This window comes from Ixodes scapularis, unplaced genomic scaffold (genome assembly GCF_016920785.2).
Source record: "Ixodes scapularis isolate PalLabHiFi unplaced genomic scaffold, ASM1692078v2 ptg000549l_1___fragment_3__unscaffolded, whole genome shotgun sequence".
NCBI classification, from domain to species: domain Eukaryota; kingdom Metazoa; phylum Arthropoda; class Arachnida; order Ixodida; family Ixodidae; genus Ixodes; species Ixodes scapularis.
The window spans coordinates 166,097-238,185 of NW_024609998.1; the positions used below are offsets into that span (position 1 = coordinate 166,097).

Here is a 72,089-nt window from a genome sequence, read left to right on the forward strand (position 1 = left end):
TTGGTGACGTCTTGCGCTTAGCTCTGCCCCGGCACATGCCGATAAATGGTCAGGACTAAACACAGGCTCGTTTGATTTACCTGCAACGGTGCAGAAAACCAGCGCGGTGTATTTCTGGTGTAGTACAGCAAGTATGTCGCCCTACACTTTTCTGCACTGGTGCAGGAGGGGCAAGCAAATGAACAAGCCTAACATCTAGGCATAACTAATGGCAGTCATGCTAATGCGGCATCCGTGAGTTTTTTTATTGCTGTTTTTGTCGTGCTGGGTACTTGCCGAGTTCAGAAAAATGATACTTTTGTGACTAGTATCCTTCTCAATCGAAGGGCAATGAAAGCAGGCTGCGTTTTTGGATGCACTGCGTGCTTAAATGACGGCGTGTTGCTGTTCAAATTTCTGAAGGATGCCAAACTGCAAAAGATGTGGATCCGGCTAATAAACGGGGATAATTGAAAACCATTCCTCCATCGTCTGCTCGAGACATTTTGAAGATTGTTAGATCAAGACGACAAGAAGGCTTTTCTAAAAAGAGGGAGCACTTGTCCATTGTTGCAACTCAGGGGTTCTTCTGTGGCTACCAGCCACAGAAAAGCGCCTGCCAATCGTACCGGTAAATTCCATTTGTTCAGCTTGCTTTACCTTTAAAGACTTAACCAACTCTTCCCTCTATTGGGTTCTTGTGATCCTTGGGTGATGAAAAACAATGTGACATAGAGTTGATCACAATTAACCAAACCGCCTTAGCATTGCAAGACAAACTTTAGCCGAGAACTCTACACTTTTAAGGCGGAAGCGCATCTTGAAATTAGTACTTGCCCCCTGTGGTCCACGGTTAACAGGTGGTCACCGGTTGGCACCGATTTCGTTTCGAACATGACAGTTTGTGTGATCAAAACAACTTGTGTAAAGCAATGAGTTTGGCGGTACTCGTCAAACATGGGCTCTCAGGGTAAATTAATTTACTTAAAACGACAGAACATATGCTTTGCGCTGTTTCCGCTCATGTTTCTCGAACTCTACAGCCTTGTCTTTGAAGTAGCAGAGTTTATCCGAGGGCTGCAGGGAAGCAGCCATTCCTATGGCCAAGCAGAGAGCACAAAGTCGTCACGCCACTTTGTTTACTCGCGGTAGTCCCCAAGATCCCGCCTGAACCTCTCCTCCAATCGGAGCTCGGTGCCGTGGCGTCACGGCAGCCGCCTGCACGAAAGAGCAGACGACTTGCTTGCCGTACGGAAACTACAAGTTTGGGAAAAGTACTAGCAGGAAAACTACCTGGTCGTGAATGAAAAAGCACCAGTGTCCGGCGTTTTTCAAGTTTTTACAATTAATTGTGTACGTCGGACATGCATGGTTATTAGAGATGGCCCAGGATGTCAGAAAAAGAAAACATACAACACAAAACTCTGCACCCTTTGCCGATTTATGTGAGGAAACAATGTGTCGCAGCAAAGCACGCATTATATTCAAAGAGTAAGACTTCACCATTTTCACTTCCTTTAGCGTGGGCCCACAATCGGGCTCAAATCTTTTGCCGATATGCGTCCCTTCACTACTCTTCAATCAATATCATGAAAATAATCAAATCCCTAATGACGAGCCAAAGTTCTGAAGATTCAATAGGCATTTGTTCTTTGACAAACGCGGCCGTCAGATGCTTCGTTGGTTAATGTGGCCATTCGGCACTGCAAAGCAACAGCATGCTTACATGGGATTAAAAAATATGAAAGGACAAAGCAGAACACACAGCTAAATACTATACATGGTGTGGTATAAATGTGCTATGGCAAAACATATTAGCATGTCTTTGTCAGCGGGCATTGCTGGTTGTCGTTATTGTTTATCGATGACATGCGTCTCTAAGAAACTTGACTAAGCACACCCGGCATATCTCCAAGGAAATTCGCGACCTATAGGGACGCCACTATCGGGCAAATATGGCGGTCGAATCCAGGTCCTGCCGTGCCGTGTGCCAGCTCAACGCACAATGCTGCAGCACCAGCAAGCAAGCATTTGACTCAAAATGGCTTGCCTCGCGTCTTATCTTCCATTATTTCGAACCTGTGGTGATGTGGTTGGGTAAGCGAACTTCCAGAGGCCTGACTTTCTTCGAGGAAACTAGGAAAGGACTGCCACCTGTCCTACAACGGTGCTGATGAACGTTTATAAACACAGAATGTCTTTCTCACGCGGTTCCATAGGTCGCGTGCAGAGCAACCTGGGTCACTAGGCGATACTCTGGTTACGACAGAGTCATTGGTAGAACTGTTCTGTCGCGCAAACCATCGACAACATGTAATCACAGAAGCCACAAGAGACGAGCAGAAATCGCGAAAGGACCTGTTCCGGCCAGCTCAGTGTTTTCCTGCTAGGTGCCGTTCGTTTTGCTGGACTCGCGAATTTGTCGGATACAGTTCACCTGTCTTTATACACAGTTTCAAGCGTGTACACACACACAAAGAAACATTGCATGACTGGGTAGAGCATGCACATTCTGCATGATCCAGTATCGGAACCTAATATTCTGAGGGATCTTAAATAGGTATGTATATGAATCTGGCACTCCCTCTGTCTGTGTCCATTTGTCGCGTAAATGGGTGTAGATTGCCAAAAGTTGTTGCTCATCTTTATGTAGCTCATTTCATATGCGTTTAAAATGTTTCATGCGCTAGTGAAGGAGTGAGTACGGGATCAACCATACCATGTGCACCACTCATTTCGTCCTCTTGCTCGTCCAGGCTGCGGCTCGCCTCCAGCTTCCAACCCCATCGTTCCTGCTCAGTTGTGACAACCCTGTTTTGGTGCGCGACTTCAACGACTGTCATGGTGAAGCAGGCCAATAACAGGAGTGTGCGGCCTATCGGCCACCGATCTGTACCAACCAGACTGTACGGACCACCGATTTCTTCTCCTTGCATGTTCAGGTTGGTCCAATACTCTCGTAAAATTGTAAAGAAGCAACATGCGTTTACTGGTGTTCCCACACCCAGAAGTGCCTTGTAAAACTGTTTGGGACTGTTGATATGGTAATCTTCCTCCTATCCGGTAACATTAAGATTATACCGGTCCGATGAATGAACAACTCAGACAGTTCAATAAGATGCACAAGACGCTGGTAGAGGTTGATACACACGCGCTTAAAATAGATCGGGCTGAATCAGGAATACTGGCATCACTAAACAAGAAATAACGATCCCAAGGGCTTATTCAAACTGCCATGACAGATATTATTGCTATATTGGCCGAGCTTGAAAGTAGAACTACTGCTCTGGTTCGAGAAGTTTGCATGACTAGAAGATTGGTAGAAGTAGTCCAACAAGAAGATTGGGCCCTGCGAGCACATCTAAATGAGGATGACGATCACTGTCGCTGTGGCGACCTAATCTTTTATGGGATATCTGACCACTTATCTGAAAGTTTGGCACAAACAGAGGAGGTAATTTTGGACATATTAAGGTAGTTATTGAATCTTCAAGTAACTCATGGAGCTATTATTCGGGCCCATGAGATGGGTAGTGAGTGATGTTCAGTTATCACCAAATGGGCAACATACACACTAAAAGTCCAAATTCTTCTGCCCAGGTCATCATTTAGATGTAGCCCCAGCACCGTGTGTGAGGACCTCTCAATTGAAACATGTCATGCATGAAAAAAACTGATAGGATTTGCCAAAGAATAAAATGTCACTTTCAAGCTTCGATACAGTAGCATGTGCATTAACAATAAATACTGTGTGTACAATCCCGTTAATGACAATGTGCTTGAAACAGGTCCCTCAGCCTTGATTTCCGAAACCCAGAGTTTGTTTTGTGCTGGGGATCCACCTGGAATATCGAATTTGGAATAGCAGGCAGAGAGGGGAAGAGTATGCCATCCTCTTGTCTCAGATGTATCGGGGCTTCTTACTAATAATAGAAGCATTATTAAAAGGTGAATGGACTTGCCTTTCATTATTGACTATATATGCAAGTGGGTGTTATTGTCTTAACTTAAACTTGGCTATCTGTACAGAAGTGTGTAACTGTGAACTTTTTGGTGGGCCTAAGGAATCTCTCTATGACCACCGTTCCTTGTAAACTCCTTGAGCATGTTATCTTGTTCTCACAATGGGGGCAGGGGGATCTAGTCCCCCTGAGAAATTTGAGGTATTTATAGCAAATAACTTCAAAGGCCAGGCATGTGTTTGTCACCTGGAGCGTAATTTTGAAATGGGTCGAGTACTGCAGAAAAAAATTAAGTAATACGGAGGTTGTTTCTAATCACCAGGAAGATTAACTCTAAACTTTGGAGAGCAGACATATGATCTTGGCTGGTGCCCATAGCTTGGTATTCGTTCAAAAGCAATGAAAAAGTTTTTGCGGCACCTCAACCTATGTATACACAAACTCAACTCTGTTACGTCACGGCGCTTCGGGCGCACTTGTCTGGGGCTGTAGGCAGAAGACCGCATGTGTGATGTATATTCCTGCATTGTTTTGAAAGGGACCGGGCAAAAACCTGCCTTCTCATAAAAATGCCGTGACTGGGGCTGTAGCAAAAGAGTCGAGAAAGTTTGGAAGGTCAGTGTTCATGTGCTCGGTTCGTCCGAGAATCTGGGTATGTGCCTTGAAAGGGCAAAACCAGACGCCGTCGGACCACGATTGCTTGGGCAGGGAGCACTTTGGGTTGAATTCTCGGATACTTGGGTCATCCGATTCATTTGCTTTGTTCCAACATGAACGCCGGAAAACCGTGAGGTTGTACAAGACCACCTTCCGACAACAATCAGTGCGTCTTCACGTTGAAACGGCCGCCTGATCGTTCAGACTGTCGTCTACTCTTACAAACGTTTCTGCTTGTCGTCTGCTGTTTTAGACGACACCGGCTCATTGACCAAACGTTGGGCCGATACTTGCGATAAGAAGTAGGTGCAGGCCTCAAAAAAAGACTTAGGTTTGAAGATTGGTAAGCAGGCTCTATGTAAACAGTAGATGCAAGGAGATGTTGATCATTGTTACCAGTGGCCACCACCGACTTGTTATGCCTGATTCACTTGGTCCAATTCTGCTTGCTATTTTCAGTATCGACGTCGACCATCTCAGCTACGGTTCACGCTTTTGCAGACCGAGCGGCGTCGCGACTGAAAATTGCAAGCGAAATCTCATCATGCGAATCAGGCTTTAGCGTACATTCTGCGGCGTCCACGCGTAATGAATCGCCGCATGTCATATTATTCACGCAAAGTTTTGTGGTGTAACTAGCCTCGATAATTTCGCTGAGGCTGCTCAAGATAGTCAGACATTGCCAGGAAGACGTAGAATCAACAATTTGAACGCGAGAAAGGGCAGGGGGACTCACACCGACGCCTACAACATCGCATTTCAATGGTTTGTTTATGGGCGACGGAGAGCTTCTTGCCCACACTCCATTGCGCATGCACGGCGCCGGTGGCTTCCGCTAGGGCCACTCCGGTTTGTTTCTAAACATGAGTTGGTGTTTGAGCAGCCGGAGGCATGCAAATAATGCTACCATGTTTTGTAAATAAGTAAACCTGGCACAAGGCTTAAAACCATAATCAATCATTATGTTCAAGGCATCAATGACCTGGCAATGAAAACAAATACTGCTGCACCTTTTCACTCTATATGGGCAACAATAAGGAAGAAAAGTGCCGTAGCATATAGAAGAAATGGGCCGCCAACACGGATATTCATGTCAATGTCTTCTGAGAATTGGGATTTGAAGGTGGTGCTAAAAGGAAAAGGCTTTTAGGGCTGGGCTTTTGAGGTCGGGTGCTTTCGTGCACCACTCCGACAGAATGTCTGGTGTAACCCTCTGCGGGAAAGTTTGAGGACTAATGCGGAGGTGTGCAAGTAAGTGCTTGGCATTTTACTCTTTACCATTGGACAGTATTTTTTATTTAAGCCTCACATGCCCCATTGTAGCTTCATTCTGTATTAAAAACTCCAACAGAAATACTGAAAAAAAAAATACTGTAAACGACTTAATTTTCGCGAATCATCTGCGACTAATGAAAAATAGGTCCCATGAACAATTCCAGTAAAATGTAAACATATTGGAAACTATATTGAGATCCTACCGCATTGCGAAAATTAGAGCCCGCAAACTATTCCAAAACTTCAGCTTTAACCTAAATCGCGAAATATTGAGCCCGCGAAAAATATGTCGTCTGCAGTATATCTGAGGTTGCCAATAAATGCACAAAACATCAAAGTAGCGATTAATATACTTCTATAGCTGTTTTGTATTTGCCAGCTTCATGTGCACTCATAATTTGTTATGTCACAATAGTTTCTTGTTGTTAAGATATTTATTTACCACTTCCTTACTTTTTCAGTGGGCGAATCTCGAAAACCAGGTGCCACCGGGTGTGGATACTTGGGACAACATTGGAACAGTGAACTTGAAACACCTCTGCAGGAATCGGTGCATGAAGCAGTTTGTGATATTTGGGAACTTCAAAAGCCACATTGTTGATACTTGGCAGACGGTTAGCAAGGTGGGTGTGCATGGCATGAAACAAAGTGTGTTTTCTGTATATATCGGATGTCAAGGGGATCAATAGAGGTGTTGAGTTCAAAACTTTCTGCGAAAAATTTGATTTTATAAATCCTGATATATATAGGGTCTTGGGTGGCCAAAGGCATGGTAGCACTTTTTAGATGAGGACAAAAGAAGGAAAGACAAGACAGGCACGAGCTCTTTTGTCCACGTCTAAAAAGCGCTACCATGCCTGTGGCAACCCAAGACCAATACCAACTAGCCATTCAACATTGATATATAGGGTGGCATGAATAGAGTTGTTGACTGTAAATTGTGTCAGAAAAATTGATAGCTGCACGTGCGCAGCTGAAAGTTTTGTTAATGGTGTATTTTCACAGTGCACGCTAACTTGTCAGATTTCAAAGCGGAGCTTCGTTTCTGTGAGAAATTAGAACAACATTTGTCTAAATTAAGATGACGAATGCTGATGCGGAGAAACAAGCCACAGCGAGAGCCACATTTGCTTTATTGACGAGAGATGGCGCGGCGCAATTCATCTTGGAGAGTGCTCTTGTTCCCACCGATTTCGTCTGCGTGGCGTCTGCTTTATTTCAGCAATCGCCTATACTTCTCTTTATTTGTGTTAAATCTCACTGTGCACACTTCATATACAACACAGGCAGAAAGACGAATCAAATGAATTTTACTGAATGTGGCCATCACGGCTAATGGCCCCAGTGGCTCAGATTCGAAGCGCTGGCCTATGGATCCCCAGTTGACGGTTTAGAATGCCGGCCAAGGTTCCCACCATATTACTGATGCGTATTGTGAAAAGGGCACCGTGTAATTCAGACTTGTGCTGCAGGTGTCTTTTGTTGGTGTGGCACGTAAACCCCCCAATTTTGTTTTTTTGCATCACAGCTTGTCGCCAAATCTTCAACAGTTGTGCCATCTCATGTTAGCAGTAGCAAGCACGGCTCTCGCTGTTCGTCTGCATCAGCGTCCGTCGTAGAAATTGTGGGCACCCTGGCGGCTTCCCAGTCCAGTCCAGTTGCCCGACTACGGGTCACAGGTGGCAGACTTTCCCGCAGGGCGGTGGAGTCAAGCCGGCCACGCGCACATCGCGCGCACCGCCTTGATAAGGCGGATCAGAGGTAGTGCACAGGCAGTCGCTGACCAGACTTAAGCGCCCCGGTAACGATGTTAGTGTATTGACCATCTCATTCATGCCCAATTAAATGTATTTTTTTGTTGGAGCCATTCGCTCTGTGTTATTCGTCCGGGTCGAGTATGCAGCAAGCAAACCGACCATAAAATTTACAGAAATATTCTAATTTCTTACAGAAATGGAGCTTCACTTTGAAATTTGACAAGGTAGCATGCACCACCAAGAGTATTGACCGAAGTTTGAGGTATGTACTTGCAGGTTCCAATTTTTCTGGCTCAGTTTACTGCCTGCACTCTATGTATGCCACCTTATACCTTTGCGTATAGCGGCAGCTTAACAGGATAATTTTGCAGTTCACCCTCATTGGAGTGCAACTCGTATTCTCAAGGCACTGATGCACATCTGGAAGAATCCTCCTGCTTCAGGGTTTAAACCCATGACCTCTCCACTACTAGCATGGTATTTCCATTAGCAAAGTTATGAAAAGGTCCTGGGTTTAAACCTTGCAGCAGGCAGATTTTTATGTGTATGGCACTTTTTCTTCAAAATGGTATTTTTGGGCATCAAAATTTACCCCTTAACGTTGTGACCAAATGAGCACTTCCCACGACATTGGTAGTTTTAATGACAGCCTTTTGAGTCTAAAAGAAAAACAGCAAAAACCAGAGACCCCCTGTTTGCGGTAACAGTGTCACGCTCTGCAAACCAGTGCCTAGAGGGTGCTAGTTGTACTTTACTCAGGGGAAGTGTAAAATTATCCCATCATGCTTCTACTCCACTTCTGACATTTTTAGACAATCTTTAAGTTTTTTTTATCAGCCTTAAGGCCTGTTCACACATGCAGCGGAGCGCTACAAGCATAGCGCTGACCTCGCGCTAAGCACGTGCCGACGGGAGCGTTCACCAGCTTTGTATCGCACCGTCAAAACTGTTGCTCAGGCCAGACGATAAGTACCTGACGGCACGTGAGCAGCGCTACATCAGCGCTTCGCTGCATGTGAGAACCGGCCTTTATAGGAAAGCCTAAAAACTGTACAGAGGCATGTTAACTTTTAGAGGTTTTTTTTTATATGCTAGGAGGGCTTTGTACGGCACTGGGGTGAATTTGGAAGGTATCGGTGGCAATTTTGGAAGGCTCTCAGATCTATCGATTGTAAATGATTTGTTTGCCTGCAGATCAAACCATGGCACTGCCCTATGGTTGGAAATGTGAACAGTTGCTTGCTGAGGGAGAACTTCGAGCTTTTCTATAGCTGGCTTGCCAAGCAGCTGCCGGTATGTTGGGGTCTCGGATGATGTAAACTTTCTCTAACTCGCTGCAGTTTTTGATTGAAAAATTCAGTTTTGTGCCTCCCAGAACCTGAAGTGACCTTCTGTTGGGTTCCTAACACCGGCTTCTAGAGTCTTAAAATGGTCTTCGGGAATCCCTGTCTCAACTGCGCCAATGTCTATCTTGAATGGTACCGGAGTCAGTTCTGAACAAGTATTATTGGCTGCAACTTTGAAGCTTGGGAGTTCGAGGCCATGCCAAGGAATCCTGGCTCTTGCTTACCATTGGTTCTTGTGGCTAGATTTGAGGCAGTCATTTTATGTCCTTTTGAGCACAGTCCTTCCTCTTCTTTAGTCGCATTCCTGAGAGAAGACTTCAACCAATGAACTGCTATAAATTGTTTTCTTTTTTAACAACCTTGGCACACCACATCTTTTGCTAGACAACTCGACCGAGGGTGTACTTCATAATGTAGTGATTGCGCAGGCGAGCTGGTGGATGTTAACCATTTTGTTCTTAGCCCGAGACTGAGGCAGGAAAAGAGGAAAGTTTCAAAGTAGAAGAAAAATGAACAGTCGAGGACACGTCTCTATAGAGACGTGTTTTTCATTTTTCTTTTACTTTGAAACTTTCCTCTTTTCCTGCCTCAGTCTCGGGCTAAGAACAAAATGGTGTACTTCATGTTAGCACGAGGTATTGAATCATTATGAATCTTTGGCGTCATGTTGGTGATGTTTGACAAGGTCATATCTCAAGCGACCGCAGCCTTTTATAGTGCAGTACTTTTTCTTCTGATATGGACCTCATCTACAGATTCTGTACTTTGCCGCAGCTCTAGCTCTTTCTGCTGTTGTCGGACTGTCTCCTGCTGACAGGCATTCGTAAGTGCTTCCATTGACCAGTGACAAGTGCAGTTGTAGTAGGTTTTTTTTAAACCATTCAGTTTTCCAGGCCGATACACAAGCAGTCTTTGATGAGTTCTTCTCTCATTTCACCGAAGTTGCCTGTATCGGCTAAAATGTGCCTTGGAAAGAAGTAGGCTTTGTAGTGCACTAGTGTGACTTCAATCTTCTTGGAGCTTTCGGGGTTTAGACTGTGTCTCAGCTGAGCCTAAAGGCCCGTTCACACTCTTGCGACCGAGAGAGACCAAACCGGTTTTTAAGCCTCTTGCGATCTCTTAGGACCAGCTCCGCTCAGTGCATCCGGTCCCAAGAAGTCTTTCTCGGTCGTACTCGGTTGCAAGAGTGTGAACGCGCCTTAAGTGAAAGAAAGCACAGCGAAGGCTACCACACGAGCAAAGTAGAACGCAAAGTTGACACTCAGGCGCTTCTGCACCCCAGGCTTGTTGGGCTTTCTTTCACCCAGTCTCAGCTGTGAGGTTCATTCAAGAAAGCCGGCCCTGGACATAAGCTTACCGGCCATAAACTTGTCTGATGGTTGCTGAGGTTTTATGGGACTGTGAACTAGAAGGACTGACCAGCAGATTCCAATGATGTGATTGGCCTAAGCTGTTTTGGAGCACCTTTCAGAGCAGCCAAAACAGTGTTTTGGAGCAGCTAAAGTGGACTTTGGAGCAGCCAAAACAGTGTTTTGGAGCAGCTAAAACAGTGGTTCAGAGCAGCAAAACTGGCTTTTAGTGCATACATTCTTAGAAAAAAATATTTGTTTTAAGTGCTGGACAAACAAAGAACACTTTGCTCGCCGCAATAAACAATTTATAGTCAAGGTAAACCACCTGGGAGTCTTTCAACATATAACTGAAAGGCCAATGACATGACACATTTTGCAATGCTTCAGTTAAATTATACATATATATATATACCCGCTATAGGTAAATAAAAACCAAACTGCACATATTAAAATTTATTTGAAAATGACCAACTTAGTAGTAAATATCACACCATTAGGTTGTCTAGTTATGTAATAAATGGAAGCAGTCTCTAACTGTTGATACACGTGACCACTGCAGTGCAGTGCAAAATTGTCGGGCGAGAGGAGATTGCTGTTCGATCGAAACCATGCCAGTCCACTCCGTCGCCAACTGGTTCCCAAAATTGTAAACAAAATGTAACTGTCCAGCATACAAAAAAAAAAAAAAAAAGTCCATTCGCACATGCTTGTTAGATTGGCTAGCGAGGTACAAGCTAAACACAGCAAAAAAAGAATACGAGTGCATCGATGCAAGACATCACGAGCGAGGGTCAAGAAGTTCTTGAAGCGCTTGGTGTAACGACTGATCTTAAGAGAAACAAGCGTGTTGTCCGGGTTCAGAGTGCAGACATTGCCTTCTTTGCTTTAGCTCACTTCTCTTCACCAAGTCCCTTTCGCGGCAGATTTTTTACGTACCCGAGTCCCCCTTGAAAGAAAGCCTACCAAGAGAAACCTTGGTAATCAGTGCTTCGACACAGCAGTCTTTGAGCTTGAGGGATTTTTCGAGCAGCATATTGAACAAGAACAGGAATGTTGATGAATATTAGGGCGGTCCTTACGTTTCAGTTTAGAAAGCGCCATATGTGTAGCGACGTCGGGACGGCAACACCCAACGTCGCGCGACCATGGCGACTGGCAAGCAGGGACCAAATATAGTTTTCCCACAGCCGTTGCTTTCAGGAGCAAGTGCTTCAGCTCACAATGTAACTCCCGCCACGCAAAAACGTGATTTCGTTTCACAGCATGATGGCATGGATGGTACCCAGCACCCGAGCGTCGGGGCGTCCGCAGATGCCCGCCTCTATCGTCGAAAAAGTTTTAAAAAAAAGATGCGAGACGATGAGAGCGCACAACGCAAGACTGTGGTAAAAACCATGCAAGATCGGATGAACGATTGATGAAGGGTACTTTGTGTCAGGCGGCCGCTTGCGCCACCTAGCTATGTGTGCCCATTATGGTACTCAATATAGTTTCGGTTTTGAAAGTCCTTCGGTGCAGGCTTGTTACAGATTACCCATATTTTTGCAAAATGTAGCAAGATGTAGCAGGGTTAGCCCCATGGTGCAGTTTGCCGCAATTGGCGCAGCAATCACATCACGGAGATTCCGTAATCTTCAGCTTTGTATTTATAGCTGTCATCAGGGTTTTCCCCAAAAATATTTGAGAGGTGGACATCGAAAGGGAGGGGGACTGAGAGGAAGGGGCTCTAAAGCGCACTTAAAAACAATGCGCAGTATTTTCGCGCTTTCTTGGTCACACTGTGCCCTCGTAGCAATGATGCCAAATGCAGGCATCAGCTTGATAAGCATGGTGCTGCGAGATTCGCTCGATGTGGATGCTCCAAAGCACTATACGCTTCAAAGACTGCATCTTTTTGTTTATCCACGGCAGAATATAGAGTTTGCTGCTACATCACATTTGGGCTAGTGGGCGGCAGACCCACCACCGCCCACTGTGGCGAAAACGAAACCCTGACTGTTATTAAACACGAAGCTAGCTCAGAAATATTGGCTGGTGTCACAGCAATGCTTTGCTGTGCTCCGTTTATCCTAAAGCTGACAGTGCAGTGTATGCTGCGCTCACGCCGGACCAATTCATGGCCTGGCTTTTATCACTTGACCTCGTTCTCCGCTCGTGAGTACGTGAAGGGAGAGGGGAGGTGTGTCCATGAGCTGCAAGGTCGACAGTTGACTGGTCCAATGGGTATGCAGCTTCCACCGCACCATCAACCGGGAAGTAAACGGCGTATAGCGGTTGCAAGTGGTTGTAATGCAATGTAACACAAATGTATAACCAGCCGTATGTTCCACAGAGAAGTCAGCTCTCTTTCTCGTATACCACTGTAGCGATGATTGAATACAATGTCTATTTAGCAGCTTATTAGATCTTCGCTCACTCCTCTACAATTTTTACTTGATATTGGTACACCTTTTTCAGAACATGCAAGTAGAAAGAACAAAAAGTGTTTTTTACTCTATAGTTTGCATTATTCATCTTTTAGAAAATGGTTCACCAACCTTTGTCAGAAACTATGTATCACTGCACCTTTACTGCTCTGAAGAGATTGTTCTTCCCTGCTTGATATTTCATGGTTTTGTTATTTGGAAATCACAATATAACAATATGTAGTAGCTGGTCAAACCAAGAAGGAAGTAATAAACTTATATAATGCATGTTAATAGGTCAAGTACTGTCCATTTTCACAAATATTTCGAGAAGTAAATAGACAAATACATAATGCCAGTCATTGGAGATTTCTTGACAGTTTGTGTTTGTGCCACTACTTGCTCTGGCTTAGGACTTGCAACTTCCGCACATTTTTTTTAGAGGCTGCAGCGTCTTGGATAGCCTCATTTTGGTTCCGGCAGTAGTTAGCAAGGAAAGTGTTAGCTGACACACTCAAGATGTGCGTCATCACAACCTTGGGGTCATGTCCAAAGTCACACACATCCAGGTCATCATACTTGGTCAGCATCTCCCTAGTGACAGACATAAGCAGTCCCTTCTGGTTTCGAACTGCAAAGAACTGTGCTGCATTCTCCTTGTCTGTGAGCTTTTCCAGCACTAGCTGTGTATGGAGCACGGCATTCACGACTACGGCTTGGGGAAATTTCAGCCCTCCCCGGGAGATTCCTTTGATGAGGCTTGCATCGTCGAGCTCAATGCTTCTTTCTTCCAGGGTGAGGTTTTCTTCGCAAGCATCGCAACCAAGTTTTTTTAGGACTGCATGGGCACAGTAGCCTGCAATATAGGTAATCGCAGGCATCTGATCATGTTTGGCAGCGATGTCAGTAGCATCTACTGTGATGCTGAACTGGTTGCGTTCCTCCTGTGTCACCTCTTCGTGTGTTGCTTGTTCTTGTGCCCTGCCAAGTAACTCTGTGGCGGGCACCAGTGGTAGCATCTTTTGCAGCCTGATCTTGGTCTCCGACTCGTACAACTGGCGGATGGAAATGTGGTATTGTGTCCCAGCAAGCCTCCTGTACTTTCCAAATCTGGCTTCCAGAGAGTCTGTTTGAAATTTGCCGAGCAGAACATAGCTGAAACCAAGCTCCCTGAGGCAGTAGATGGACACCTTTACCAGGGTGGAGCAAGTCAGTCTGAGCGCTTTATGTGTCTCATTGGTCAGTCTCCCACTGTCTGTGTCCATTGCTTCCCAGGTGTCGAGCCACTGGACCATGTCACTGAGGAACTTGAGCTTCGGATCTGCCACAGAGCTGACAGGCTCCTGCATTGGATCTCGCAGCCTCTGCCCTTTCAAGGGGGTCTTCACATTCGCCACTTTCCACCACCTCACAATCAGCTCGATGAAGTCAGCCGTTTCCAGGACGTGCTGGATGCCGAGGTCGTGGCCAAGTGTCCTTAAAGCTTGCACGACGTGGTCATTGAAGATTTACAAGACCAACCTCACATTTTGGCGCTCCAGACTTGATGGCCTTGGCACTGAGTCCGTAGCCAAACTTAGCCAGTTGGTCAGTCTCGTGAAGCTGTAACTCCCTCAAGGCATCAAATGAAGCTTGTTGTTGTGATGTGGCAGGAGTCGCCGTTTCGATGCTTTCGAAGCTTGGGAATGCGAAGCACTTTCCAGGAGTTCCTTGGCTCAGGCAGTTGTTGCGAATGCATTTCAACAAGTGTACAGGGTCCACAATGAAAAAGAGGGGCCTGTCTGTGTCTGCTGGGTGGCTGTAGACCATATCGAATTTGGCGTGGGTGGCGAATTGTGACATCACCTTGCGGTTGATGGCATTATTGTCGGTTACGACGGCGATGATCTTGAATCCTAGTGCCTCTAGCCTTAGAATAATTTTCTTCACGAAGCAGTGCAGCTGTTGGGCATCTATCTGGCACACAGGGAGGACATGTACGACATCTTTGTTGGATGACAACAGGCTCTGTATCATGAACACATGTGCTGTTCGTGCTGCTTTGCATGAGTTGGCAGAGCTGCCTTGGACATTTCCTCCCTTATAATCGATGTAAGGTTTTAAATGTACTTCATCCAACATGAGGGTGGCAACTTTTTCGTGATCCTCAAGGTGTTCACTTTGCTTTTTTATGTAAGACAGAAGCTGTTCATCGTCTTGCTCTGTTGAGGGGTTCAGCTGTTGGTTGGAACACAGTCTCCTGATCGTAGAGGGATGTGGCAGCATGATACGGGAGGTGCCCCTCATAAACTTGTACGCATGTGGCGAAATGGTGTATATGAGGCTTGCAAAAATGAGAAAGTCTGGTGCATACTTGGGCTTTTTTCTCAGGAGCAGATCTACCTGTTGGCACAAAAATGCCAGCGCGTCTGCGATGTCCTGAACTTCATTGTCATTCCTGAGGTCATCAAGTAACGACAGGATGAGTCCAAGAATGGCGTCCTTCTTCTTGCTGGTGCCAGATGATGTGGCCGACTTGTCGAATGCTCTGATGTTGTCGAGCAGGTCAACCAGCGTTTTCAGACTGGTGATGGTGGTTGGTATCCAAAAGTCGCCTGAAAGCTTGGTTGTCTTTGTGCTGTAACAGTATACTGATACCGTTAAGTCAGGCTTCACAGTAACGGAGTACTTCAGCTGTGGGGCGTTGTTGGGGTCTTGGTTGATGTTCAGGAATGTAACACCTTGGTCGTTTTGAATGCAGTTCCAGAAGGGAGTAGCATTGATGTCTTGGATTTGGTCTATGAGTTGGTCAAATGAGATATCATTTTCCTCATTGGGTTCTCTTGGTCTCTTTTCAGGTGGCTCTGCCAGTGGTGGTTCTTGGGGCAGTGAAGAGGTGCTGCAGGCAAATATTGTCGGCACAGCATTGTTGGAAAGTCTCGGTCTATCGAGACGGGCTTGGAGGACTGCTCCGGTTCTGGGGTCTGTGTACTGTGTTGACGTGATCACGAATCTGTCTTCAAAGTGTGCTGCACACACCTACAATAAAGAAAGTATGACCGTTTCATGTGACTGCTGTTATGTGGTAGCCAAAGCAGCTGTAGAATTTGGTGAAGAATGTGAAATAATTTTGTAGTGATTGTAGTGAGGCATTTGACTGTTTCATTGCCTGTTACGAAAAAAAATGTCTCGCGGACATTTTTTTATATACTTTTATAGTATATAAAAAGAAAAACCACTTTCCTCAAACAAAGTTCACAAATAAAGGTGCTAAATTTTTTTTATGGACCTAGAGCGGAGGCATTTAGGCCGTCTTTATGCCATTGAGGGAAAAACGTTCATGTGAGGCACTGGGCCATTTGATTGAACTAAAGGTATAAAAGGGAGGCAAGAAGAATTTCTCACATTTGTTTTAAGCTGAAATGCAAATTGCCAATGTACCAGTTCCCACTTGAAAAAAAAAAACACACACTCCAGTTCGACCACATGGAGACTGGCAGACCTTTACAGCACCAGCAAAAACCAAACCTCTTGACATCATGTTCGTCTCGAACCAGCATCATAGCCTTTGACCATAAAACCTTAATAACAAACATATACCATAACCTAACTTATTTGCAAGCACCAGCAGATCCCACAACCAAGACAGGCATTTAGAAAAGCAAGCAAGCCATCTGGCTCGAGACAGTGATGATCAAGGTGACCCCTAACGCTTTCCAGCAACGGGCCAAACCAAGAAGCACAGTGAAAACAGGTGAAGCCTCGGAAGAAAGCAGCAATTAGCGAAAAGGTAGCCATGATGGCAAGTCATGTAGATCAGGCAGTTTAATGAGTTTGATAGCAATTACAGATAAATGTGCAAATAGAAAAAATGCATATAGGGTGAGGAAGACCATGTCCCACCCTCCAAAAGAGCACACAACCATCGATCCTCATGTCCTATAGACCGACACGCTGTTTACAAACAATCCCGCATTTGCCCACACCAGGTGTGGGCACTGAGCGTGCGCAGAAACAGGATTCACGTAAAGTGAAGGTTCTACGTATGCGCAGTGCCGTCAACAGCGCCACCGCAGCTGCGTGACATCAGGGCCACGTGTTGAGCTATACTTCGTGCGACCACAATTCGGAGCATGGCCGACTACATGAGCAGGTGCAGCCAATCTGGCGCCGAGACCATATCACATGATCTGCCGTTTTCGTGCGGCGGCGCGCGTAGCACACATTCACATGACGGGATTGCAGCGCGTCATTGCCTGTGATGGTGCACAGCATCTGCCATGCTCGGACTTACGGTGGAACGGAATGTAGCGGCACCCACTATGCTCAGTCATTAGTGATGTCATAAGTCTCTGGTTCTACCGTAAAGTCTACTTGATGAGCTGAATCCCACTGCTCTCTTAGCCTGACCTCCATCTCCTTTCCCTGCACCTCCTGCTTTTCCCTTTCCTGTCTCTCCATTTCAGCCTCATGCAGCTTCTCCCTCTCTTGCCTCTACATGTCCTCCCTTTCCCTGTTCTCCTACTGCTGTCGTTCCTCTACTACCTTATTGTGTGCTAGGCCCGTTATCTGACGGATGAAATGCAAGTGCCTGTGATTGCCCATTCGCTGCATGAACAAATGAATGTGTGCCAGGGACTGTGTTATCTCCTTCGTGTGCTCTAAAGGGCAGTCTGATAACCTCGGGTTAGCAGCGGCTGCCCTCAGGACCTGCTCCACTGGTGTGTTTCCACCATCCATGGACCTCTTTCACTTTACTGGCCGAACACCAGCAGGCCGAGGCACATGTCGCGGCACAACAGGGGGCTCAGTCACTTCCTTCACATCTGCAGGGGTTGGGCTTGCTGGATGTGTACTTTCTGGTCCACACTGTGCAGCCAACTACTACCTCATCATGTGCTAGGTCCCTTATTTGACGGATCAAAGGCCGGCGCCTGTGAACAACCATTCGCTGCATGAACGAACGGTTCTGTGCCAGGGACTCTGCTATCTTGTCCGTGTGCTCTGGATGGCAGTCTGAAAACCTTGGGTTAGCAGTGGCTGCTCTCAGGATCTCAGACCTCCTCTGCTTGTGTGTTTCCACTGTCCATGGACCTCTTTCGCTTAACTGACTAAACACCAGCAGGCCGAGGCACATGTCGGGGCGTAGCAGGGGGCTGGGTCACTTCCTTCACATCTGCAGGGGTTGGGCTTGGTGGATGTGTACTCTTTGGTCCATGCTGTGCAGCCAACTACTAGCTCATCATGTGCTAGGTCCCTTATCTGACGGATGAAAGGCCGGCGCCTGTGAACAACCATTTGCTGCATGAACTAACAAATTTGTGCCACGGACTCTGCTATCTTGTCCGTGTGCTCTGGATGGCAGTCTGAAAACCTCGGGTTAGCAGTGGCTGCTCTCAGGACCTGCTCCACTGGTGTGTTTCCACCATCCATGAACCTCTTTCACTTTACTGGCCGGACACCAGCAGGCCGAGGCACATGTCGGGGAGCAGCAGGGGGCTCGGTCACTTCTTTCTCATCTGCAGGGGTTGGGCTTGGTGGATGTGTACTCTCTGGTCCATGCTGTGCAGCCAACTACTGGCTCATCATGTGCTAGGTCCCTTATCTGACGGATGAAAGGCCGGCGCCTGTGAACAACCATTTGCTGCATGAACAAACAAATTTGTGCCACGGACTCTGCTATCTTGTCCGTGTGCTCTGGATGGCAGTCTGAAAACCTCGGGTTAGCAGTGGCTGCTCTCAGGACCTGCTCCACTGGTGTGTTTCCACCATCCATGGACCTCTTTCACTTTACTGGCCGAACACCAGCAGGCCGAGGCACATGTCGGGGAGCAGCAGGGGGCTCGGTCACTTCCTTCACATCTGCAGGGGTTGGGCTTGGTGGATGTGTACTCTCTGATCCATGCTGTGCAGCCAACTACTAGCTCATCATGTGCTAGGCCCCTTATCTGACGGATGAAATGCCGGCGCCTGTCAACAACCATTCGCTGCATGAACGAACGGTTGTGTGCCAGGGACTCTGCTATCTTGTCTGTGTGCTCTGGAGGGCAGTCTGAGAACCTCGGGTTAGCAGCGGCTGCTCTCAGGACCTGCTCCACTGGTGTGTTTCCACCATCCATGGACCTCTTTCACTTTACTGGCCGAACACCAGCTGGCTGAGGCACATGTCGGGGAGCAGCAGGGGGCTCGGTCACTTCCTTCACATCTGCAGGGGTTGGGCTTGGTGAATGTGTACTCTCTGATCCATGCTGTGCAGCCAACTACTACCTTATCATGTGCTAGGCCCCTTATCTGACGGATGAAATGCCGGCGCCTGTCAACAACCATTCGCTGCATGAACGAACGGTTGTGTGCCAGGGACTCTGGTATCTTGTCCGTGTGCTCTGGAGGGCAGTCTGAGAACCTCGGGTTAGCAGCGGCTGCTCTCAGGACCTGCTCCACTGGTGTGTTTCCACCATCCATGGACCTCTTTCACTTTACTGGCCGAACACCAGCAGGCCGAGGCACATGTCGGGGAGCAGCAGGGAGTTGGGTCACTTCCTTCACATCTGCAGGGGTTGGGCTTGGTGGATGTGTACTTTCTGATCCATGCTGTGCAGCCAACTACTAGCTCATCATGTGCTAGGCCCCTTATCTGACGGATGAAATGCCGGCGCCTGTCAACAACCATTCGCTGCATGAACGAACGGTTGTGTGCCAGGGACTCTGCTATCTTGTCCGTGTGCTCTGGAGGGCAGTCTGAGAACCCCGGGTTAGCAGTGGCTGCTCTCAGGACCTGCTCCACTGGTGTGTTTCCAGCATCCATGGACCTCTTTCACTTTACTGGCCGAATACCAGCAGGCCGAGGCACATGTCTGGGAGCAGCAGGGGGTTGGGTCACTTCCTTCACATCTGCAGGGGTTGGGCTTGGTGGATGTGTACTCTCTGATCCATGCTGCGCAGCCAACTACTAGCTCATCATGTGCTAGGCCCCTTATCTGACGGATGAAATGCCGGCGCCTGTCAACAACCATTCGCTGCATGAACGAACGGTTGTGTGCCAGGGACTCTGCTATCTTGTCCGTGTGCTCTGGAGGGCAGTCTGAGAACCCCGGGTTAGCAGTGCCTGCTCTCAGGACCTGCTCCACTGGTGTGTTTCCAGCATCCATGGACCTCTTTCACTTTACTGGCCGAATACCAGCAGGCCGAGGCACATGTCTGGGAGCAGCAGGGGGTTGGGTCACTTCCTTCACATCTGCAGGGGTTGGGCTTGGTGGATGTGTACTCTCTGATCCATGCTGCGCAGCCAACTACTAGCTCATCATGTGCTAGGCCCCTTATCTGACGGATGAAATGCCGGCGCCTGTCAACAACCATTCGCTGCATGAACGAACGGTTGTGTGCCAGGGACTCTGCTATCTTGTCCGTGTGCTCTGGAGGGCAGTCTGAGAACCTCGGGTTAGCAGCGGCTGCTCTCAGGACCTGCTCCACTGGTGTGTTTCCACCATCCATGGACCTCTTTCACTTTACTGGCCGAACACCAGCAGGCCGAGGCACATGTCGGGGAGCAGCAGGGGGCTGGGTCACTTCCTTCACATCTGCAGGGGTTGGGCTTGGTGGATGTGTACTCTCTGATCCATGCTGCGCAGCCAACTACTAGCTCATCATGTGCTAGGCCCCTTATCTGACGGATGAAATGCCGGCGCCTGTCAACAACCATTCGCTGCATGAACGAACGGTTGTGTGCCAGGGACTCTGCTATCTTGTCCGTGTGCTCTGGAGGGCAGTCTGAGAACCTCGGGTTAGCAGCGGCTGCTCTCAGGACCTGCTCCACTGGTGTGTTTCCACCATCCATGGACCTCTTTCACTTTACTGGCCGAACACCAGCAGGCCGAGGCACATGTCGGGGAGCAGCAGGGGGCTGGGTCACTTCCTTCACATCTGCAGGGGTTGGGCTTGGTGGATGTGTACTCTCTGATCCATGCTGCGCAGCCAACTACTAGCTCATCATGTGCTAGGCCCCTTATCTGACGGATGAAATGCCGGCGCCTGTCAACAACCATTCGCTGCATGAACGAACGGTTGTGTGCCAGAAACTCTGGTATCTTGTCCGTGTGCTCTGGAGGGCAGTCTGAGAACCTCGGGTTAGCAGCGGCTGCTCTCAGGACCTGCTCCACTGGTGTGTTTCCACCATCCATGGACCTCTTTCACTTTACTGGCCGAACACCAGCAGGCCGAGGCACATGTCGGGGAGCAGCAGGGGGCTGGGTCACTTCCTTCACATCTGCAGGGGTTGGGCTTGGTGGATGTGTACTCTCTGATCCATGCTGTGCAGCCAACTACTAGCTCATCATGTGCTAGGCCCCTTATCTGACGGATGAAATGCCGGCGCCTGTCAACAACCATTCGCTGCATGAACGAACGGTTCTGTGCCGGGGACTCTGCTATCTTGTCCGTGTGCTCTGGAGGGCAGTCTGAGAACCTCGGGTTAGCAGCGGCTGCCCACAGGACCTGCTCTATTGGTGTGTTTCCACTATCCATGGACGTCTTTCGCTTTACTGGCTGAACACCAGCAGGTTGAGGCGCAGGAGGCAACTCGGTCACTTCCTTCATATCTGCAGGGGTTGGGCTTGGTGAATGTGTACTCTGTCTCTAGTCCACGCTCTGCAGCCAAGGAAACAGCTGAGTCCTGGAAGGGCGAAGGTGGGTCCTGGAAACGCATTTGCCACTGTCAATAAAAGCCAAGCACTCTAGATCAGCAACCCTTTGAAGCAGCTGGCCGAGGAGACGCGAAGTTAATGTGGGGTCGGGCCAGATGGGGAACAAGTGTTTGTGTGTGTCTGTGGGATATGCTGGTGCACACTTAAAATTATCTGCAGTTGCGAAGAAAAGGTTATTTAGGCTTAAATGCTTTAGCACTGCACTGATTTCTAAAATCTAGCCTACATAACACTTGAGCACCTTCTCAATACACATATTAGTTGTCAATTTTTTTTGCCAAGATGCAAACAGGAAAGTTGAATGTACTAATTAAAAGCCACGCAGAGGTGTAGAGCTCTTTGATCCGTCATTTGCAAAAGCATATGTGACTATGTGTGCTTTATCCTCAAAAACATCCGTTTACACTGCAAGCATCAGTGTACTCTTTAGATTCGAAAACGCCAACATGGGAAGCCAATGTAAAAATTAACTAGGGGTGTGCGAATACTCGAATATACGAATTCGAATCGAATAGAAAGTTCCCGAATAATTCGATTCGCGAATCGAATTCCTAGTATTCGGTCACTCGAATATTCAATATATTCGGCCAAAGACGCGCAATCGCCGCGGAGCTGACAAAAAAAGCCGTTTTCCCCCCCGATGTAAGCGCCGTGATGTTAGACAAACCATGTGAAAAACAGCTCTTGGTCCTACCATTCCACAAAAATCTAACACACAGGTTAGAAAAAAGAAAAGTAACGAACGCCACAATCTTTATAGCATGCAGATTTACTCATAATCGTAAAGCAATCTACCTTTGAATCACAACCGAAACATCCCGTTTGCGCCGCTTCCAGAGAGGAATTATTGGGAGGCCGAAATCCCGCGCCATGCCTAATTCTTTTCACGAGTTAAGCCCTTCGTTTCAAATTGAAACACCGATGTAAAACACACCTGCCGCACTCACAGAAATCGGCGACTGCACGATCACAGAGAGAAAGCCACGTTAAACACGCCGATAAAACCAGCCGAGTTATCGTCGTCGTTCTTTTGGAACCTCAAGCCGCAAATTCTGATTCGGAACGGAACGGAACGGGAAAATAGTGTGCCTAGATTTGAGAGGGTTTCGAACCGTTCGATAGCCACGTTTGAATTACGAACTGTGAGAAGGTGACGAAAAAACGAAAGCGTCGATCGGGATCGGGCAGGCAGGGCAGGGAGAGCAGGCGTCGTCACCCTTCTGTTTGCTCGCCCTTTTCCTCGCGACAACACAACACATGCGCACTTACGACCAATCTGCACTGGAGCCATCTCCGTCGTTTCAGTTTTGCTTGCTCCCTCTTTTAAATCAAGGCTCTCTAAAACAGGATACATAGACGGAAAAATAGATGCATAGCGGCAGTTGAACGGTGTCTTGCGCCACCTAAACATGCTTTTTTTTTTCTTACTTCAGATTATATTGTTTAAGCCTGTTTACTAAGATTTAACACCTATCTGTTTATTTACGTGAAATAAAATCCCGGGTGCCCTTTTTCTTCCTTATAATGAAAACCAAATATCGCAAAATACCCCTTTTCTGAGATATGCAAACATTTCTAAAAAAAAGTCGCGGTGTTAGGTTCGGCTTAAAAAAGACATGCGTGGCTGTAACTTTGGTTTTTGTGTGACGTTTAGGGAAGATAGATTATATTTGTGCCATAAAATTGGATCTTTAGTGCCAAACATCCAACAGCAACTGCTTTTATTTATTTATTTTTTTTTTCACCAGAATTTTTTTTACATTTTAGCTTTTGTTCTGCACAAGATGCATATTCTGCAACAGGTGCATACTCTGCCCATATAATAATCTCATTCGCAGCACACTTTGAAAAATTCCTACAAATAAAATCACTATTCGATATTCGATTCAATATTTGGTTTTTTTTCTTGATTCGATTCGGTATTCGATTCGAAAACTACTATTCGGTATTTGCACACCCCTAAAATTAACTGAATGAGTCCTCTTACTCCTCATGAAAAAACACTGCGAACGAGTCCTCCATCTCATAATCTACTTAAAGATGAGCAAGCTCCGCTGAATAAAAATCTTGAACTTGCCAGAAGTCTGTCTGATCTTATTTCTGAAAAATACAGATGTTGTTCGAGTCCTCCTTCCTCAAATCACATAATACTGTGAGTTTAAAGAGTTTTTGTTAGCGGTGTCTTTGCAACAAGAAAATTGAGTGATTTGACTCGCTACAATCCGTTTCAACATAACTTTGCAAAACAGTTAGATGAATGGCCTGGCCAGCTAATGACTGTAGGAGCGAGACATGCAAAAGTATACTGTTCGAGGTTGCAATCCTCTTGCAAAGGGCTGTCACATACCTCACTCAGTTGCTCCGACTGCCTTGTGAGGGATGCAGCTCTAACCTTTTTCAAGGTTATGCTGAAATGAAGTATACTGCGCTGTCGGAATAGTTGAGATAAAGCTTTAAAGCTTTTTCATCCGCGAGGATCCCAGGTTCAAGTTTGAAGTGAAATATCAACCACTAATGTCAAACCAAATTAAAATCGGAAAGCTACGATGGCTTTCCTTGTACGAAATACACAGACCAAAAAAAATCTTCTGTTCGGCCCAGCGACTGCACTTGGGCAGAGGGTTTACACTGTGCCACGAGATGATCCCTCATCTAGGTGGTTAGGCAGTGTGCTCAGTATTTAAGAGATAAGGGTCATTAAAAATGCATCAAGGGGGGTGGGGAAAGGGGGGGCAGGGTGGTGCTGTCGGCATTATGAAATGAAGCAGCTGTAAAGCCAAAGGAAGTGCCACTAGGTGGAAGCACTGCATAGACAAACACACGCAAAAAACGAAAACAAATAGCTTTTGTAAGTTACAGTCTATGCTCATTCTTAAAGACCAAAAAGAAAGTAAAGAAGGGCAAATAGTCACCACAGGATCTTGGTCATCAGTTGGCTTGGTTGCACCTGTGGTACATCCAGATGCCTGGCTGCAAGATGGAGGCACTCATAGAATTCATTAGAAGAGTTTCATCGCACATGATCACTTGTGAATGGCACATGGAAACGTGACTATAAACACACTAACATACTGATGAGGAGACGTTAAAATACATTCTGTGCTATCTTACCTCCAATTTGAGTGCTGGACTGGCTTTGCTTACGTTCCTGTAGCCTCTGACTTGCGTAATTGACAGAAAGAACTTTGTAGCTGCATACTAAGTAAACTGCATGACGATGCGAGATACGGTAACCAATGGGAAATATGAAAAGTGTACCTTTGCGGAACAGTGGAGGTGCCAGTCAGGAAGCTCAAGCTGCCAAAGTAGATCCCCTTTAACTTGTAGACGTCTGAGGTTCCACAGATACTGGGCTCTGTTCCTGCCACCTTGGCCACCTCCTTGGCATAGTTATCCCTCAGGTACTTCCACTTTGCCTTTCAGATGTCGTCTTGAGAGGAATATGTTGATTCTAGTGTGGGACACTCCTGACGGACATGATATACTCGTGCCGAAATGTGAAAGAGATGACAAAAATTATATAGGCAATAGTAAGGCTTCGTGGGCAACAAACAGCATGCTCAAAATGCACGTCCAAAGCACTTGCACAACAAATTTAGTCCCACCCTTAAAAATGAATGGTCAAGCTCTCAAGCAAATGAGTAGTACGTTCACTGCTAGGCTGACAGGGCGGTAGAAGCTACATGCTCGTAGGAACAATCAATAAAAGTTCGGACGCATACAACTTGTCGTACTCTCTGGGTAGTTACGGGCATAGAATGGATCGGGCACTGAGCGGCAGGTGACTGACTGATCTAGAGACAGAGTATGTAGCTTTCACTGCCCATCAGCTTAGCAGTGATTCAAGTACAGACATTTAATACGGATCTAACTAGCATCTGCTATTTGTGAGATGCTATGTATACTTTGTGGGTCGATTGGAACAAATCTATAGAACAAGAATAATTAGAAAATTTGTTTTAGGCGGTTAGGGTACTGTAATTTATCATTTTGTTTCATGAAATATTTGAAAAAATGCTTGGCTCAATCAAAAGTTACAATTAAAATTGGTGATTTATTGTCTGCGGACATAAATGGAGTTCAGCCTTTTCCATACAACCGAGGCAAAACTTTATCATGGGCTGAACAAAACTCAATGAACAAAAAGAGCCATAAAGGTGACGCAGTGATTATCTTGCCTTCCTTCTCATTTTTGTTTGAAACAACCGTCAAAAAAGCGGAAAGACGTGAAAAAACAGTATCTGGGTCCCTACAAATATTAGTCCTCATCTGTCAATCTTTCAATAAATAAATTTTTTTCCCCATATTGTTACAAAAACAATCCAACATTTGGCTGCACCCTCAGGACAAATTACAATACCATGGCACATATAAGTGATTGAGAAATTTTGTTTTCTTTGTGGTCATACACTGTTACTACAAGATTCACATATCAAGCAAAACATGCACAAAACACAAAATACGGAATCACAATGTCCGGGGATACAGAACTGTACTTGCAGTGCACGATGCCCAACAGATGGGCGATCTTCTTTCATGCAATCTTTTTCCATGCATTCTCCCATTTTGGATTGTTTTGTGGTCGCACCGAAGCTTCCCCTACAATGAAAGGTAGTTTTGGACGAGCTCGATCATTTGAAAGCACTTGCTCTCGTCATCGAATAGGGCAGCGTCTCCGTCCCTCTTTGCAGCTTCGTCCTTCCTCTGTGCGTCCACAGCAGCCTTTTCAGCTGCAGAAGTCACCTTCCTCGCGTCGGTAACGGGGGGAAAGTTCATAGACGCAGCGATGCTTGCACGCACGCGAAGAGCATCTGCACCAGACGGTGAGGGAATGCGCAGCCGGAACTAGTGCTTTTCACCAATTGGCCAGGAGACGGGAGCGCCCTACTATATCAGCGTGTTTTCTTGCATCTTCGAAAGAAGTTGAAAACATCCAACTTTCTTATGCGCTCCCGGAAGACGCAGGTAATCAGCGTGACGTCACGAAATCCGCGATTCCTGGGAGCCGCACGGCCTACACGTGCACAAACTCTAGCAGAGATAGGGTGTTTGACAGAGTGACATGCAGTTCTTCAGCTGTGCTGCAGCTTAGATAGCCATGCTATCCCACTGCTTCTTCCCATGTGTCCAAGTAAGCCAAGAAGCTCTTGATGCAGTATTTTGTGCGCCTCTAATGTATCTTTGCATTATGGCTTCAATCAGTGTTTGCATTCTTTCAACGAAGCTGATAGCATATTGCACTTCCATGTCACCTCTGAGTCTCGTCATCGTATGAAAAAAGACTTCGGAGTGCTTCATCACTGGAGAGTCCAAACGCATAGTTGACCCTCATTTTCTCGAAGCTATTTGGCCGCACGACTGACTTGTTCACGTTTGGCATAGCTTTCAGCATGGTGCCATGACTTTCATCCCACTTCCGTCTTTCTTCCTTTATTGATTTTGTAGGCTATGGTCGGCAGGGCAGAGGAGGAAATAGGTATTTCTGCCTGACAAGCCACCTCTGCCTGTTACAGCTGTATATCAATTTTTCAAAAGCGGCAGCAACAAATACAACAGCTACCAAAGAACACACAACCCAGAAACATTGCAACAAAACCAGGTGCCCGGAACAGTTGCAGCACAACCCAGGCACCAAACACCCATACAGTCATAGGCAAACACAGCACGTATGTCTCCCCTCCAAAACAAGAAACAAAAGGTGAAGTGGCGAAGCTGGTGAGTTGGTTCATGACTTATAAAATGTGAAAGCGCTAACAAAAACGAGAACAAAAAAAAAAAGGCGAACAGGACGGGTGCTTGTCCTGTTCACCTTCCGTTTTTGTTCTCGTCCTTGTTAGCGATTTTAAATTTTCTAAATATAAGGTAAAAGCATAAAAGCAATCACATGCCACTACACACCAACACGAAAACAAAAATCAAAAGAAAACAAACTCCACGCAAACCAGTGAACACACCAGTTACCATAAAGGTGATACAGTCACAAATCAGAAAGCACTTGACATATTAGGCGCCTGCAACAACTGCAGCGCAGTTCAGTCATCAAACACCCACACAGCCATAAGCAACAATGCAGCCGCCATGATTAAAAAAAAAGGAAGCATTAGTAGAAAAGGAGCAAACTCCATGCGAACCAGAAAACACACTACCCCCACTGAAAGCAATTCCGTTCCACATCAGAAAATGCTTGATGTTGGTTTTGAATTGCACAACGCTGTTCAAATAATTGCATTCTGCTCCCAAAGTATTTCTAAGACCGGTTATCTGGTGGTCGAGTTTCTGTTTCTCATAGTTAGTCCTGATTCGAGGCATCTGCCATTGGGTGTGCCAGAGAGACACTTGGGACAACCGGGATTGTCCCGAGTTTCATCAAATTCCATATAGAGTTTATTTTTGTGAAGGGATTGCGCTAGTTTAAAATAATAAACCTTGTCTGCTTTTAGCATATTATGTAAGGCATAATGTTTTTGGCAGTCGAAGTCCTGCAGGTTTCCAGAATAATTAGTATACATACTGTTGTAATTAAGAAACTCCGTTTAAGTCAACCATTTATTCACTCAGACATCCAAGCAGAAGACTATACATCCAAGGCCAAAAGCAATGCGTTCCAATCGTCATACACACATTGTCCTCGTCGTTTTCAAATCAGTCCCAGCTCGGCCAACAACACAGCAGTACAACGGTGCGCCCTTTTCAGTGGCAGCACCGATTACAATCAAATGCATGGCACGCGCGATCAACGCAGGAAAACAAAGCGCGTGGCGATACGACACCGCGAATAGGAGTCATGCTCTGACACAACACATACTTAGAACCCTAGTTTGTAGTACTGAAAGCTGATTATAGTGATTGTAGTACCCCATACCAAAATTCCAAATGAAAGATAAGAATAGAACAGTGAGTGATAAAGGCACTTTTTCAGCCAGAGCGGCATTAAATTTGTTATTCCAGAGTGGTAATTTTGTTAACGGCCCCAAACGCTGTATATTATTTTCATCTACCTTTTTTTCTCTTCAAGGAGGGCGACCGCTTCCTGCAGGCGGCCATCGCCGCCATCAAAACCAAGTGCTTCCTTCCCCCCAAAGGTGGAATGTGTGGGCAAGGGCAAAAAAAAAGACGAGAATATAGAGGATTGACAACCGGGTGACGAGCTAGAACACAGCGAGGATTGGTGTTTGGTTTCTTGTCTCCCAAGAGACCTTGATAGCTGTGTCTTAGTATGCCTAACATGTGTATTCCATGGTAGTTCTTCGTTAAACCGAACTTTAGGAAATTTTTGTTCTGTTCTAAGATCACATTGCTAAATTTAAAAATGACAGCGTCGTTATCACATTTATTTGTAGGCCGAAATATTACATATTTGGTAATAGACTCATTCAGTTGCAGTTTATTTGATATTAGCCAATGGGACACATTCACCAAGTATCTGTTATGTCTTCGAGATGTTGTTTAGTCTTTCCAGTGAAGAAAACGTTTGTGTCATCTGCATACATGACAATGTTAGGTGAACCTAGAATATTGACTAGATCGCTAATATATACTAAGAATAATAATGGAGCCATAATGGATCCCTGCGGCACACCATATTTGATGACAACTTGTTTGATGACACATCTTCAACTTTAACATATTGATACTGATGTTCAAGATAATTCTTTAGTAACCGTAAAGAAATTCCACGTATACCATAGTGCTCAGGCTTTCTTAAGAAAAAATCGTGCTGTACCATATGAAACACTCTTTTAAGCTTTAAATATAGGCTTATTGTGTAAAACCTATTTTCTATATTTTCTATGATCTTATCTTTTATTTCAGGGGTGTGACATATGCGCCAATTGTGCCATTTTCATACAAACCTAATTTTCTGCGCCTAGTTGCGCCAGAAACGTTAAATCGGTCAAAATTGTGCCACATTGCGCCAAAGTAACTCAAAAACTAAAAAAAAAATAAAAAATGTTTGCAGCGGCGCTAGATTTAGCGGGAAATGAGAGCTTGGTTGGTAACATTCAATCTTGTAGCAAAGTACACGGCACGGGTACAGGGTGGCGCAAGCAACTGCCAAATTCGAAGGCTTCAGCTGTAGTATCCTTCTATACCTATGATACGTGTCTTTTCCCGATTTTCTGACTACTTTCCACTGTCATTTGTGGCTGCATGCCACCGGTGCGCTGTCACGCGGTCTCGCTGTCTGACCGCGGGAGGTGCGACGCACAGGCTATCAAGTTGAGAAAACTTGAGTATCTGTTTCGTTTTTAGAGTAAACCTTTTCTTAAAAGTGCTATTGAGCGCCTCCATTGTGTAATTGTTCATTTGTGTTCGTTATCTCGTCAAAATGGATGGCACCGTCGCCGTGAGTCCTTTTGGTTATCACACACGTGCTTCCAGTTTGAGCAATCGAATGAATCGGTCACATACCCGTATTTAGCGTGCATGTGATGCTCATAGTTTTTCTACCAATTCACTATTTACCTTGTGAATCGCTTTTGTGGGGAGTTTTTTTGTTTTTTTTTCTCTCTCTGCACGTGCTTTCTACGAGCGTGGATGGATGTTTAGTTGTAGTAAACAGTGTTTCCCTGTTCATGCTCTCGAATCACCGCTTTAAAAAGTTTTGCACTACAAGTGCGCTTTGGCACCAGTTCGTATAAGCTCGAGGTACCTGGTGCCCACCTAACTTTGCAGCAAGTCTTTGTTTCCTGTCCTCATCTATGCGCACAAGACTCGCGTTTGCCTTTTCAGTTTTTTTTTAAATTTATTTTATATATATTTTATTTTAGTGTGTATCGGCGCTGATAACTTATTAGAACCAGGATGGACAAAAATAATGATTAAAAGAAAAATCTGATTTATGTGATTTATATTAGATTTTTTATGATTTAATTTGCTGATAAGCTGCTCTAACATTTTCTGCTCCTAATCTGCTCCAAACTGTAGACTTTTGTGCTTTGAAGTTGCTCCAAAATGCATAAACTGCTGCTCCAAAACAAGAATTTTATGCTCCTAAGCTGCTCCAAAATCCAGACTTTTCTGCTGCAAAAATTGCTCCAAAACCTGTTTCACCTGTCTCACCCCTGTTTATTTAAAAAAGAGCCTGGTTAGTAGATTTCTCTCTCTGAAAACCAAACTGTGTCGCAGTTATTGTATAATGCTTGAAAAATAAATTTTGAAGTCTGTGTATGATGGCGTTCCGCGCCCAGCCCAAATGGTCGACAGTGGTGTGTCCTAGGGTCCCCAAGCTTGTCTTAGCAAAGCTGTTTCTCACACATTTCTCAGTCTGAAAAATGTGACACAAAATAACAAACACGCTGTAGTGTTCACAAAATAAGGTAATTTTTTTGCAAAAAGTATCTATCTTTGCTTTTTAGTTCCTCTTTCACAAATGTAATTAAAATCATTGTTACAGTTACTTAAAAAAAATGTATGATGTTACAGTTGGAAGTGACAAACAAAAATGACAAGTTACAGTATCGTGATGAAACAAGTATTGCAATACTATCCAAGACTGCTTTAGAGGTTTCTGTTTGAAGCTAAAAGTACACGGTACACGAAAAGATTACATCCTAAAAGGGGCTGACAGGGCAAGCACTAGAGCCTAATATTGGCCATCGTGGTCCCTGTACAAGTAATGCCATGATTACAATGGATCCTCGGCCGCAGCAGAACAGTATGACCTAGGACGGTACCCTGGGCAATGGGGAGTTTTGCTGTGGTTCGGATTCACTTGTGTCAAAAATTAAGTAGTTCCGGCAGCATCAGCGAGGCACCTCATGCTGGGAGCTCCCGCTCCTCAATGACACTCGATAAACGGTACCAGGCTATCGGCCGTGTGGAAATTGATAATTTCCGTACACGCCAAAGTGCACACATGCTGTAAGAAGTCTTAGTCCATCACGTAAACAGTCACACAGACGTACCTGTCATTGGCACGCGATGTCCAGCCATCCATTCTAATGGAGTAACACTCCGCACCTCTGCTGAAAATTTCCTGCAACTTTCTCTTCGCTTCCTTTTTTTTTTTGACTCGTAGAGGTCCGGGATAACTGTTCGTGAGAAAGTCATCCGCGACTGTACGCTGTAGTCTGGCATTGTAAATGCCACCATGTCGACGAAACCTCCCTCTTCAACTACAGTGTATGGGCGCATTCCACGACCGATGAAGTTACCAGCCATCATCATGTGCTTTGCTCTTGGTGTCCGCTTGCTATACGCTGTTTTATGTAGGCCTGATGTGCGTCCGGGTGATTCTTTAGATGGGACGCTAAGGTGGTCGTTGTGCCCGTTGGAGTCTTGAGGATTGCTTTGTGCTTCATGGATCACGCATTAGTGGGGGTGGGTGAGGAGGCAGCGAGCCACACTTTTACATGCAAAGAGCCGCAGCTTGGCCGCCCCTGACAGCCCCTTACCTTCTCACGGGCGTTTAAAATAAAATTTATGTCAAAGGACTTACCGTAATATCCTGGGAAGTAGCCCACCTAAAATCAAGAGCAAAGCAAGTGAAAATATGGAGTGGGCAATTTTTCAATGTGCAATCAAGGAAAGTAAAAAAAATCTATTTTTAAATCATGTGTCCCTTCCAAGCTTCTTATCCGGGCAACGAAGCAAAGATGACTACTTTGGAGTCAGCAATGTTTGCTTATATCCTGCCATTGCTAACTAGCTGCATTTACGTCGAGGCCATATCATTGATCCTAACACTACTATTACTAGATGTGGGCTATCTTTTGGTGTTTAAAAAAATATAGGTAATCAAGTCAAAAATTGGGGTGGGCTGTCTTTCGGGGGTGGGGCATCTCGGCATTTTACGTTTGTGCGAGTGGCAAATTGGCTCTCAATGCCACGTGCCACTTGACGTGTGCTGGTTTGCCTACTCATGAAGGGCTATGGCCGGTCATGAGCAGAGAGGCGCGCTCTTCGTACGGCCTTTGCATCGGGGGTCTTTTCACGCTGCCCCGCCTTTGCCCTCCGTGTGAGGCGTGCTTCGCACTCGCGCGTTTTCGGTGCCACCGCGCTTCGTATGCTCCAAGATCGAGTTTTAAAAATTACTGCGCTTGTTAGAAGAACTTCTCGGCAGAAAGCCAAATACTCAAGGAGACAGTAATCTTTTTGCTTTATATATATTTTTTTAATGGTAGGCCAATTACCACGGGAGCTGTCGCGTTTCAGCCGCAACATTTCTTGAATGTGAAAGTGGTCAAAGGCTATAGTGCTCATAACATCAATCTTTTTCTATGGATGCTATTGTAGCAAATATAAATTGAAACACATTCGGACTGTCATTTCGGGAACACATAGTAACTATGTACCTTGTTTATTCACTCTAAACAAGTGGGCTCTGAAGCAGTACGCCACGAAAATGTCATGAGAAAGACTTACAAGTTTACAGCCTGAAATGCTTTCTTGATGGCTTATGCACATAGGCAGACGGCCTGTCATTATTTTCCGTAACTTTTCTTGCATAGTTAACGAGAAGGATCCTGACAAACGTTTCAGAAATCAAACTAGCCGACCCCTTGACGTGACTCTTTTTGACACCTTCTGGGCAGCTCAGGATGGGTGAGTCATCAAATATGTTTCAATCAGTACTTGCAGGGATCGGAGAACATTTGTCCGTAGCATGTGCTTCACTGCTTTCTCAAAGAAAGACACTACCTTGTCCAAGAGAACAAGAAACTCTGGCTTTGGGAAGAGTCCACTACTGTCTTGACCTTGCACAAGCATAAACAAGGGGTAATTTTTCTTGCTTGTCGTCGGAAGCATGGGGTAAACCCCGTGCCCGGTCTGATGTTTCAATACGAAGGAACCCGACGGGCCCCTGGTAAAGTCCAAAGTGGCTTGACTCCGAAGACGTTGAGTTAGTAGGGAGTGACGACCTTCGTATCGTCACCATGAATCTTGAGGGTCGAAGATTTGCCACTGCGGGTTAGGAGCCCGAGAAGATCAAACGCCATTGAGCCGAGGACACCGTTCCACCCCTAACCCAAGGGGGAAGTGGTCCGGAGACCTGACATCAGTCCCCCCGTCACAGAGAAGACGTTCTTGCTCCCCAGCCCTGCAGCCCACCGACGTACCCAAGTCCAGAGTAGGTCACAGAATGTGAAGCCCCCGAGTTCTTCAATTAGTGCTGATGGTAGAGCTGGAGCGAGGTTTTCAGGGTCAGTATCGGGCATCTGCACTTCCCTTTGCAGCAGGCAGAGTCTTTTCTTTCACAATGTGATCTAGAGCCGCCGTCACAGCCCTTGCATCGAGCGTGTCATTGCCACCACACATGAATCTTATTCTCCCAAAAAGTGCTTTGAGGGGGTTGCTGTTTAGCTTCCTTGTCGGGACGAAGTTGGCACTTTTTGCTGAAAGGAACTTTGTTGTCTCCACAGCTGACTTCGTGCTAAAAAGCAAGGCTTGGAAGGTCTCATTTGTAAAAGCGTTCATTCCTGAAACCACGAGTGTTTCCTGGATGCTTTTCACACATAGCATGAAAGCTCGTTTTGAAGCCACACCAGTCGAGGGTCGTCCTTCATTGAGATGGGTCTTTTCTGTGTCAAACCATTCCTTCATTGTCTTCATGAAATGAATGGTAGGGCGGTGATCTTCGTTCTTCGAAAACAAATAGAACAGGATCACTGTTTGAGTTTTCTTGAAGGTGTTCTAAGGCTGCAATTACATGTGCGGATAATATTTGCACAGCATGAAGCACATTGATCTTTTCTAGTTTTGAGGGGTAGACATGCTACCTAGTAGGCACATGATTCATTACTAGGAGCATTACTTATTTAGTCAGCCTTATTCTCTGTCCTCTTTCGGCCGTCTCCAGCGACCCGAAGCACGTCCCTGAGCAGTGTGGTTGATTCTGCGGCATCCTCAACCACCCAGGGCAGCCCCAGGACTCCTGCAGGTACGCACATGCACCAAACTGGTTCTCCACAAAGCGGTGTAGCCTGCCTTGCACAGAACCACCAAGAGCATCTCATCGCGTCCATTGCTCCTGGTGCTTCCATGTGACTCATTCGTTTTCTTTTATTTTCCGTCTTTTCATAGCGATGACAAGTGCGTCACTGAGCGGTGTGATTGATTCTGCGGCATCCTCAACCACCCAGGGCAGCCCCAGGACCCCCCCAGGTATGCACACGCACCAAACGGGTTCTCCGCTAAGTGGTGTGGCCTGCCTTGCACAGAACCACCAAGAACATCTCATCGCGTCTATTGCTCCTGGTGCTTCCATACGACTCATTTATTTCCTTTATTTGCTCGTCTATCCATGCCCATAGTGACCCAGGGTGCATCGTCCAGCTGGCTCCTCGCTCTTGCCGCATCCCCAACCACCTTGGTACAAACAGGCAGCCCCAGCATGCCCACAGGTACGCACACGCACCAAACTGGTGCTCTACTGCAAGGCAGTAGAGAATCGGGCCATCCAAGGCAGGCTACTGTAGCCCACCTTGGATGGAATTATCAAACGCATCTCTAACTGGTTGCCATCTTTGACATAACTTAAATATTTTCAAGATGATTCATGTGACTCCATCGTTTCCTTTTATGCTTTTTCCGGACTCTCTTTAGCAACCCAAAGGGTCACAAGTGCAGGTACACCCACTCTGCACGCAGCATCCAGGCGCTGCGAGAAAAAGTGTGCAACGACGCAGACAGCAGGCTTGCAAAGAAATGCAGGTGTGGTCTTTCACTGAAATGAATATCTTGGCATGGCCCAGATTTCACTTTTTACATTAATTTTTACCTAAATTAATATAATTATACATTAATATAATTAGAATTTCACTTCTGAACATTTGTTAGTGCAACTCTTCCCAAACTGGATTCATAAGGTTCCTGGTGTTCAGCAGAGAAGTATCACTGGTTTACCACACTTTTAAATTTCCTCAACTACCCTGCACCTCAGTGAAGTGTCTTTTTAGTTTGACCACCACTGTGGGAGGGGTGTCTGACACCCCCACTGTGGGGGGGAGTGTCAGAAAGAGAGCAAACACGTAACAAATATTACGGCCATTAGCAACCATCAAACGCGGTTTGAACAATTTTGTTTGTTTGACACACTGCATAGGGGTTCACGGTCGTCTAGCGCACTTCCGGCGAACTGTGCGACATTCTTCACACAAGTGCTCGACTTATGCTCTCTTAAAATGGTTTGTACGTGCAAATGTGCCTATATGATTGCAGGATAACTTTATGGGCATAGGATTGTTAAATATTAGTGGAATGCAAGCGGGTGGAGACTTCACTTCGTGCAGTGCTTCGGGGCAGTACAGATAAGAGATAAGAAGTATGCTCAAACTTAGCTTTTCAGCGGCGCCTCCGAGTTTTACCTCGCGTGCCCAGGCATATTAAGAAAAACAGTGATTGCAAAAGCTTATATTTCGTCCATGGACACACAAAGCAAACAAACTTCCTGACCAGCAACACTAATGTAAAGGTGCGAGCTCGATGTATGCGTATATAGCAATCACTATATATACATTATTTACATATCAAGTACAGGTCACTGTCACGACCTTCGAAACCTAGCCGCTCAATCTTGCTCGCGAGCTTTCTCTTCCTCTCGTCCTCTTTTTTTCTTGCCGTTCAAGAGCTGGCGTGATGACCGCTACACTATTCCCTTCTAGGCAATTTAAAGCAGAAAAACGAACTTTGCGGTGCGTTGGTTTGGACACTTTAGTCTGTGAGGAATACTGATGCGACGGTTGGATATGCGTGGGCTTAAGCCTGTCTATTGATACATTCTCTGTTTTTCCGTTTAATAGTATTTGGAAGTATTTCGATGTCCTCTTCAAAACTGGTTGTTACAGCTTGTTGACTCATACACAAGCAAGATCCCCGAACTTCGCAGCGTCGAGATTCCCAGCACTGGCTCGTTCGCATACCTCGGAATGGAAACAGGAAGGCTCGGGCACGAAAATACAACAAGCATGTGTAAAGACAAGCTATACGTCTCGGGCTTGTGCTAAAGCTTTGAGGTCTGGCCATTTAGGCTAGTTTAGAGATAAAAAAATGACGCTCTCAGGACCAGAAAACATGAGATAACGGCCGACAATAGTCCTCGTCTGTGTATATATACTTGTCGACGTGTCGATCAAAACCGAAACCATGCCACTCTCTCCCATGGCCAACTAGTTCCCAGAGTGCAACGCATGCCATGTTGCATGCAGGGGTTTATCCCAATGAGGTTGACAAGATCCCAATAAAAAAAAACCTCGAACCAGCCGAGAATGTCTTTTTCGTCAGTGGGTTGCCACACAATCCCAGGCACTGCACAAAACTGAAACCTCGGAGGCACGGGTGGTGGGTTTTCAGTGTTTATGCGTTGCCACACCCTAACACTACCCAGCGCGTCGTCCCCTTCGTCACTTTGGTCGTCGTCTAAGTCCGTTTCGTATTCAAAAATCCATGTCCGACTCACTTTCAGAGACAAATTCGATGTCTTCATCGTTGCTACTGTTCGAACTGCCGCAAGAGAGAGCCCGTTTCCGAGGGTCCGAGGTCACCGGCATCACTCAAGCGTGCTGCCATTTCTGATCACTGTTGCAAGGCTAGATAGACGTCAAAGGCCAAAACACGCCTGTATTGAAAATTGAAACTAAAGCCGATGGACGAAGCTGTCTTGTGTTTGGCAGTGAAAGCAAACCATCATTGTGGCTGGATGAGTGTGACTAGTCATCGGCGATACTGGTACAACTTTTCATGACGAATACAGCTCGGGCCGAGTGGTTAAAGGGTTAACTAATATGCACATCAGCCTTAAAGATAGCAACATTGATAGCAACGTGTCACCGCTCGTGCAGCGAGAGCACCATTCGAGGCAGTCAAGGCTACCGTCTCGCGCTAGCGCAGCCGCTGCGGTTCCACCTTACGAGCGGGCAAAGCCGAAGCTAACAGCATGCAGCCTGAAACTGTGCAAGACAAGCCCGCCTGTAAATTAGAAAGGTCAGGTTCGAATTTAGAACGCTTGCTGCCGTTAGCTTATCTCGAGGCAGTATCTCCGCTTGTACAAAAAAAAAAGAAAACGCCAACGAGCGTCTTTTACGCGCATGCAGATACACGGACAGGGCACTACCGCACTACGTATGGGGCACCATGACGAAGCCCGTGCGACACCGACCTCTAGCCACTTCCATGCATGTCGCAGTTTCCAATCGCGAACCATTATGTACCTACAAACGCTTACCAATTGGCTGTACCGACACGCTGGGACGGCCGGGCTCTTGGTGGCGTGTCCAGCATGTCCCCGTCGCCTTCAGATGCTTCAGGTGATGACGAAGCGGAAGGGTCGTAAACGTAGGGCTGTAGCCCGAATCTTCTGTCAGCAACCATGGCCGAGAAGGCATCGTCCTCATCTTCGCTGATATCACTGACATCGCTTACGACTTCTTCATGGGCCCAACGGTAACCACCTTGGCCGGCCATCGAGATGGTCGTGGTTGCCGACTTGCCGTGGTGCAGCGTGCGCGCAGCTCTTGCACATCTCAAACGACCAAGTTGTCACAGGTCGTATATCGTCGACGCGCCGTCGAGTGGCAACGCTCGTAACCACAACATCCACGCCGTAGCCTTTCCCTACCGGCACAAGTGACGTCACGAATGCGCCCAATATCCCAAGACGCATCGCGCTCTCCGATGGCTGATTTTCGAGCGCGCGCTCAATCGGGCCCTTCAGGGTGAAAAATATAGCCATCCGTTCAAAATACAAACGCGCGATTATGATTTACGGATATCATTGATCATATTAAACCTATTTCTGACCATAATAGGTGTATTTCAACTTTCGCTTAAGTATCCCTTTAAAAGAGCCTTCAATAGTAGCTTGCTTCAGGTTACGACTCCGCTTGCGTTCGGCCACTTTCTGTTAGCTTGAGAATCTCCACCTTCTTTTATAGCGTTACAGTTGAGTACTTTTCGCGCTTCTTAGCGGTACTTCAGAGCAGCGGAAGAACAGACAGGGCCACGACATCCAAGCCAGCATAGTCCGAAAACCCGATTCACCAAGACAAGATGAAAACCACAAGTCCACGACTACAACATGCCAAATGAACAGAGAAAAACGGTAACAATGATAATGTTCAAAGCTAAAGAAAAACAAAGCCGTAACATGGCGTCACCTAGTAGTAGGGCTTAGCAGTATTCAAGTAGCACTGCCAAACCTAACCAATCCATGTGCAGTTAACATGGAATCTAAAATGGCGGCTCCTTGGCGGTGTTTCCCTCCGTTCGCTGGTGACGTTGGCTCGCGACATGCACGTTGGCTATCCTCGTGGCCTCCACATTCCAAGGTGCCAGCTGGGCTTCTCCCTGGTGAGTGTTGTCATCTTTAGTCGAGCAGAGCAGAGGCCTACTCTGACTCCGTAATGCTAAGACCCCTGTCAGCAAGGACCAAGTCTTGGGGCCGCACGTTACCAAAAATCCAGCACCTTTCGGTGATCAGCTTATTGTTTGATCAACTGCACCACCCCCTAGAATTATAAGTAACTGTTCCCTGAGGAGCAAACCGAATTAAGTATTTCACTATAATATGGTGCTTATACTGGCTCTATCTGATGCAACGGGCAAGGTGTGAGGTCGGACGTTCAATGAATGTCTCGAAGCAGTGGAGGATGACTGCAGCATCAGTACCAAAGGCAACGCGGAAGCACATGGGCATGGCGTGTACCAGCTGCTCTCTTGTCGGCCACCTGACCAGCCTTTCCAGGCTGAAGTTTACGCTATCAATCAACACTTCATCACAACCCCTGAGACTGTGACTTCTGGGACATCAGACCTGTAATAAGGAAAAGGAGGAGGAAGAATAGAAAATAATGGTTTATTTGTCAATACAGGCAAAAAAAGAAACAATAATTGCATTTTGAGATTGAGACAGGTTAATTCAAGTTGTAACACACAATGTAAACTATGCATGTTTTCTGGCAGATAAGTGAAATGCATTTTTTGTATATGAAATCCTCTCGAGGCACATTCAGCTGGAGCCGGATCAGGGTCACCAGATACTCCTGGAACTGCAAGGCATTAATTTATTTTTATTTATTTATTTATTTACATACCTTGCTTCACCAGGTCCTTCAGAAGCGTAAAAATTCCATTCAGAAGTTGGAAGTTCGGCAGTCCAGTATAAAACTTGGTGAGTTTCTCGTCCCTCCGGACGCCAGCATGAGCTGGGCATCATCCATTTAGGCTTTCTAGCAGGGAATATACCTCCACCCGGAGCCAATTGACTTTCTGGTTAAGCTGACCAGCCATTTCCCGCGAGCAGTCATCTGCCCGTGTTCCTGAAGAATAATCATCAGTTGCCTGGACTGTTGCAGAAAGCTTTGGGAGCACAAGTTTGTGGGCGCTCTGCCCACAAACTTGCAGGTTGCATGCAGGCTATCATATGTGGCCATCCGCTGCATGAAGGAATGGCCCGACATGTACGGGCCGACACTTGGCAGTCCTGTATACTTCCTACCTATTTCACGCATCATTCCTATTTCCTTGGCTTGAAATGCTTTATGTTATAAACTTAAATTTCTCATTTAATTAAAAAAAATGCCTTAAAACCTTGCCACTGGTGAAATGCAGTTCAAGGGCCACCTGGAACTGCCTTTCAGCTGATACCTGTTTGGGCAGTAATCCTCCGACAGTAGAATTTAATTTTATTAGAATAGCCCACTCCAGCAAACCTCTTTTAAGCAAGTAAAATGAGGGAAAAAAGGAAAGGGAGAGAGAATATGTACACATTCACTCTCTTTATGTATACAGCAGTACCCCCTCTTCTCACACAGATACACATGCATGCACATAGTCTTCCTTTGGTAGTTCGCTCCGGTTGCATAGTTTGCACCTGGCACCTAGTCTGCGCATAGAAAATTCTAAAACACAAAACAGGTAGGCAAGTGCGTGCTTTTATTTAGCTTTGCAAGGAAGCTTGTTCTATTATATATAAATAATTCTTAACATAGTCTGCTGGTCACAAACTCTGTCACATCTCGTTGTAATGAGCAATATAGAAAAACAAATTCTTGTATAATTTGCACTGAGTAAAATTTTAACCTTTCAACACGTATAAGGATAATTATAGTCTGGAAGATATGGTGTATCTTCAACAAAATCCAAATAATAAAACATGCAGACGAAAGAAAATACACAAAAACATTTTTGCCCAGCTACAGCAAGATGAAAAGCAAAAAAATCACAATGGAAATACATTGAGTTACATGTCTGTGGTTAAAAAATAAACAAACCAGCATAAGCTAAAAAGAGCATTCAAATTTGTCCATACATATAATTCCTGTACTTCTACCTTTTAGTACTTGGAGCTCAAAGGCTCTCTATTAAGCTTCAGGTACTAAAATGAAGTACTGAAAATGGTAAGCAGCACATTTCCTTTCAGGATTCATTCATCTAAGACCATTCATACTTACTACACAGTTCAGCAAAAATAACGCAACTGCCACCATCTAGGTACTGTAGGGTTCGGTGCTATTGCTCACCCTAAAGAAGGATAGAGGCAGAACTCGCATCACATAACTTTACTGTATCTTTGCAGCGAACACACCGAGCGAGAGTTTCTTCGCGCAGTGTGGGCCGCAAAACCCACAAACCCCCCCCCTTCCCCCCCCCCCCTCCCCAGTTGGTTGGAGTTGTCGGGGTGATGATGGTCAAAATCGGTTCATCGTTGTTTTCGATGTCGATTGCGACATCCGCTGGCGAGGGGGGGGGAGGAGGGCGGGTCTGAAGTGCTTGACGACTGCCAGGGTCCGCTGGAGGCTCTGCTCGTCGATCGTCGGGAGGCGCAAGATGGCTCCCCTTGCGACGGCGGCTGACTCTTGTGCACGGTGGAGAGTGCCGCCCCGGTGGGTGACGCTGTATATTGTGGGCACCCCACAAAGGGGGCACAGGAGCTGGCGCTCCTCCTCGTGTAGCTGCACCAGGTTGTAGGGATGGTGGTCGGTAAGAGTGGGTCCCCGAAACGGCTCCGGGACCTCGGCCAAGGGATCCGGGGTCAGGGGCCGGGGCTGGACCTTTCAGGGCAGATTCAATGTCCATGAAATGGGCCCTGGGGCCCCAGCACGGTCTAGGTTGCCGAGTGGCCCCGGCATCTGGCTTGCCTGCGCTTTTCGCTGCGGCCTTTCTAGGTGTCCCTCATTGAACCAGCGATCGGCGGGCTGGTTGGCATTGCGAGAGAAGTACCTTGAACGGCTTTCACCCTGTCGTAGTCTTGATCCAGCCGGCCGAGCACATAGCCGGGGGTCCGAACCATCGAGTGGTCTTCTGTGCTCCGATTGCCCGAAGGCGTAGAAGTCCAGCGCACAGGGGGGATGGACCGCGCCATCCAGGGTTTGGTGCTGAGCCGGACTTCTTCTGGGCCCGGGAGCTTGCCAGGCAAAGGACAGCTTGAGAGTTTCTTCAGGCAGTGGCGGGGACCGATACTGCAGCTCGGCCAGGAGCGTCTCTTGTATGCCGTGAGCGTCCCGGGCCAGGTGCTCCAGGGTGGAATACGTGCGGCCATGTAGGTAGGGCCAGAATCTTGGGTGGCTCTGCTGCATCACCCGGGCAACCTTGTCTGATTCCGACTTCGTTGGTGAGGCTCTGTCATAAAGCTCCTTCATCACCCGTACATATTCGACAAGGGTCTCATCTAGGTGTTGGGTCCGGTGCTCCAGGTCTCGCTGGACTCAAGACTGGTACCCAGGCGGAAGAAATTCGTCTTGAAACTTCCTCCGAAAGTCTTCCGTGGTGAAGAAGGGGGCCACGATGCGCCACCAGCGTGCGGCGCTCGCCTGGAACGCCACGGGCAGAACCCGCTCGAGGATGTATTCGTTCAAGGCTCCCGTGGCAAGCTTATAGGCCGCCAGCTAGGCCCGGAAGTCGGCCACGGACTTCGGTCGGCGTAGCCCAGTTACAACGGGACCGGCACCTGGAGTCGTGGCTGAATAATGTAGGGTTCGGTACTACTGCTCACTTGAAAGAAGGACCAACGAGGCAGAAAGCAGACCACACATTTTTGCAGTATCTTTGCAGCGAACGCACTCCTGCGCCCAAGCCTTTTGCGTGGCGCGCCGAGCGCGAGTTCCTTTGCGCAGTGTGGGCCGCAAAACACGCAGTACATACTGGGATGCACATGCCCAGAGAGCCTATGGAATTTCTTTGCAGATTGCTTACGGGCAAGCTTGAAGTGCGTCACATTTCTGAAGTCTGTTGCACCATAACCATATGAGACAACATACACATTTCGGCTTCCATCGCTACCCGCAGAAAGGGTGTGCTTGGCCCTCACATACACATCTCCTAGCTTTAAAGTTGTTGAGTCCCACTCCAAGAGAGCTTTGTACTGAGTGTGGTGGAGTGCCCAGCCACACATACATGACCATACTCCTCAAGTTCCAGTGTGCCTCCTGGGGCAAAGTCCTCAACAAGTCTGTCCAAATGCTTAGGCAGCTGTCTGAGCTGACCTAAAAGCTGCAAGTTATCTGGCCTCCCCTTTTTCTTCAGCAAGAGTTACTCCTGCACCTTATTTGAAGCCATGCTCAGTTATTCGAAAAAAACTATTTTGAAAGAGCGAGGTGGGATAAAATTTGGAAGGGCACTTCTTTGGAAGAAGACACGAGCTTCAAAAGATGTCCCATGTTTAATTCAATAGGGAAGCAAAACAGTGCCCATAGTGGTCCGTGATGGAGCGCTGCCTTTGGAAGGTGTGAAGGTTGGAAGTCATGGTGGCTCCTTACTGTACAGGTACTCAGTTAGCACAACAAATTCTTTGATCCTTCCTGTGCTCACTTCAATGTCTTTGTTTTCTACATCTTTTTTTCTTTGGAAGTACTGAGCGGAGACAAACAGCTCAAAGTGCTCGTAGCACTCCACTGACAGTACACTGTTAAGACAGGGCAGGCAGTAGTACAGCAGCCAGCACTGCCGCTTTGCTGTCTTCCAATATTTGCGGAGCTTCAAGGCTTGTGGTGCTCGATTGAATCATTGTGGCGGCTTCAGGCGAGGTAGCCGTTTGTTCACAACTGTTGTGCAGGGTCCCCAATGTAGAACCGCTCACCAACGCTGGAGAACCAGAGCTCTGCAAACTGGCATGTTACACTAAGTAGGGCACAGTGCATATAGTCCGGGCTAAAGCTCTAGACTACGTTGAAGCCCGGCCATGAACCGTGCTCTTTGTGTCTGCTACTTCCACCATGTCTGTAACCATCCCATTCTCAGTGCGGTCGTCCACGACTCCGGTGCTTGAAGGATACTTGATGCAGCCGTGTGAAATTGACCTCAAGGCTCTCACAAGGACAGCAAGTGAAGCTACCCTCCATCACGTCAGCAAAGCTCTTGAAGGCGGTCTCCTCTAAATAGCACCATCGCTTACACCCTCAAGCTCTACCAAATCCGCTTCTCCCTTCCTTTCCATCATTTACGACTCATTTCCCACCAAAATCGACACAAAGCCCACCCAATCAAAACATATCCTGACCCTCATATCCTACTTTGCTGCCGGTGTCCATGCTAACCCAAATTCTTGGTGCCATTTGAATCTAGCACTGCAACACCTTGTATGCTGCACCTATTAACAAAGCTGGTAGATGTTCCTCTGGTGGTCTGCCTAACACCCTATATGAACCGCAGACCGTCCGAGCGAATAATTAACTACTGACGCGTCCAACTATCCCGCCAAGTGTTCAAACAAAGCCCTGTCGCGTGATAGCACAAAACAAAAAAGAACTAAACTATTGTAACTGACTTTCCCTAATGTTATTTATTTGTGTTTAGTATCTCATGCACCCCTAATCAAGCGAGAAACAAAGAAAAATTAACCAAACATAGCTTCGGGAATTCGGGGAGCTTCCAAAAACATGTTTGTTCAGTCCGATATGGTGATGCTCGAGCCAAGAAAATGAACTTGTCAGAAGCCATGGTGAGCATCCAGGCTTTTGCGAGTGGCCCGAGTGACTGAGCGAGGGCGCCCCTCATGAACGGCCTCCAAACAGCCTGACTACAAAAGTGTCTGTGCTGTGGCATCACACCCAATGATTTAAAGTCCACAGTCTTTGTGAATGACTGGTTCTCGTCCCTATTGGCATGATTCGGACGTCTTTGAACCTTTCACTGTTCATGCTGGACAGTCCCATTAGGGTCTGAACATTTCCCCTCCACTCTTCACGGTTGTTCTCTGTGTAGCTGCAGGTCTTCATGGCCTGGACATAGTCTGCGTGGAGTTGCTGCATAGCATAAGTTACAACCTGTCCATGAGCCTCTGCACTGATGGCGAGTTGATGGAAGACTTTCTTGGAGGCACCTGGCGTAGTGAAAAAGCAATGTTGACAACCTGATTGTCTAAGCCGAGGTCAATGATAACTCCAGTCTGGAGGAAGTCAATGCCAGCTTTTCTGTACGTAGGCATCATGATGTTCCACATTGGTAGGGGTCTAATCCTTCTATTTTGCTTCTTCCCTTTGTCCCGAGCTCATCGCCTTCCGTGTCCAATCTTAATCTTTTGAACAATGACATTCTTTAGTTCTTTCCTCTTAGAAATTAAACAAGTTGTTATTGCCTAAATAGAATATGTTGCCAGTAGAGTAGCAGCAAAGGATTTGGGCAGTTATGCATAACAAATCAATTTTCTTGTAAGAAAACATTCTCAGTAATGGCATTTAAATACATGGTGTACATTTTATAGAAATCGGTGGCCATCAAACTTGCAGCGGAGATGCCTTTTAATGATGTGCCTCATCTGGCAAATATTAATAATAATTATAATAATAATAATAGTAATAATAAGTCTTTTATTCCTTTGAAGAAACACTTACAATAGCTGGCCCACAAATGCAAAGAAGATTGCTTGTCCGTGGGACCAGGCAGACCAAAATCTTTACAAAATAAAAGAAATAGAACTCAGTATTGCAAGTAGCACTATAAATAAAGAAATTAAACAGAATTGCAAAACACAGCAATATTTTCGCCATGTAAATGAACCTACTCTCCATATGAAAATCAAACAAATCGCCGAACACTGAAATACTAACAAATTCTAAACACCGTACGACTCATGTGAAACAAACCAAAATAGAGAACAATTGAACACCAACATCGCATAACACAGAAATGACTCAGGAAAAAACACACTAAACATCAGGGAAATCAGAAATGACTCAGGAATGACTCAGGAAAAAACACAGAAATGACTCAGGAAAAAAATCACACTAAGCAACAGGGAATTCGGGTTTTACACTCTAGACACCACTTTTTAAGAGCTTTCTTAGCCGTTCGCATGGATGATATACTTATCAAATTATCGGGTAATTTATTAAAAAGTGAAGGAATATAATGCCTTTTTATTCTCTTTCCGTAGTTCGTAAATATTCTGGGTATTACGTACCTTTCACTGCACCTCAGATTTCTCTTTTTGACCTCAATTTTTGAGCTCTTATCGTAGTAATGCCGTGTTAATATTACATATTCATACAGTTTAGAAAAAAACATTATATTTAGTTCATTCATTTTCATATCTTTTACTAGGTCGTTATATCTGGTTCCGTACGCAACGTTACTCGCAATTTGTTTAAGTAGTCTATCTATTCCTAGTTTATTATTTCCTGCACATTGTCCGAAAACAGTAATACCATATCGTAAGATCGACCCTCCTAAGGCCATAAAAACAGTTTTACGAACTTTTACACCACAAACGCTCTTTAACCGGTAAAGATACGCTGATTCTATGCGAAGCCTTTTTTTTAATAAATTCTGTGTGATGGTTCCATAAAATATATTCGTCAAAATATACGCTTAAGTACTTTACAGACTGTTCGTACGGAAGTGCTATACTTTTACAAGAGTTGCCTTGCCCTGAATTTAAATAAATGCCTGCCGTAAGCTTCACCTGTTTATGGGGATTACGGAGACACACAAGTTTCCGTAAACACATGTTAGATTTCATACTTAGTTTGCCAGAAAGCTGTTACATTTCTATGACAAACTCAAGCATGAGCATCTCACAGAGGTCAATATCTGCAGAAAATATCTCTTGCTGCAGCATGTGATGCAAAGCCTCGACCAAAACTGCCCAGTGGGAGAGGTATTTTCTTGGCAGCAATTCACTGACTATAGAAACACCCATAAAAATGTCCGATTCTCAAACTCCTTTGCTTTCCAGAATTTCCATTCTTTTAAACACCTTACATTTTAAGTCGTTTGATGCTTAAAAGCCTGGCATCAAGCACTGCAATATCCGCCCCACATAACTCCCTCTCGCAGCTCCCAAGCCAGTAGTTTAGAAGCTGCCCAGCTATGCATAGTAAAAGAGAATGCATGTAGTCTGGGACAAAGCCCCAGACTATACGAAAACTGTTCAAGGATAATAAGAGGAGAAACGGTGTCACCCCCCCACAACAGTCCCACTTACAAATGTCATCTGCAGGTCGCTGCACATCTGATCGTTCTGAGCGCCCTTCAGGATAAACTACCTTCACAGGAGACTATACGGATTCCCCTACATACTTCCCTAGGTGCAAGCACCAATTGCAACCGTTGTATTCATTAAACTGCAGAATCCCTTGCATGGGGGCACGTGTAACCGAATCTAGAGCCGAACAAATGCAGAACACTTTTAAAATTTTCTTGTTTACTTTTGAAGATCAATGGAAACCCTGTGTCTGAAAGGTCCTGCATGGTACCAACAAACACCTTCTGAAAAATATCCATTTTTGACTTGCTCTTCCCAAACCAAAGTGCTGCTAATACCAGCCTGTTCTTGCAATCTTTGGCAGGAATCTTATTTACTGAGTTGTATTGGCCATATGGCTGTTGATGATCACTTAAACACCGGGGCACCATCTGGCTTCAGCGTGAGGCTTACCCTATGTTCAGTCTGCGCAGTGTCCTTCACGAAAGCACGGTAAATGGTCTCGTCTGTAATGTCGCACATCAGGTTGGCGTCAACTGGGTAGGGGTTCCATGACGTCTGAAAGTGTGCATCTTTCAACACCTGCAATTAGCACCAAATGTCAAACATAATGAAAACAAGTTGCTCTGAAACATTAGACACCCTGCGCACAGGCTGCTATGTGGGCACTGAAAAGTTGTGCAGCTTGGGACCAGTTTTCAAACAAAAAAGAAGCTGGAGCAGTAGAAATGAAAAGTGGTCCCGCCATCATCAAATATCTTTCCAAGGAAGTATTGTGACTCCAGCGAGATCGACTCAGCGAAAAAGCTGTTTGCCTTTTATTACCAGGTTGGTTTGCCTCGTGAAAGTGAGGTTGTTCATTGCAGCATAGTTCTGCACCTTGACCAGAATGTCACCTTTCGACACAACCACACGTTTGCCTATAATGCGTAAAAAAAGCGTCGTAAATGAATTTGCAGCCTCCGCTGCTTCCAGATCTGCACTTTTATTAACCTTTTCTGACGTGTCTTCATCAGATGAAGTCTGAAATAGAGCAATGGTACCACTTTGGGACACTACAGAACAGTTGCAAAGATATCGGTGCTGATTTTTCTAAAAATGTTTAACTGCAACTGGTGTTCCACTGTCGGGTTCTTTTTTATTCAGCTCATTTTCTTCCGGATAGGTTCTGAAAGAAGAGCCAGTGCTAAAGGCTAACGAGATTGACAAGGCACTGGTTTCTTACAATTCATACAGGCTCACACACAGACAAAACAAAGAAATGCTCAGAAGCTTTACAAAGCTAAATATCTCTCTCTCTATATATATATATAACAAAGTACATATATGCAAGTCACGCACATAAATGTAAGGACCAGCGCTCAATGAGTAAGGTACATAGGCAAACAATCTGGTTCATACAATATTCATATGTTTTTAGTTACAATGTGAAAGGAGTTTTGTTTTATTGTGAGGCCATAGCACGGCCCACCAGCAGTTTTCTGCTGCCTGTTTTAAATAGAGGGAAAGACTGTGTAATTCATGTCTGGCCATTTATTTAGTAAGTTACTTAAAATTGTAGACTTTGCCTTCCATAGTTAGTTCTGATGTAGGGTGTCCCTTTAAAATGATGCAGCTGGTACGAGGACGTTTCCATTTTGCTGCGACATAAACTTTTATATATGTACTAGAATAATTTGTAATAGTACACTTCGTTTACCTTTAAAATATTGTATTTATTAAAGAGCAGTTGAGTACATAGTTCTTCTATGTTACCTCTAATTTTCGAGTACACATAAAACTTTTTATGTATGGTTATTAATTTATGGTAATCGGATATTCTTCTTGTGCCCCAAATAAAAATTCCATCGCACATTTATAAAAAAAAGGAGTTATATAGCGTTTTAATGAGCCAGTTAGGCTCAAGGCTCGATACTTTATTAATACAACCAACAACTTTTGATAATTCAGATGTTAATTTATCTATGTGTGTATTCCATTTTAAATTTTGATTAAACCACATGCCCAAAATTTTTTGGTCCGTCACATGTTCTATTGAGTAAAGTCGGAGCAGTTTTTTTTATCATTATGATTCCCGGCTTTTGGAATATTTTTGTATTAATTCAGCTTCAAAAATAATCCTACAAAAATCCTACAATGTACAATGTTTTGCTGCTGGATTAAAAATTATGTATTTGGTTTTATTTGCGTTTAATTGTAGTTTGTTGGACCTCAGCCATCTTGAAATAATGACAAGATACATATTTGCTTCTTGTTTTAGACATTCCACTCTCTATTGAAAAAAAAATATGTTGGTATCATCCGCATACATTATTAATTCTGGCAAAGCAGGTGTACTTGCGATATCATTAATATAAAGTAAGAAAAGCAGAGGACCAAAAGTAGAACTCTGTGGAATGCCATGACGCATTTTAAACTTATCAGATGCTAGTTTATCAAGTGTAAGGTATTGCAGGCGATTGGTTAAATAACTTTTTAATGTAAGTGCTATGTCGTGCATACCATTATGCTCTAGTTTTCTTGCTAAAATATGCTGAAAAATGTTGAAAGCTTTTCTTAAAGGGGCACTGAAGGAAGTTTTGAAAAAGGTCATTTTTGATTTTATATTGCTTAAAATGTGTTAGTTCCCACATATACCAAGTCCTATATTAGAAAATTTACACAGATGGGGCGATATGAGGAGGATAGATGTGGGGGTTTGTTAGGTTTGGGTAGTTGTATGACTCGTGATTCTTTCCATTGTTTAGGATAATATGAGTGCATTAGGCAAGCATTATATATGTTTAAGATGAGCGACGGGTATATGGAAAATATGTTTTTTTACGAGTGATGATGTGATGATATCAGTACCTGGGGTGATTTGTGTTCTTATGTACCGTATAATATGTTTCAGTTCCTGGATAGTGAATGGGGCATCATTGGTGGCGTTTGGTGGTGTCTGTGTTTGGTGTTTGATGCATACTTGTTCTGGTGTGTAGTCTGTCGGTCGATCCCGTGGAAACTGGGTGTTTAAGATAGTCTCCACAAATTCGTGCAGGGAGGATGTATATGTTTTGTCGAGTTTGAGGATCGGGGGAATTAGGATAGGTTTTTTTATTCTATTTAGTGTTCTTTTATATGGAAGTGTGAATATGTTTGTTCTAAATACTTGTGTGCACAATGACTTCCATGATTGTGTTTTTGCTTTTTTTATGCTGTTTTTGTATATTTTATGTGCAGTCAGGTAATTTTCTTTGAATGTGGTCCTAAGAGATGGTGGGGCTTGCTGGTATCTTCGTCGGAGAGCTCTCACTCTCTTCCGCTCGATATCCAGTTGTGGCGTTTACCACGGTCTTTGATTTTTGTTGTTTTGGACTATTTTACAATATCTGTCGTAGAGTATTCGAATCTTTGTATGCAATATATTGATTATATGTTCGAGTTGTTTTCTGCTTGTAATGAGTTGTTTGTGTATTTATAAACCACGTGTCTCTGGATAGCGTGTCAAAAAGTTTAAGTTATGCTGCTTGTGCTAGTTTTTTCGTTAGTATATGTTTTATGTGCTTGAAAGAATATGTAACTGTGGTCGCTACCCATGGGTTCCTCTAACACTGGCCAGTTTGTTATTTTTCTAGGTATATTGGGTGATGTAAGTGTAAGATCTATCCAGCTACCTCCGTTGATAGATTGGAATGCTGGGGGGGAGGTCGGGGAATTGAGGGGATAGAGGTCTGAGGCAATAATGAATTGAGCCAATTCACTTGTTCAAGAGTCTGTCCTTTTCTCTCCCCATACTATATATTTTTCCGGTGAAGTCCCCACCTATTATTACCGGTGTGGGGTGGCATTGTGATTCGAGTTGTCTGATTGCTGTAATTGTTGTGTCAGTGTCATCGTGGGGTGGAGCATAAACCAATATTAGATAACAATTTATTGTTTGTGTTGTAATGTGTTCTGCTACTACGTCCCTTGATATATGAGTGGGGAATATGTCTATTGTTTTTGTGTACTATAATTGCAGCACATGTTTTTTGGCTACTTTGCAAATCCGCTTAATTTGCAGATTTTTCGCAGTCCGACTAACTTCGAATTAACGAAGTTCTACAGTTAATGTACACCATCTGGTGGGAAGACATATCTCCAGAAGGTGTGAGGTTGGTCTTGCTTCGTTTTGACTTTTCAGACATTGAATATGAGAGGAGAACTTTTATTAACAGTGCACAGAGGTCCATAAGAATACATTATCTCTGACTTCCGGATCATCTTTCGACTAAACAATGTATGTCAGTGGCTGCAGTTGAAATAGTGTGTCATCACAAACTGAGGATGGCAAAAACTTTTAAGGATATGGTGGGCTACATCGATTCCCCTCAAGTGTTATAAGCGGTCCGTGTGCCCGAGTTTACTTTGCCTTGGTTCTGACAAGATTTTGTACTACAGTGCTCGTTTTAATTCAGGCATTGTCGACGTACTAGTAAGAATCAGTTTTATTTGTTTGCACCCCAAGCTAGATATGTAAGCATATATATATACAGGTTGAACAGACTGACTGTTCAAAACAAGATGTCATGATGACAGCATACATCTTCATCGTTGTACAAGTCCAGGTTCTGATATGATGCCTTGAGTTCAGGATCACATTCAGAGAGGTCAAGCACTCCCATATGGGCAGCCTTGTGGGCACATGCATGTTTCTGAAAGCAGACTGTCGCAAGTATTTCCAGCAGCAGGAACACAATACTGTGGGACAAATAAATGGTGTGGATCTGTACAAACGTGGAGAGCTCTCCTTTTCATAGCACAATACCATTGTTTACTTGGTAATCTCTGTTATCTAGAGAGACACTTTTAGCTTTCGATAGGCTCTCTTACCGCTTCAAGCTTCCAGCAGCAGCTGGAAAATGATCCCCCTTGTTCTCTCTCTCACACTGCATTCTTGGACTTTTTCTTACTTCAACAGAACTCAATTCAAAGCTTTGCAGCAACTGGTGCCGTGATGCAAGTGCTTCTGTTTATTTTACTTGGCTTTATTATACTGATGCTTTTCCTCAAAGCAGAGACACAAGCATTAGCAGAGAAGACCAAGGGCAACCATCGTTCTTGTATGGTGCACTATGTAGTAAATGTTTGGGAGGGTCCTTGCTGCAGGGTACATGTCTGTAAATGCTTGGATAAAACCTTCCACTAAAACTTCGAGGTGTGCATGCCAGTCCTCGGGAATCTCTTTAGATAGCACAAAATCAACAATGTCGTGCAGCTGTAGGAGCACATTCCAGTGTATGTTTCTTTCCTGAGTACATGTTCCAAATACCAGGGGATGGACTCTGAACAGCACCATTTTTAGATGCCGTGCCTTTGGGACACTGCACCCTCTTTGGATCCTCTAGTCTCAGTGTTCCTTCATCAATACAACCTTTTATAATATGCTTGAGGACGAATCATGCAAACACATTTTTTAAAAGGTCATGCATGATGTCCGGGGCCCTTTGCATCCTGACATCAAAAGAGGTCAGCTGTGACATTGGGGATGGGCCATCAACACCTTACAGCTTACAATTCACCTAAGGGTTTATCTCAACTGCAATTAAGCGGTTTTTGTGGTCAGATATTGATCTTATTTGGCAGTGTTCTTCACTTGTCACAATATGAAGGTTGCGACTTGTCATCATACAGTAGTGGCATACACGTCCTTGCAAGAAGCACCTAGAAAACATTCTTACATTCGGGAGAGATTGCAGCTGCACGCTGCAGTCACAGTTTCTGAAACATCATTTATAACTACATTAAAGCCGGTGCTGCTGCGTTCCTTCATATCATCAAGGGGTGGTTTCAAGATGCCACATTGTCCATATTTTCGATGTCTATAAATTTTGCCAGAATGACTAAGCAGGCAAAACCTTAACCTTCATCTGTATCGTGGGTTGATTAACTGTGAAATACACTGTTGTCAGCTTCCAGGCTCCACGTTTGGCCCCGGGGGTGTTGATAATTTCTACCTTGTCCTTGTACAATATTACAAAGAGTGGCATGGCATATGCATCTGTCGCACCTCGTAACCTTTTGTACACCGATTCATACTTCCAGTCTTTATAGGTCTTTAGCCATCTTAGGTGAAAATAGCCATTGGGTACAATTGGTTTCTGGCGATTCAAACCAATAGGGAAAAGTGTCTGATTTCGGATTCCCCATTGAAAAAATCTCAGTTGGTTCCAATGATGAAACCTAATTGAGTTTTGCTAATTGGAGCCAACTGACCACCACCACGTGGGAAAACTGCTCATGGTTTGTGACAACTGGACAATGAAACACTAATAGATGATGTTTTATATTTTTATTGAGATTGAGAGATGCACTTATTCGGTCTCTTCTTGCTCGGCCGTCGTCCTGTCGTTCAGGTGTTGCCCTCTGGTTCAGTAGTTTCCTCCTAGTCCAGTTTTTCCTCTGCAGCTTTCTTAGGAGTACCAATATAGGTTTAATTATTTCATGGGATATATGTGTTCATATTTAGCTTGAGATAAGGAACAAAACTTTTCGCGTTATAAAACATGACTGTTTATTTATTTACAAATTAAGTTTTTAATGCTGCAGCAAAAGGCGGCCACAGTCATTCCACAATTCTTTGAAGGTGGCATTTTGGACTGGTCAGAAATATGGATCCACTAAAATTCTATGCGAACAAGAACACACCAATTTGGCACAGATGACTTGAAACGCGCAAGGACAACACGCACAGGCAGGACAGTTCTGTCCTGTCTGTGTGTGTTTGTCCTTATTTGTTTTATTATTTGTGTTTCAAGTAAGCTAAAATTTTATTATGCGTGAAGGAGAGCATTCGGAAATATGTTCAGTACGTCCATAATCGATGGTAAAATTCTGGTAGAAGATAATTAGGATTAACAGTAAGAAAGCACAAAATGAACAGAAGGACGAAAACGGACATGTAGAAGCTTTCAGTTTACAACAACATATATTTGACACCAGCAAATTCTGCATTAACAAACGGTGGGGAAGGGAGGGAGGGAGTGAGAGGGAGAAAAAAGGGGGAGAAGGGTGTGAGGGAAGAGAGCGGGGGAGAAGGAAAGACAGCATTTTTGCATTTTGACAACCAAAAGCGGATAGAAGGGCGATCTTGTTGTTCAACGTGGTGCAAGTGGAGTCTGGGGAAACGCCGGTCTCAGAAACGCGAGTTCTGGCTTAGTCGACGAGAGGGAGGGGGATGCTATATTTCTGTCTGTCGTCGTCATCCTATAAGCCTCAATATCTCTCTCCCATAGCGCTCCTGGTGTCCTCGAGAACTTTAGGCTTTTTAGACAGTGGGGTGCATGCCTGGCAATTCCTGCCGTGAACTATATTAAAATGAAATGACCCCTCTCGCTGTGATGCGTATTCAATGTTGTGTTTGCGGAGGCGAGAGGAGCATGTATTTTTACGTTGCAAAGAAAAAGGTTTAAGACCATGTTGACTATGTTTCATTCCATACCTGAGATACTGAACGACTAGCTGTTTCCTATGAGCCACTGATGCATTTTCTGCTGTAAGGGGCTAGGACAGTTAATATGCAGTGACTATACACATATGCTGCATAATTACATCATTCGCCAAATGCTCTCAGCATGCAGAAGGCAACATGGAAGGAAGCCTGCTAGAAAAAACAACAAAAACAGATTGATGCATGTTGCTTTGGGAAGAAATGAAACAAACATTGTGCACCTCCGAGTTTCAAGCCTCCTCAGCTCAGTGATCTTCTCAGGTGGGCTATCTCTCGGGATTTTACGGGACTTCTGTCTCAGGGACCCCTGTTTATCCCCATTCCTATGTCTGCTGATTCTTCAGATTCTCCTTTTACCTTTTTTACTATGTTGAGGCAGTTGTACTCCGTTGGACGAAATCAAAATATTGTCATTTTGAGAGTCTTCGGTGTTTGTCCCTTGTCTCTGTGTTTATGGTTTCTGTTTAGGGTATAATTTTTAGTCATGCGGCTCACCAGCGTATTTTGCTGCGCCCAGCCTTGCAATCTGGTGCTGCTACGAGCCACGCCTTCATGGTGAATTTTACGGAGGTCTTTGTAGCCTTAAAGCATGCTGGCACAACAGCATCTAAAAAAATTAACAAAATTATTTTTTATGTATTTGCTATTAAAAAAAGCAATAAACATAGCTTTTTAATAGGGATGAGCCACAGTATTAGGAATGTCCTCACTCCAAATATTTTTAATCTAATGCTGCTCTAGTGCTCAAACTGTCTACTCTTTGTGTGTAATTTGCAATACTATCAGTCACATAATAGGGACAAGAAAAGAGGCTGCAGAAACATGTTGGTCATTTAATGCGCCCTTTTAAGTGTTTCCCTTAAGCGGAGTCCAAACCGCTAGACAAGCCGTTTGGCTTGTCTAATTCTCCAGCCCGTTTCCAATGCCTGATGGATGTTGTACTCGGGAACTCAAAGTATGAATTTGCCATGGCATACATGGATGACGTGGTTTTCTAGAGAACTATCGACGAGCATTTTGAACTCCTTTGTATTGTACTTGAGCAAACGCATAATGCTGGGCTCATGATTCATTCGGGAAAGGTTCAGTTGGCCGTGCCCAAGACTAACCTTCTTGGATTCGTTGTGGATAACGGCACGCTCTGCCCCAACGAAGATAAGTTGCGTGTGCTAACGGAGTACCCAAGCCCACATCACGTAAGAGCCTACAATTATACCTCGGAATGATTGTGTTCTACAGGGATTTCATTCCACACTGTTCTGAGATCCCCGCAGGGGGCACCTGTGAAAGGAGGTGTTTGGTGAGTGGCGTCACCACGGACCCCGAGCCATGCGGGCTCGCCCGCCCACGTCTGGCTGTGCGTGCCTTTCCCGTGTCTGGGGAAAAGGGCATCCTGGTGGTTGAGCCGAGCCTGGGGTAGGTTTGGACCCTTCGGGGCCCCTCGGGTGAGGCAATACACCACTTCCGCCCCCGCTTCTCGTAGACGGGAGTCCTGGTAAGGCCCGGCCAGGATGATTCAGTCTAGTCGCCTTTTCTTCTATCCCCTTTAATCTTTCATCTTTACCTTTCCTGTTTCTTTTACTTCTCTCTCATTTCTCTTACTCCTTTTTCACCCCTCTTTGGTGGCAAGGGCTAACCTTGGGTGGCAATAGACCTCTGTCTTGTCCCACACTTGGGTATAGTTTCCCGACAGCACTGTTAGCGTAACGTCTCCTGCCAAGCCCTTCTTGTTATGGTGCGTTACCTAACCCCTTGTTGGGCTCGGTGGTGGGCGGTGCACCGCAAATTCTGAACACTCTTTGCCCTCCTATGGCGCCCCACCCTTCTAAACCCCGTTCAGGGCACGCCCTTAAAAGGCGTTGCCTTGAACACAAAACCATTGACAAAGATCCCGAGATAGAAACCCTCACAAAGTTTTTTTGTTGTTCACTCTCTTGATGAACACAAGACAGTTGCAAAGATGTCGCCCTTCATTGCAGCCAAAGTTCTACAGCAGCTTGTAGGGTTTCCCTACAAGGCCGAAAAACTACTCAGGAGACCTCCTTGTGGAGCTAAACACAAAAAAACAAAGCGAAGCACTCCTCAACTTGACCACTATTGTTGATGTAAAGGTGTCGGTGAGTCCTCATCGCACACTTAATACCATTCGTGGAGTCCTCTCTAAGGATGACTTTTTGTACACAAGCGAGGAAGAACTCCTCGAGGGACTCAAAAGTTCCGGCGTTGTCGCTGTCAGACGTATCATGTTTCGGAAAAATAATGAACAGATTCTTTCGAAACATGTTATTCTGACCTTTGAAAAGCACACACTCCCAGAGACCGTCAAGGCAGGATACCTGAACGGCCGCATTCGCCCTTACGTCCCCAACCCCCAGCGGTGCTTCCGTTGCCAACGTTTTGGTCACAGAGCACGCAGCTGCCGAGGGAAGGAGACGTGTGCAAAGTGTGGCAGTCAGAGCCATGTTTCTGACATTTGTGAGGAGGCTGTGGCCCACTGTGTTAATTGCGGTGGACCACACCCCGCTTACCATCGTACCTGTCCCTCATGGAAACACGAAAAAGACGTCCTTACTATTAAAGTGAAGGAGAACCTATCACATTCAGAAGCTAAGAAGCGATTCTCCTTTGTGTCAAAGGGGAGTTTTGCCGACGTGGTGCGCAGGGGCCCAGCACCACGCTCGGAGTCGAGGGACACCCAGGTCTCTCCCGAGATCTTGGCGACCGACCTCGGGGCTCCAGCTCCCCAACAGGGGCAGCAGCAGCTTCCCCCAGTCTCTGGTGGTAGCACGCCTGCTGCCCCTCCATCCAAGGACAGGCCGGCAGAAGCTGCGCCTTCCCCTTCTCCTAGGTCCCCTCCTAGGGAGAAAAAGCGAGTTTCTCGCTCTTGCTCGCTGGAGAGGGCCACCCTACCAAAGGAGCAGCATGGAGCCCATGCAGCTCCTGTGAAAGGAGAGACAAGACGAGCTCAGGTGACCCCTTGCCTAGTTCGTCCACCACTCCTCCAGCCGGCCGTGGCCGGGGCCTGCCCCCTCGTGGGCCAGGCCAAACAAGCTCCGTATCGACTCCAATGGACACTTCTCAGGAGGGGGAGATGCCAACAGATGTTGACACTCTGTCCACTCCTGGGTCTGACCAGGATGGCATGGAATGGGAGACGCCCTCCTGCAGATCCAAAAAGAAACGGCCTGTAGTACCACCCAAATGATGACCCCGTCAGTAGCGGGATTGTGGCCATATCTTCTTAATTTTCGTTGGCTCTCCATGGTTTTATCTATTTTACTATGTTTCACTCATTATATATTTACATATTTGCTCACCTTTTAATAGATGACGAAGTTACATTATATGCAGTGGAACTGTCGCGGTATTTTAAGAAATATTGATGATGTTAACTATTTCACGGATGAGCTTCGGCCCATCGCTCTTGCTTTGCAAGAAACCCACCTTCAATCAAATTTTTTTAACATTTTAAAACATGATCAGGTCTTTAGGAAAGACCGTCCGGCTTCTCCTCCTTCTTTTGGTGTTGCAGTGGTTGTGCAGAGTGGAGTCGCTTGCTCTTAAGTCCCACTCTGCACGCCACTGGAAGCTGTTGCAGTGCGTCTCCTCGTGGACCGCCTTGTAACAGTTGTCTCTTTATACTTGCCACCAAATGTTCCTTTGAATCTTCAAGAGCTGCAGGGACTTGTAGGACAGTAGTGTTGACGATTGGGCTAGTTGGTCATTCATATTAGCGGAAAACAAACAGCGCAAGGACAAGGACAGAGTAGAAGGCGGTAGACACACACAGCGCTGACTTACAACTGAGCTTTATTGGCACTGACAACCTGTATAAATACACAATTTGCCCGGCCCAAAAGCCAAGAAAAGAAACACAAGAGGAGGACTACACGTGTTCCTAGAGTCATCTGCAGGCGTGTGTTAGTGTGTTAGTGCCCCGTCACTTGCCTTGACGGAAAAGGAGTGTATGTTTCTAGTCAGATCGGAGAGCAACGGCGCCTGCAGATGACTCTAGGAACACGTGTAGTCCTCCTCTTGTGTTTCTTTTCTTGGCTTTTGGGCCGGGCAAATTGTGTATTTATACAGGTTGTCAGTGCCAATAAAGCTCAGTTGTAAGTCAGCGCTGTGTGTGTCTACCGCCTTCTACTCTGTCCTTGTCCTTGCGCTGTTTGTTTTCCGCTAATTGTAGGACAGCTTCATCATCCTTTTTTCATTTTAGGCAATTTTAACGCTCATCATCCCATGTGGGGTAGTACCCGTCAGGATTCCCGTGGTGTAATTGAACATCTTTTATTGTCTTCTGGGCTGTGCCTTCTTAACGGGAGAGAGCCAACTTTTTTTAGTGTGGCACACAACTCATTCACATCCATTGACCTTTCTATTGCTTCACCTTCATTACTTCCTTGCTTTTCCTGGAAGGTTCTTCATAACCCCTTTGGAAGTGATCACTATCCAGTTACTTTAGAGAGCACCATCCCATTGCCTAATCTTTTAAAGCGGGTCCCTACGTGGAAGTTAGACAAGGCTGACTGGACGCTTTTTAATCTTCACTCCACTTTAGATCCTTCAATTCTTTCTTCTATGTCCCCTGAGAACGCTACTCTTTATGTTACTGAGCAGATACTAAAGGCTGCTCAGCAGTCCATTCCACAAACATCTGGTAATATGCCCAAAAAATGCAAACCGTGGTGGAATGAGGAGTGTGCCACAACCCGGACGGACCAAAATAGGGCGTGGGGCCGATTTCAGAGATACCCCACTTCACGCAACCTTGTTGAGTTCAAGCGACGAAAAGCTAAGGCTCGTTGGACTAGGAAGCAAGCAAAGCGGAAGTCATGGATGAAGTATCTCTCTTCTCTAACTAGTTTTGACCCGGTCAAAGAGGCCTGGGACAGATATCGGAAAGTAAATGGAGATTATAGGTGCTTTGCTATTCCAACGTTTAATGCTCCTTCTTCATCACTAAGAGACATTGGTAATATACTCGGGGAAGATTTTTATAATGCATCTAGCTCGGCCAACTACAGTGTTACCTTTGTACAGCTGAAAGCTTGTGCGGAGCGACAAAAACTTTTCATGTCGGGAGGAAATTCAGCATCTTAGAACCAACCTTTTACGCGATGCGAGCTTGAGATGGGGGGGCCCTTAATGTAACTAAACTCTTTGCCCCTGGGCCCGATAAAATTCACTATGAAATGCTTCGCCACCTTTCTTCAAAATCCCTTGAAAGACTTCTCTTTTTCAATCTTTTGTGGGATAAAGCATGTTTCCCTCAGGCTTGGAAACAGGCACATATCATCCCCCTTCTAAAACCCAATAGGGATCCCTCACAACCGTCTAGTTATCGCCCAATTGCCCTGACGAGCTGCCTCGGGAAAACGTTTGAAAGGCTTATAAACAGGCGACTGGTATACATGTTAGAAAGCCAGAGGGTCTTTGATAATAATCAGTGTGGATTCCGCCAAGGTCGATCTACCCTTGACCACTTAGTGCGCCTGGAAACTGTGATACATGAAGCATTTGTAAACAGGCAGCACTGTGTTGCAGTTTTTTCGACTTAGAAAGGGCATATGACACAGCATGGAGGTATGGGATTCTCCGAAACCTGTATGCCTGTAATATCCGTGACCGTATGCTGCGATGCATAAAGGAATATCTGATGGACAGGACTTTTCAAGTTTGTCGCGGTTCAGTCCTATCTGATTTCTTTGTTCAAGGAAACGGAGTCTTCAAGGAGGTGTTTTAAGTGTGACTTTATTTTTACTAGCAATGAATTCACTGACACAACCGCTGCCACCTTCAATTAGATATTCTCTCTATGCTGATGATATACAGATCTCATCATCCTCTTGTAACCTTTCCAGTTGTGAGCGTCAGTTGCAGTTAGCCATAAACAAACTGTCGAAGTGGGCCGACGAAAGTGGGCTCAGATTCTCTGCTTCAAAAACGGGTCTGTGTGCCTTTTTCTTTGCGCCACAGGTTGTCTTTGGATCCATCCCTGGAATTAAATGGAACCCTTATTCCAGTTAGAAAGGAGCACAGATTTCTTGGCGCGTGCTTCGCAAATGTAATGCAGTCGTTTTTGAGGATGCCATGGCCCAGGTTGCAGTAGCCTATGACTTCCTTGAGTCCGCTTGTTTCTTTATACTCATCTCGTCCACCATCAGGCTGATGATCACTGGTCCTTTCTGAGCTTCCTGGAAGACTTTTTCAGAGCACTCCCTTGTGAAGCCCAGCTTCGTGCCGATCACGGCTGCTTATTTTCGAAGTGCGCTGGGGTGAGGCAGTTTCACATGCTTGCGCTGAAATTTGTAAGCTTTGACCGAGCAGAAATGTAGTGTCAAGGCAAACTTGCGCACATCTTCCGGGTAGTTGTTGCTTGCCCTTCCAGTTTTTTTCAGCACAGTGTCTCGCCGTGTGCCACTGAAGATGTCCAGGATGGCAGCCACTGGTTGAGGTGGTTCTGCCCTGAGTTTCTTCAGCAAGGCGTTGATTTTTGTTTTTATCTTCATGCACTTTCGGTTTGCCTTTCTTTTTGCTTGTCTCAAGATCTTTTGGCTTTCTGCAGCTTGCGCTTGCTGGCAGCTAGAAGCATCCTGTCCCATCGTGCAGACACAACTGTGTAGCTGTGGTTGCTAGAGCAGGTGGCCGGCCGCGAAAATAGAGCTTCAGGGCTGCTTAACGCTGCTTGAGGCTGTGGTGTTGACAGGGTTTGTGGAGAAGGCAAGTCACTCTGGGGGGACCGTTGAGATTAGACCAATTGGGAGGTGCAGGAAAAGTCAGTTGGGGGGTGTTGGTGAGGTCTGACCGCTTGAGGGATGAATAGTTTGGGCACTGCTCCTTGTTTGAGGCTAGTCTTGCCGTCAAGCATTTGGAAGCAGTCATTTTTTAGTGCTCTGAACGCAGCTTGGAAAAATTGGTGGGTGTCCAGTGTATGCATCTCATTTTCTGCAGCCATGACTGAAGAAGTTCTGGGTCTCTCAGTGGAAATCTGCTGCAAACAACGAGGTCTGACTGTCAAAACACCGAAACAATACTGTCTTTCAATAAAACAAATACATGTCTGTGCATTTCTAATTATTGCGTGTGTGAATTTTATTTTAGAAACATATGCTTATATTAAGCTACCCCTGCTGCCTCATTTATATGGCACTAAGATTTGAAGTTTTTGCAACATCTATTGCAAGTATGACAAACGGGTAATTCGAAATGTTTTAAACCCAATTTGGAGTGTTTGAGATAAGGTGCTTCAACCACAGAGCAACTTTCAAATATGTGCGGTTCTCCTACATAAATGTGTCTAAAACTGTTAGTTTAGATTCCCAAATTGCACTTGCTTGCCTATTGCATATTTGCATGTATTATAACTATGCGACTTGGTTATGCCGCTTGAAAATGCGTAAAGATCGCAGTGCAGCTGGAAAGAGGTGGCCGCAATAATTTGAGTGTTATTGAAAAGCTTACCCGTGGAAGGTTATCACCGAGTTTTCCTTGTACCTGTTAGTACATTTAGGAGCCGCACACGAATGCGGCAGAGTTTTTCGGGGTTCAACTCCCGATAGAAATTAAATGGCAAAGGAATCGGACACGACGAGCTGACAGCCTCTTAACCACAGGAATGACGAACGCCCTTCTCGGCTGCCGTCCCTCCGAACACAAGCTTGCCCGTCGATCTCTTGTAGGTGCAGGTGACTGCTAACTTTAAAGTGAACCAACTACTCATCTCCCCTTTAGCCTTATTTCCAAGCGTTGAGCCGTCAAAACTCTTGAGGTGGAAGACCTGCAAGTAAATTGCCCTAAAAATATTTCTTAAAGAATGGAAAATACAGGTCGTGGGACACAAATGAGAATCGGGATGTTCACATTGCAAAACTAAAGTATGCAGTATATAAAATGCAGAGTTTACCAATATTGAATTGCATGCCAACGTGTCAGAGATTATTGCCATATAAGATAAAAAAAAAAAATGAAACACCTGAGTTTGACTGCCAGAAAATAATTTCCAGCTGCAAAAGTAGATAAACCGCATATACGTTTTGCTGGATCTGTCGCATAGTTCCACTCTAAACATTCACGTGCATTCCTTTCTCATAACGCACATAATAGCCAATCACAGCAATCAGTGCAACGTGCTCGGTGAATAACAGGGACAAGCATATGTTCAGACCCAAAAATGAAGTCTTTGTTGGGAGACTGAGTGTGACGTTTCACGTTGCTCAGTGTCCCAGTGCCGATTTTATTTTTGGGCCTAAACACCCATTTGACCCCATGATTCACTGAGCTCGCTCCACAGATTGATTGAACACACAAGAATTTTTTGAGTGCACATGCAATCCTTTTTCTTTTCGATTGCCGTGATAAGTCACTCGAGGTAAACTTCCTCAATGAAATTGAAGCTCGAGGTTGCAAGCGGCACGGTAGAATAGAGGGTTGTCTCAAGATTGAAAGAATTAAAACAATAAAAATGCGGCGAAAATAAAAAAAAGCGTCCTTTCCTGCACAACTGTGACAATTAGGTTCGACAATGTACCAAAGCAGTTCCGAGACTCTAGACCATGCGAAAATGCAACCACCTGTGCTAATATCCGAGATATTAAGCAGATACGTGCTAGCTATGATAGAATTTTAAATCGAATAGACCTGCTAAATTACCCAAGCATCAAGGAGAATGCAGGGAATGGTGTTCCACGCGCCGCACGTGCACGCCTTCCCTGTATAAAAGGTTCAAAGTAAATAACCAAAATAAAGCGTTGATGAGCGCGCGTAAAAGATGCGTCTTTTTGAGGCTTTTGCGTTAAAACAGTTACTGCTGCAGATGCCAGCACGTGCGTCGCGTGGAGCACCTTTCGCTGCATTCTCATTGATGCTTGGGTAATTTAGCAATAGGTGTATTTCTCCATTTATCTCTTTTGACATTCAGGGAGGGGGGGAGAGAGAAATGACGGTTGTCGGGTACACAGCTGCAATGCTATAACAGTTGTAACTGGACGCAAACTTTGCGTCGAGTTGAGAAATTTTAGCTGAGAGAGGGCACATTTGACGACAAATATCTTAAAGCAGGTTGATTTTATTTCAACTGAGCCCTTTGGCCTTCCGTGGTAGTTGACTTCAAATTGCAACTGCAACATGGGCCATAAAACCTTGAATTAAAACTTAATTAGCGCATTTTTGTTAATTAGTCGCTTGATGGTGACGATTAATTTACCACCTAATGTCCGCCGAGCACAGCAAACACAGAGTGCACACAGACTCTTCGTAAAACGCACTCCTGTTTTCTAAAAAGTTAAACTCACTAAAAAAAAAAAAAAAAAAGAAAAAAAAAAGTGGTATATTTAGTTGCCTCGGTAGCTCCGAAGCGAGAGCGCCGGCCGACGGATCCCCAGGTGGCGAGTTCGAATCCCGACCGAGGTGCCCGCTATATGACGGAGGCTTATTGCGGGGAAGGCGCCGTGTAACCGAGCTTTCGGTTGCACGTCAAAAGATCCCCAGGTGGTCGAAATTAATCCTCAGTCCATCGCTGGGGCGTGCCAGATGCCCGTCGTAGGTTTGGCACGTAAAACTCCCGAATTTGACTTTGATTTGATGTGGTATATTCAAAAGACGACTTTTGTTTATAATGCAACCTTACTAATATAGGGTTTTTTCAATTTGCCTAGGTTTAAAAAAATCGAAACGATCGGTTCGAAAATGACTCAACCTTGGTTGAGTTTCTTACTTTTGGAAGGTATCATTTACTATAATAATACTGTAAACCAACCGTGTATTGAAAATTGTTTTCGTCTGCCAGAAACGTCTCCAGGGCTGCAAAATCCTCCGCTGTCTCCATCGTCAGTTTGGGTAGCACAGGAGGGGCGGAGAAGCGGCAGGGGCTGCACCATGCAGCTGTCTAAGGCGAATGATTTCTTGGCAAAGGCCTCCCACCTCTTTGTAGAGTAGTTCCAGTTTTTGATAAACTTTCGTGAAGGAAGATAGGGAAACGTTTTTTGGAGACTTCAGAATGCAAGGCCGCAGTTGTCAGCCTGCAGAACACCAAAATATTTATTAAAAGATTCAAGTTGAAGTCACGCACATTGCTATACTTCGGTTCATTTTGTGATGGACTACGAGCCAAAGCTACGGGCCGTGAGGTCATATCGCGAGCAAATAAAGACTTGGTGTATTGCTCCGATTCAATCCCTGGGACCTGGATCTTCTGCCGAGGGGGATGACCCCTCCCCCCCCCTCCCCCTCCCTGAAACCCAGAACCCTCCTCCCCCTGGGTACGGCCCTGTCTGGAAGTCTCAAGGTCGTTGTCGGGCTCGCAGCTAGCCGTTCATTTTGCGCTTTTTGAGGATTATCCCTGCAGGAAAAGCCGACACAAAGGAAGCTCCTGCCGTCACGTGACTTTTGGGAGAGGGTCAAAAGAGGAAGGGCGCAAGAGGCATTTTGCTACCCTGCAGAACATGGTTTCGTAGGTCGGCCGATGTACGTTTGGGTTATTCTGTTGGGGTTGGATTCAAAAGATTTCTGTCAAATAGGCTGGATGGGCTCATATTGCTCGTAGCGTCCGCTGGGCTCGAAAGGTGAAACAGTTTAGTGATGCATGCCGCTACGATGCTTATGCACATCAAAACAAGCAGGGGTGGAGATTAAATTTAGGATTCCTGGTGTCTGTTTAAGGGCATAGTTTTAATTAGAAAATTGCTCAGCGTCATCGAAAAACACTAAATCAACAAATTGCTGAGCGATAGAAGGCACACGAATCATTTCACGGCCCTCTGAGAAATTGCACAGATTGGACGGATTTTTAGGTTTTGGTTTGCAATCGGAGCGCATCTTGGCTTCGACTGCACTGTGCCCCGTGGAGAAATAATGCAACTAGCCTCTGATGCGTTGCGTGAGGACAGCGCAGCAGAGGTTGGTTGCACTATTTCTCCACGGGGCACGGTGCCGTCGGGGCCGAGATGCACTCCAATTGCGAACCGAAACTTAGAAACCCGTCGGATCGGTGCGCTTTTTCAAAAAGCCGTAAAATGCTAAGCGTGCCTTCTAGCATCTGCGATTTGTTGATCTAGTGTTTTTCGATTATATTGAGCAATTTTTCCATTAAAACCATGCCCTTAAACTGAAAATTAAAAAAAAAGTTAAATATGCAAAAAATTAACAATCTAATTATCCCGGACTTTATTAATTTCCTTAAATAGGCCCCTGGCACAGGGCCACAACGACAGAAGCCTTTTTTTGTTGCGACGTATAGTTTTCGCAATATCGAATTTGTCCACCTTTTGTGAAATAGCTTGTATAAACCTTTGCAGAGCTGACAATGTGCAAGTTCCTGTTTTTTTATATTCCACATCTCCCGACTGCTGGGCGCGATAGGTGCGTGAGATTGATGACACCAACGTAACACAGTGATTATTTTAAGAATTTGGTTGGGTATAGCATGAATGAAGCCATCTGCGGAAAGTTATTTCTGTGACACCATTGAACCTACATACGCAGGCTTTAAGTTCAGATGTTAATCATGTCTGCAGACTCCTTTTTGTAATTGGAACTATTTGAATATGTCTTGCATTTTAAGCTTAGTAGTGCTTTTGCTGTTTCACCTGAGGAATAGGTAAGAAGAATGCTGATTTCTAGTGGCATACCTAACACCTGCTGGCACAAGGACTTCCCGGTCGTGATGCTAATCAAAAGTCACAGGCAGGGAGATACTGCGATGCTCTAGTTGCTGGCATTTCCTCTCCCATGATCCTGGCCAGACCGCAGAAGAAGATTGAGTCCAAGCTTGCGGCCACCAGGATCTCCAGATCTTAAGGCACTTAAGTAGCTGAAAAACAATAAAAAAAAATCACACTCAGTATTTGGCAGAGATACATTATAATGGCTAGCATATTCGTTCGTAATCAGCTCATAGGTCCTCTTATTTTTATACTTTGTACTTGTACTTATAAAAAAAAACTCCTCGTTTACTGTTACAGGTATAGTTACCCCCAAGGACAAGGCCATCTAGGCCTTGAAATGATGGGTACCTTATTAAGGCAAATGATTAAACGCGTTTAACCATCTTTCTCTAACCTGAGAGATTTCTGTCGAATATTCACATTCAACGGTAAAGAGTAAAAAAAACTACTACTGCAATGGAAAGACTTTTCTACCCTCAGGCTCAAGGCATGTCAACCGGGGATACAACTCCAGTCCGTACACTCACTGAACATAAAAATAGAGTGTACCAGCAGAGGGCAGGTGTCTGCACAGAAAAATTTTAGTTTTGCGCACCAAGAGGCTGACCGATAAAGTGGGTACTACTATGAGCAAAATGCCAAAAAAAGCGCTGATCTGAACTTGGCACTAACAGTGTCACACAGTAACCATTTTACTGACAAAGGGGTACTCAATCATTATTTTCAGCTACGTAATCAAACTAAATATTCTTAGCATGCTTTTTAGGAAAATCTCTAAATTGCCAAGAACTATTAAGCCAACTGCTAAACCAACAATTGAATTTGCCTGCTCTCCTGTCGCACGACATCTATGGCAGGCAGACCTGCAGAATGAGCAAGCAGTCTAAAAACAGGGTACGTCCTATGTATATTTGTTTTCGTGCTGCAGAGCAAGTGCTGGAAGGAGGTTTCACGACATCCATTTTTCACAACCAAATTTATTGCAATCAGTTGAGAACAAGTTCGAACAGTGAACTTGTCCTCGCCACTGGCATAACGTTTTAGTGTTGCCTGTGGAGACTCAAATAAATTTATAAATAAAAAGAAGGAAAACCAACCTTCATAAAAAAATCTAATATGGCAAAAAAGGTTATCTTGACTAAAATGTGTGGGATACAATTTTACAGCGTCTATTCCTCTGCTTACCCAATTTTGAGGCAAATGCCGTGACATTAAAACAAAAACGCCCGAGTACCAATAAAGGAAAGACAGAAAGGATATACCTACAACAGAAAAATTTAGGACGACCACGGGCAGGAAACTTTGGTGAGGTTCTCGGAGTGACTCCCTGCAATGTGCCCGTGCAGACCACAAAACAAGATCCATGTCGGAGCTCGCAGCCATAACGTGTTGCATACCATAAAGTTCCAGAAGCAGCTGCAATTGGAAGTAAAGTGCATTTCATTTTTCTGCAGAACGGAGAGTTTAATAGCTAACATGCATTCATTAGGTAATACTGTCAGGAATACGCCAACTTTTCAGTGCAGCACTATATCACCAAATTGTTAACCGTGCCGTGCAACACTAAAAGCCGGAAGCATTATTCCAAACTATCGCAGCTTAAAGTTAACTATGGAAGAAACTTCAAGCCATCCTTGTGAATTCAGTCCAGAAAGCAAGCCATCTGACCTTGTAGTTGGACGCCATGGTATGTCGTGCTTATAGTGACGTGTCACGCTGTTTTTGCTGCAATAGCTTGTGTCAAAAGTGGTCCAGCTTAAAGAGATACAAAGTATAGATGTTCATGAGTGGGGCCCTGGCCTAGTCTTCAGCTACATTGTGAGGTAGGTACTCAGACGTTCCAACCGGGATGTTTGCTGCCTGTAACCACGTGACGAGTTTGTGCCCAGCTATTGTTCGAGCTGAGTACATCGACAGCGCCATTAGTTGACAAGCAGTTTTATGAATGTTAAACATTACTGACTTACAGAGAGACTGCGTCTCAAGGACTAGCTAGCGACTTGGAGTATGTAACTGAATACTGATATATTAACTAAATGCAAAACAATTATCTGGCAGGGATTATACTTTTCAACAGGCTGGGTCAACCCCTCATTTAGTCAAAGAAGTCGATGCGTAAGAAGACAATACAAACAAATTTATGCCTTAGAATTTTTTTTGCACCCCCAAATGATGTTTTTGAAGGCAAGAAGCAAGGTGCATGATTAAAAAAGTGCCTCAGCTGTACAAATGCATACGCAGTAAGGGCACTCGCCAAGCCTATTCTCCTCAGCTCTGTCCAGGTTAAGCCCAGTTAGAGTATGGAAGTACACGCTCACTGACAGAATGAGAAATGCAAGAAGAACCCGTACGAAACTGTCAGATATGGCCCTGATATATTTTATATACGGCCATATATGATAATATAAGCAGTCAAATATGGCCCTATAGCGCCATATATATGTTAGCAAATATGGCCAGATAGTGCGATATCAGTGCGCAGATACTGCCCTATAGGGCCATATAAGTGCGTAAATATGGCCATATATCGGCGTATGAAAGTCAAATACTGCTGTTCACATCATATATAAATAGGATATCCCCGATAATAATATATGGGCCCCGTTTGGTATGTATATCAGCTATCGGCCGTGTTAGCAAAGTCACATACTCCCGAAGACACTAGTTGATTTATCTATATTGCATGAGAGTCACATGTTCTGTAATTGGTTAACTATTGTTAACATCCTTAAAGTGAAGTAACTATTCCAGGTACAATTTTCACCAATTAATTGCATATTTTGAAGATTGAAAGTCAAAGTAAATTTTGTTGTATATGCTTGACGTGTGACAATATGACGAAGTAAGATCGAAAAGCAAGTTAATTAAACAATGCATTTTAAATGTTTCCGCATGGGACATGTGAAGACAAACTCATCAGATGGATATTCAACGACTCATCTAGCAGACTTTCAGTTGGGGCGTATACATGCGGCATATATCTCCCCACGGTTTCTTTGATAACCTGATCAACACGGTCTTACCATCAATTTTTGTGCCGCTAGTGCCGCATGCTAATTACCACGAAAGTTATAACCACTTCAGCAGTATGGATTGCTAATTGTGTCGACCCACTGAAACAAGCTGATTGATTGAGAAAGAAAAAACACTATTAGGTTGACAAAAAAATTAGTCCCGGACGCCGCTGACGAAAATGTCCTTTTTGTTTGTGCTCATTGCATATGAACCCAACACACGGTACGATTCAATGCATTACTTACAAATTTATTTCCGGAAATATTTTCTCCCGCTTTTATCAGAAACGAAGGTTATCACCCAAATTAACCCGTATTTTCTCCTAATTACATACAACTTTTTGAAAGAATTTTGTTGATTAATCTTACATGAAATCTGCATCCACAAAGGTAATAATGCGATGGAAGAAATTTATGTCATAACACAGCATCAAAACGATCAAAAGTTAATTTGGTACTCTTCAAACATTAACAGTTGGAATTACATTTGCATGCAACATTCCTCCTGAATAAATTTTAAAGAAAAACCGTGTCTTAACTGCACAACTGGATGTGATTCTTGAATGCATTCAAACAACTAGATACTGGTGTTTCACAGCTTATCAATTTTATTAATTCAAGAAATCACAAAAAAAGGAAATCACACAAAATCACAAGTAGGGATGGACATAGACACTCAAAAAAGCGTTCGTGAATACAATTATATATTGAGATAAATCTACTTAAAGGCTGCAATATATGAAAATACCAAGATATACCTTTACTTTTTCGAAAATTGGAAAAAATACATAGAAAGACATACACACAATTTCATATACTAAAATTGACTAAAGTGTATACATGATAATCTCAAGTCCAATATTAAACGAAAAGGTACATTAGCAGGTGGGGTAGAAATTAACAAAGCAATATATAAGGTAGTAAGAGTGCAGCAGGCGTCCCATAAATCAAGTCTTTCTATGCATGCAGACACACATCCCGCAGCTGGGAAGGCAGTCGACACCGTCTGCAAAAAAGGGCTGTGGTTGTTCCATATACCATTTGCCACCACAGCGATGATGTTTGCATCAGATTGGAATCGTCCCTTTTGAGCTGTCTATATAAGGGATCGAACAAATTAATGTCACATGGTGACATGTCAGGACTGTAAGCTGGATGAAGCAGAATCTCCCACCCTTTCTGTGCTAACGCATCCTGCACAATCCTAACAAAAGCCTACCAAGAGAGATATTTCATTTCCTGACATCCTCCCCGAAACACACACACCCAGTCAGTCACTGTTGCCTTTGATAAATATTTTGTCACCAAAAAATCGCCTGTATTCTGCGATGAATGTCGACTGATCTATACCCTCCCATTGTTAGAAACTGAATCACTGCTCGCTCACCCACTGCGAACAAATTCCTAATCATATCACATCAGCCATGTTGTCTATGGTGTCCACCACAAACCAGACAAGCGAGGACTTATTGCAGAGAAGGCACAGTGGGTAACCGAGCTTTTGGTTGCACGTCAAAAGATCCCCAGGTGGTCTAAATTATCAGTCCTCTGCTGAGGCATGTTGGTTTGTAAAACCCCCAATTTGCCAAAAAACGTTTGTGTCACGTGCACGGGGCTACGTGACACAAACGGTTTTTATTTGATCACACCTAAAATCATTTTACTAGCTCTGACAAATACCATTAACAGCCTCTGTTGAGATATGAATGATCAGACAAGAGAGGTCTCGAACTGAGGAGACATGATTTACAAATTCAGTTCATAAGAGTTAGGAGAAATGCACTGAGAATCCAACACCTTGACACATTTCGTCATCTTGGGGAGAACAGGGATTACGTCCAAATGGTCTTTCTTCTTCAGAGCAATGATGTGTGGAATAGAAAATCCCGTCCCCTCAGGCCTGTACTGTACACCACACTCCAGAAGTTTGTTAATAACCATGTACACTTGCCCAGCATACTTTGCGAAGCACTGAATTAATGCAAAAGTTCTCTCTCTGAACAACATACATGATTGTGAAATTGTTTCTTCTCTTCTGATTAATGCTCAACACAGAAGAAAATGTCTCTCTGCACATTGTGACTTTCTTGTAAACATACACATGCTCTCTGTTGGAGAGGAAAGAACCAAGAGCTGTCCTCACAGCTCCACTTGTCTGACATAGTCTGCCATGAAAGGCAATAACATTAGATGATAGTCTCGTGAAATGTAAATTTTCTAGCTTGCTAAGCACAAAGTCAACATGGAAGCGGTCTCTAACACGATTTTGGATGACACTGAGGGCATTGCTTATTGCAACCAAGCTCGCAAGCTGTTTCTTCACAGCTTGTGTCCCTTTCACAAGGCACATCAGTTCCCCATTTCTATTCTCAAGTACAAATGCTGAAGTAGACCAAAGTGGCCCCCAGTTCCTTACTGAGTCAGCAATGTGTGTGAACTGGTGAACATTAAATGTGCAAAACCGCTCTCCATACAGATTTTTAACACCATCAATAAATCTGAGCAACAGCCTCTCCGAAATATCAATGTCCTCTACGAAGACAGATTCAGACAGCAAGAGGTAAACTGCGCCAACCAGAAGGGCAAAATGATCAAGGTAAACATCCGGAGGCTTTGGGGCAAAGCACGAAATGAGTAGAACAAAAGCCAGGCACGCAGTTCGCTTGCTTTCCAATAGCATCTGTGTTTCAAGAAACCTGGGGTCCTGGTAATATAGTTCGGTGGCTTAATGGCCACTAATCTCTTATCCACCACCTCTACCTGACGGCCCAGGTACCATGACTCTCCATGGTACTTAGAGTCAAACCATAAATGCAAGAATGTTCTCACCACCCCGAGTAGAACGCAATGCATGTAGTCGACAACAAATAAGCTACTGAGTCAAATTCGACTATGAGGCTCAAAACAGTGGGACTTTTGAGGCCCTTCTCCGGGTGACCATTCTCAAGTGCCTCTGCAGCTTGCCGCCTCATCCGATGGCCATTCCTGAGGGAGTATGTGCTACCAGGCAGATAGATATGGACATTCCCTTTGCCTGGCAACAAGATGGATTTCCCAGGATGTTCACAGAAGGAGCAACCATAAAGACCATTGAACTTCCTTATCCCCTGAAGCAGTGTTCTCGCAGCTGCATCCCCGCAGGGGGCACCTGTGAAAGCAGGTGTTTGGAGAGT

At 45.1% G+C, this 72,089-nt stretch overlaps 3 pseudogenes; all 3 read right to left on the reverse strand.

Annotated features, from left to right (window-relative positions):
* Positions 1-13,128: 13,128 nt before the first annotated feature.
* Positions 13,129-17,173, reverse strand: LOC115331525 (annotated as a pseudogene).
* A 10,241-nt stretch (positions 17,174-27,414) lies between these two features.
* On the reverse strand, positions 27,415-28,788 carry LOC115311838 (annotated as a pseudogene).
* A 41,874-nt stretch (positions 28,789-70,662) lies between these two features.
* LOC120840527 lies at positions 70,663-71,769 on the reverse strand (annotated as a pseudogene).
* Between the last annotated feature and the right edge of the window lie 320 nt (positions 71,770-72,089).